Below are 52,822 nucleotides of genomic sequence, written 5' to 3'. Positions count from 1 at the left end.
AAAATAATTCTAACGTTGCGAAGTGTTTCAAGACGCTATTTTTTAATTATCAACTTTTTTTAATAATGCTAATTTAAGTTAATTAAACCGAACATCATCAAAGTTATTTTTTTTTTTTTTTTTAACATTGTTTTTATCGTTCGGACTTTTCAAAACAGTTTAATGTAAGGGTAATCCTTAGTTTTTATGAATCAGTAACAGACAATTTTAATATTTTTGGTTGTTAACCTTGAATATTAGGTATAAAATTCTCCCACTTTTTGCAATAAAGTTGTAACGAATAATTCATGTTGTTAAATCATATAATAATAATAATTCATAGTTCATAGTTGGCAAGAAAAATGTTTAAATATTTAATATTTCATAAAAACTTTTTAACTACTAATCTATTATAAAGGTTGTAAAAATAAAATGTAATTATAAATGTAAAATGTAATTATATATGGTTATTTTTAGACTAATAGTTTCAATAAAATAAAATATTTTATTGTATATATGGTGACTGTTTGCTTAAATTCTTTGAGTTGTCCTTTGATCAGAACAATAATTTTTATTGTAGTTAAGTAAAAATATACATTCACAAAAATATTTCATCCTTTAATTCTGAAATACAATACCGACTCTGTATAAATTAGCAAATATTAGTCTGGTCTATAAAAGAGGTGATTTACTTTCTGAAAACTATAGACCTATTTTACTAACCACTCTTCCTGTAAAATTTTCAAAAAACTTGTAAAGAACAAAAATTTTAGCACACTAACGATAATAATATGTTCTCTGCAAATCAACATGGCTTCCTTCATAAAAAATCATGCCCAACTAATCTAATAGAGACTTGATATTATTTCGTCTTCCATAGCTTCTCACCAGTTTATTGATGTAATCTATCTTGATTTCGCCAAAGCGTTTAATTCTGTACCGCACAACAGACTTATGTTTAAATTAGGATCTTTTGGAATAAACGGCTAACTTCTTCAATGGATTTAATCTTTATAGTGGGCAAAAAACAACGCATTGCAATTAACAATACCAGCTCTGTATGGGTTGATGTTCTCAGTGGTATTCCTCAAAGCTCTGTTCTTGGCTCGCTCCTTTTCGTTTTCTACACAGATGACTATGCGAAACTCACTGAAACTTCTGAGACATTTGCCGATGATACTAAACTTATTTCTAAAACCTTATCGCAATCTGCAGGATCGTCTACGCTTGGTATACGAGTAGTTAAACACTTAATTACTTAAATTAAACATTTTAAAATGCTGCGTTATTTATTACAGTCAAAACAACCCTCATTACAACCGCTCTCTGCAAAATAACCAAAAAATAAACCAATTCCTAAGAAACGTCACTTAAGAGCATAATTTTGGAGTCATTTTTACATCTAACCTCAATTAGAGCACACATATTTAAATACTTGTCTCTAAATCCTTAAAAATTCTTAGTATGCTAAAAAAGACATTCACTTTCATTGATGTAATATGGCTCTCAAATTATATAAAGTGTTTATAAGACCATACTTAGATATAGAATTTCATCAAAGAAGTAATTGGAAAAAAAACACTAAAGCTAAATGGTCTTCCAAAAAAACTAAACTATCATCATCAAGATATTACTAAAGAATCTATAATTGCTAAAACATCTAATGAGGTGTGTGTCAATGCAGGTTTAAATTTAGCATCAAAATTAAAACACAGTGAGTTTAACAAGGAGAAATACTTGACTCCTAGCAATTCAAGTATGGAAAATGCTGAGTTAACTGAAAAAGAATTCATTAAAATTAAACAAAGCACAAGGATTTGATAATGTTAGTAGTAATGTTGTAGTTAAATGTATTTTCTATATTAAAAAAGTTCTTTTGTATATATTTAATCTTTCGTTTGAACAAGGAGGCTTTCCAAAAATACTTAAAATTGCAAGGGTAATACCAGTTTTTAAGTCTGGAGATGATACTAATATTTCTAACTATAGACCTATTTCCATTCTTCCATGCTTCTTGAAAATACTAGAACGCATTATATATAACAAATTATACTCATTTTTAGAAAAAAATAATATTCTCTGTAACAAACAATTTGGCTTCAAAACAGGGCACTCTACTGATCATGCAATTCTTCATCTCATTCAGATTATTTTTCAAGGTTTTGACAAAAACAAGTTCACTTTAGGTGTTTTCATAGATCTTAGTAAGGCGTTCGACACTGTTGATCATAGCATTTTAATTAAAAAATTAGAAAACTACGGAATCAAAAATATAAACATAGCTTGGTTTAAAAGCTACTTATCTAATAAAAAACAATATATTTCATTCGGGAATGAAAAAACTAACAATATGTCAATTAATTGCGGCGTTCCTCAAGGATCTATATTAGGACCACTTTTATTTTCAATCTATATTAATGATTTAAGCAAAGCTTCTTATATTCTAAATTCTATTTTATTTGCTGATGACATAAATTTATTTTATTCTCACAGTGATATAACAACATTATTTAAAACGGTCAACATTGAACTTCTAAAACTAACCGAATGGTTAAATATGAACAAACTTACAATTAATTTAACTAAAACTAATTATACTATTTTTCATCGCCTCCATAAAAAAGATAAAATCCCTCTTGCACTTCCAAAACTTATTATTGGAGAATACATCGTAAAAAGGGAATGTTCAATGAAATTTCTAGGTGTAATTCTAGATGAAAACATAAATTGGAAAGACCACATAAACATGATTGAAAATAAAATTTCTAAAAATATCGGATTACTCTATAAAGCAAAACCATACTTAGATCAATCATGCTTGAAATACATATATTACTCATTTATTCATTCCTATCTGAATTATGCAAACATTGCTTGGTGCAGCACCAATAAGTCAAAGACAAAAAAGCTATTTAGCAAACAAAAACATGCAATTAGATTATTATCAAATGCACACTGCTTCTCACATTCTGAACCATTGTTCAAAAAACTAGAAATATCAAACTTGTACCAAATAAATATATATCATCTGCTAATTTTTATGTATAAAACTAATAATAATACAATACCAAATATCTTCAAACCATTATTTAATAAAATTCAACACAAATACATGACTAAATATTCAAGTAACAACTTTGTACAACCCAAAACTATATATGAGTCAACCAAGTTCTCAATAACTATTAGAGGACCTAATGTATGAAATAAGATAATTAGTAATGATATTAAAACACTTACAACTCTTGAACAGTTTAAACAAAAGCTAAAGCTATTACTTTTAAATAATGAAAAAACAGATAATTTTTTTTAAATGTATCTATAAAAATTTTATATTTGAAAATTATCTATTAGTGCATGCTTTGTTTGTCTGAAAAGGTCTAAAGTCTTTAATTATATACATTATATTCGATTATATTATGAAAAAGTATGTATGTGTATGTGTGTGTATATGTATATATATATATATATATATATATATATATATATATATATATATATATATATATGTGTGTATGTGTGTGTATATGTATATATGTAGAGTATGGGACAAAACATGATGGACAAACTCAAATTTAGAACAAAAATTGATCAAAAACTAAAAAAAACTAGTAAAACAATTGAACATATTATTTTTTATGTAGTTTATTATGTTGTTAACAAAATTTAAATTTCTTGAATCATACTAAAAATCACTAAAAAAGTTTTATAACACATTTTCGCTAACAAACTACATTTTTCTTTGGACAAAACAAGGTGGACACTCAAAAAATCGACAGAAAATTCAAAAAATTTCAAAAATTATCTTATTATTTGATAGGACCTCCTTTACTTTTAATTACTGCTTTCATTCTTCGAGGCATAGATTCAATTAATGAGTCAACAATTCTCATATCAATCTCTTGCCAGGCCTTCTCCATTTGTTCAAATAATTCCTCACTGGTCTTCACATTTGCACGCTCCTTATTGTCCAATGTTTCCTAGAAATTTTCTATGGGACTTAAGTCAGGGCTTTGTGCAGGCCACTCCATTATGGTGATACTCTTGTCCTTGAACCATTGTTTTACAATTTTTGACGTATGTTTGGATCATTGTCCTATTAAAAAAAATCCATTTTAGGGGCATTTCCTATTCAGCATGTGGTAACATTACATTTTCCATTATATCTTTGTAAGCAAAACGGTCCATAATTCCATTAATTTTATGAATAGAACCAGTTCCTAGTGCTGAGAAACATCCCCAAACCATAGCAGACGTTCCATGCTTAACACTCTTATTGGTATATTTAGTATTGAATCTGGTGTTCTTTTGTCTCAAGACTCGCTTCTTGACGTCGCTTCCAAAAAGGTTATACTTTGATTCATCACTAAAAAGTATGTTTTTCCACTGGTCTACAATCCAATTTTGGTGTACGTTGGCAAACGCAGGTCTTAGCTTTCTATTTTTAAAAGAAGTTAGTGGTTTCTTGTCAGGCATTCGAGAAAACAACTTTGCTTCGTTAGCTCATCATCGCACAGTGCGTTTAGAGATTTGTAGTTCAAGTTTTTCGGTTAATTTTGTGGATGACAAAAATGGATCTTTTTTAAGCTTTTTAACAATTATTCGATCTAGTTTTTGTGATGTTTTTCTCGGACGTCCGCCCCGATGGTTTGTTTTATAGCAGTCACGAAATCCAAATGATTTGACAGTTTTGCTTGCAGTCGATTTAGTTATATTATATTTTCTACAAATTTCAGCTTGACGTTTTCCACTTTTAAAATCTTTTATAATATTTTCACGTAAAACACTTCCTAATTTGTCGTAAGCCATTTTAAGTTGCAATATACGTCATATATCACGAGTTAAATCTATTTTTAATTAAATTGAAAAAATAATTGGTCAGACGTTTCAAAATCTATTTTACTATTTTAGAGTAATGTTATGATAAAAGTGAAAACAAAAGAGTACGGTAAATTGAATAAAGACAATCTTATAAAAAAAGTATTGTTTTGATTTGTCCACCTTGTTTTGTCCAAGGAAAAATTTAGTTTGTTGAGAAAAATGTGTTATAAATATTTTTGTGTGATTCTTAGTATAATTCAAACGTTTTAAATTTTGTTAAGAACATAATAAACTATTTAAAAATTAATATGTACAATTGTTTTACTAGTTTATTTTAGTTTTTGATCAACTTTTGTTATAAATTTAAGTTTGTCCACCATGTTTTGTCCGATACTGTATGTGTATATGTATATATGTGTGTATATGTGTGTATGTGTGTGTATATGTATATATGAGTGTGTATGTATGTGTATATATACATATATGTATATGTGTATATATATGTTTGTAAGTTAATCTTCATGTTATTGAAAATAAACTACTTCTTTAACTTTTTTTTAAAAAAACTTTTAAAAACTTTAACTATTTTGCATTTTGTATAAACTTCTTTGAAGCATTTTGCTTTTTTCTCTCATTTTTAATTTTTAATTTTAGTTACAATGTATTTATATAAATGTCTAGAAAAAACAAGAGACTTGGTGATAAGGCATATCTGTCTTCTTCTCGTCCTTGCCATTTTTATATATATTATAAAATACGAAACTTGTAAATATTTGTACGGCTAAATAAAAGGAGAAAAAAAAAAAAAGTCTATTTGGGCTCCTTATTTAAAAACTGATATGACCTTGGTAGAATCTGTTCAACGCAAAGCAACAAAATGAACTTCCAGCTTGAGGCATCTTCAATACTGCGAAAGGTTAAAACAATTAAATTTACTCTCACCTGAGTTTTGGCGCCTTCGATGCGATTTAATCCAAATCTTTAAATTAAATCATTTTTATATAGTTAATAATGACCGAATATCTTTCATCTAGCTGCTTTTTCAAAATTTTAAACTCATGATCATTTTAGGAGAACTCTAAAATGCAGAATCTATTGAACAAGTATGTTCATTGGCAAAAGATTCTTAACTCATAACTCTGAGTCACTGCTATAAACAACTAACTTTTTTGTTTTATCATCATTATCTATTTTCTTTTTCAGTCAACATCTGTTTCTTTTTCATTTCTTGTTTTTTTTCTCCCCAACACTGTAGTTATTCTGCACGTTATTCTGTTATTGGGAACTGCAAACCAAGAAATATATTATCTGCATCTTTAACATCTTTGGTCAGGTTTTTCTTATATCTTCTTTCCAGCTAGGAGAAATAATATCAAAAATACTATCTAATTTTAAGTGAAACTCTGTTCAAGTAAGCTCTTCTTATAAAAAAAACTTTTAGATTTCGGAAGCAACCTACATTTGTCATTTAACCTTAGAAACAACCTCCATTTGTCATGTAACCTTAGAAACAACCTCCATTTTTCATGTAGCTTTAGATTATTTTCAATACTGTACTTATCTTGCTTGTAAAGAATACCGGTCTTATCCAGTGCCGAATTGCCGGAATATGGGACAACTGGCGCATTTGCGCTAGACTTACTTTTTTTGTTCACGCTTTTCGCAGGCCTTATCTGCAATTTTTTTAAAACTCTTTCCAGATGGTGAATGAGGATTTCGCTTTCTGATGTTCTATAACTTCTTTTGAAATTTTTGTAAATAGCTTTTTCCGCGATTTTTTTTGTTGCAAAATGTTACTTATCCAAGAAAACATATGTTTTGTCTAGAAATTAGCCGCGTTGTAAATATAATTTTAACTTAAAGTAAGTTCATTTAGAACGGCTTATCTAAATATACATAAAAATCTAATATTTATTTGCATATATTTATAATATACATTTATATGCATTTATAGGTAAGATTACAATATAGTAATATGTATATGTATTTATATGTGATATTTTAATATGTTTAAATTGTGATATTTGTATCTAAATGTTATAATTTATTAATTATTTATATATATTATGTATCATCTGTATTTTAAAAGAATAATTTAATAATATATCATTTATGGTGTTTTCTGTTGTGCATTTTACCATAATATTCTGCTTTTATACTACTTTAAAACAATACACCACCACAAAATAAATACATCACTTTAAAACAATACACCACCACAAAATAGTAATTATGGTATCTTTATTGCCCATGTACTAAGCTTTTATTTTTGAGTATAAAGTATTTTCATAACAGTTCATCTTAAACATCTAGACCTTTGTATTAAAAATCAAAATCCTAAAACTTCACTACTTTTTCTATCAATTTCGATTATTGCGTTGCTGAGTATTGTTTCTTTGATTTTAATTAAAGTTAGACTTGATAAAGCAAAACCAACTGAAAATAAAATAAAGAAATTCGAGTCTGGCAGAATGCTAAAGAAAAAGTGAATTTGACAAAACAGGCAAATAGCAACGTTGTAGTAGTATCGATATATTTTCGGCAATTAAAACACGAGAACAATGAACTCTTTGCGTGCTTGTAAATTATCATTGACCCATCGAAGACAAACGAATGTTTGTCTTCGATGGGTCTATGATAATTTACAAGCTCACGAAGAGTTCATTGGTATGCTTCCGTTTCCAGATACAACTTTCAAAGAAATTGCGTATTTTTAAGAAATGTGCCTGTTCTCAAAGATATTATCTTGAGGATGAATAAGAGATTAGAAGATGCGTGTGGTTAATGCTATAATGGAGCTGCTAATATGTCTGGTCCTAAATCTGGAGTAAAAACTGAGATAAAGTTATTTAACAAAAAGTGCTTATGCGCGTATTGCTACAGCCACGCTTTAAACTTTGCCATCGATGATGTCATCAAAAATATTCCAAGTCTCGACGAAACGTTTGGAACAGCATATAATTTGTAATGTATATATATTTGCAAACTTATCAAAAAATCACCTAAAAGAAATTCCAAACTTAATGCTATTAGAGAACTAACGAAAAACAATTCAAAGTCTATCCGTTAATTTTGTCCAACAAAATGGACAGTGCGTAACACTGTTTTTGAATCGTTTCTAAAAAAGCATTGCAAGCTAATGGAACTTTGGAAATGGTCATTGCAAGAGTTGAATGATACCGAAATGAAAGCAAGAATTTGGGGAGTGAAGTTTATAATGTTGACATTTGACTTTATCTTTTATTGCTATTTAGAGGAATGCTTCCTGAAACAAACAGACAATCTAAGTAAGGCACTCCGAGGTCAAAGTATTTCTGGAGCGGAAGGACAGAGTCTTGCATCTCAAGTCTTTAATGTTCTGGACAAATACCGAAGCAGGAAAATTTACGAACTGTTTCGGGAATGTGCTATGAAATTGAAAACCCAGCCTGGTGTCGCTGAACCTTAACTCTCGAGAAAAAGGAAAATGGTGGATTATTTTAAAATAATTCTTAACCCACAAAAATCCTATTATTTCCATGATTCATCAAAAAACATTATCGCCAATTTTATTTTGAAGCTTTCAATCTTATTATCAGTTTTTTAAAACAGAGGTTTGATCAACCTGATTATAAGGTATATATTGATCTTCAGGAAGTTCTATTCAAATCAATAAAAAGGGAAAGTTAGGAAAATCATCTGCAATCAGTTTTTTACTTTTACTGTCAAGACATTACCCAATCTTTAGCTAAAACACAAATTTCTCTTCTCTCAAGCATTGCAGCATCATTTGGTTACGAAATCAAAAAAATTCAATAACAAAGATCACATCTTATTTTGCAAGAGCATGGATCACTCTAAAACAGCTTCACTTATTGAAGTTGTAAAGATTGCCAAGCTAATTCTTGTCATGCCAGCTACTAATGCACTTAGTGAAAGTTCTTTCTCCGCTTTAAAAAGAGTTTAAACCTGCCTTCAATCAACAACAACAGATTCCCGCCTAACAACTTGCTAGCTCATCATACTCACGTGGAAGCAGTGGACACAATTAATTTGGTTGAGATCGCAAATGAGTTTATTAATAAATGTCAAGCACGAATAAATATTTTTTGAAATTTCGGTTAGCATTTTTGAAGAAATAAACGATGTTTGACGCAAGTATTACATTTTTTATTTGTTTCATATATGTGGAATTTGATGATCATTAAATATACATTATAAATGAAAATAAAACTTTTCTTTACCCCCTCTCTCCTTTATAAGAACCATGAACCCCCTAATATCAAAACTGTGGTTACGGCTCTGTATATATATATAAATATATATATATATATATATATATATATATATATATATATATATATATATATATATATATATATACATATATATATATATGTATATATATATAAAAATTGATTATTGCTCTGTTCTTTAAGAACATTAGCATTTTATTTGAAGAATACACTAACATAATTTATATATAAATATATATATATATATATATATATACATATATATATGTATATATATATATATATACATATATATATATATATATATATATATATATATATATATACATATATATATATACATATATATATATATATATATATATATATATATATATATATATATATATATATATATATATATATATATATATATATATATATATATATATATATGTATATATATATATATCGAAAAAATGTTGTGTAGTTTATTTAAAGTAATTGCATCGAACACGATGCATCGAACGATTAATCGTGTGCGATGCGTCGAACATGATGCATCGAACGATTCATCGTTACACGATGCATCGAAAAAATAGAAATAAAATACAAAACAGCTAAATTTATAAATAAAATTTTGTTTAGTTATTGTTATTTGCTATTAATCATCTACAATAATGGCAAAGCAAATTTTTGTACAATTTTTGTACAATTTTTGTACAATTTTTGTAAAATTTTTGTAAAATTTTTGTAAAATTTTTGTAAAATTTTTGTAAAATTTTTGTAAAATTTTTGTAAAATTTTAGGAAATTAGTCAAACTATAAAATTGTTCACAACATTCATTTTCTTTGTCTGTCTTAAGTTTTCTTTTATGTAAACAATTTTTTAACTTTAGACGCAGGCAGATTTGTTCTCTTGTCACCACAGATATTTCCTCTGTGGAAGATATTTCCAGCTGTCGAAAACACTCGTTTCCACAGCTGGAATTATCTGTGGAATTGCTGATGTTCTCCTAGCAAAGCGGGTAAGTTTTGGATACTTAAAAGATTGTTTCTTCCAGTAACGAAGTATATCCCTATTATCGGCAATCGGTATTGTTGTCAAATAGATATCTATCTCTGCCTTAATCTACGCTATCAAAGAGGTGCTTCCTTCCGGGTTATTAACCCCTTTTCCAAAAGTTTTAATTTTCAAACTTTTGCAAGACCTTCTTACGTATCCAACTGTTATTTTTTCTTGAGTCTCTCTGTGTGTCTGTGTCATTGTATCTTCCGTTTCATCAATGAGGGGATTATGATGTGTTGGGTGATGTGGTGTTCCTAAGTTCGGTCTTGCACATGTTGAACACAGCTTTATTCAAAGATATCTTGGTCATGTTGTACCTTTGCCCAATACCATGCAATGTTGATTTTTTGTAACGAAGATCCAACATGTTTGCATATGCGTATTCTAAAACTTTAGCTCCACATTTGGGAAACCTGTCGTGCATTTGCAGCAAGTAATGATCAGCGACTTCTTTCATCATAGGATTGGGTGAATCATATGATATTGAATGCAATTTATCTTCCAGATCAAAGAGTTTTGGAACAATATGGACTAATGAAACCTCGTTTTTTAAATTTGCAAGGTTGGACAGTTCTTCAAACTTTTTCAATAGTTCAGTCATTGTCCTCTATTGTTTAATCTCCACTTTATCTGGTATTTTGTAGACTAGTTTTTGTGAAACATCTTTTTCTGCTACAATTTTGATAGGAGGCAGTAGCTTATTGATTGATTGTAACTGATGTAGCTCACTGTTCCATCTGGTTGAGCAACTTTGAACTAGTTTTTTAATTGTAATATCTGGAATTTTTGATGCTTCAACAGTTAGTGAATCCTTTGACTTCTGAGAATAATTGAAGAAGCCAACCGGTCTTGTCAGCTTATCACTCAAATCTCTCTACTGCACACATTTTGAGGCAGCACTTTGTATTATCAAATTTATCTTATGATCGACACACCAGAACAAATCATTTATAACACTATCTTTTCCGGCTATCTTTATATTTTCTCCACCGTCGCATGTTATTGTTGTGCGCACATTTGGTCCTAAGCTGAGGTCTTTTATGAATCCATATAATCTTTTTGCGATTTCTTCCGATGAGTGCTTGCCAGCAAAGTGTTGTAAGGTGAAAAAAGGCTTCATTCAAAAATCCAAATCAATGTAGTGTGCAGTCATAGCAATGTATGCTGCGTTGCTGGTCTTACTGGTCCACAGATCAGACATAAATGGTCATCCAGATGAGGTTTGTCTTCATTAAATGTTTCATTAACTGCTGCCTTCATTGCATTGTATAAATCCCGTATTTTGCTACATGAAACTGTCCTTGAAGAAATTGGCTAATACTATCCTTTTGTACATATTTTCACAAAGTATTTAAAGTCATAGTTGTCAACTACATCAAAAGGCAGCATGGCACTTGATATCCACTGCATCATTGCAGCAACAACTTTCGTCTGTTCATTGTCATTCCTAGACCATTCACTTTTAGGGAATACTCACTTTGTTGGTGTTTCATCGCCAGAAATTTGCTCTTTTCTTGACTTTTTCCTGGCTGGTGTTCTTACAGTGGCTGCTCTTGATGGCCCAGCACCAGAAGAGGACTTAATTTGCTTCCTTGCTACTAGTGTTTCAAAGCTGGGTTTGTGCTTTGTCCTAAGATGGGCTCTCATCCCTGTTGTGCTCCCACTAGGCACCTTGTACTCCTCACCACATTCAATGCAGATAGCTCTGTTTTCATTGATATAATCCCAAATTAAAGAAACTTTAGGCATCTAGAAGTGAAAAAAAAAATAGTTTAGCTATATCGCACATGGTTTATTGTACATCCAACAATCTATCTATATATTTATTTATCAAACATTAAATCAATAAATCTATCATCGTAAATCATACATTTAAAATCATGCTACATCTAAAAGAAATATTAAAAAAAAACCTACCTTGTTGATTTTAGCTTGTAAGTACAAGATTGTTGTAGAAAATAGTTACTGATATGTGTTTTTTGAGTGACGTAAAAATTTAAAATGAGCAATATTTATGTTTCTTATTAATAAGTGTCTTAATAGTGTGTCGTATTTATAAGGCGTTTAAGTTAACGATTTACAATTAGCAATACATTAAACGATCTATTTAATTTAACGATTTACGATTAATAATACATTAGACAATCTATTAATTTTAAGATTTTCAATACATTAGACAATCTATTTACTTTTTCGGAAAAAGTAAACAGATTGTCTAATGTATTGATAATCTTAAAATTAATAGATTGTCTAATGTATTATTAATCGGAAAAAGTTTTTCCCATGTGAAAGGTAAAGGCATCGTAAGGATTTAACTAATTTAAGTAACTAAACACCATTTTATAACCTTTTTTTTTATATAACACATCGTTAATAGCTCCGGTACATTTTTGTTCGATGTTCTATGCATTGAACAACTAATCGGTTTCGATATATCGAACACGATGAGTTGTTCAATGCATCGTTAAACGATTCATTGCCGCTCCCTAATTGCAACTACACAAATACAATTCTTATGCTTTGTTAAAAAAAAATCTAAGATGAAGGTTCTGTTTCTTTTTTACAGATTTTCAAATGATCTTGAAGAATTTTGATTGCTCGTTCTGCATACTGATGTGTTAGCAAGTTCTGCATACTGATTCCAAAACTTTTTCACTGAGTTTAACGCTTTTTCATGACCGTGAAAGCTGCTACATAGCTTCCAATAATAATCTTCATTGTACATTTGGTCAGTAAACCAATGGTCCGCCCATCTAGAAGATGAATCTGCAAATATCAAGCAATGAGTTTCTTTTCTCGGGTAGAAGAATAAAGTAAAATAAGCTCGAGAATTTCATCTTTTAACTGTTTTTATTTTCATCTCTAAAACTTCACTTTATGAAATACTCCAGATTTTTTAAAAAAGCGGAATACTGGAAAATTTGAAAAGTTGTTTTTTTGTTGCAAGAGTGACGAATACCAAGACTAACAAAATAAATTTCGAAATATAGCGAAAAACGCCAAAACATTTATTTCTAAACCTTTTTTTTTAATTACGCACCATTGTTTCTTATTTTTCTTATTAAGAAATTTAACAATTTCTTTTTATCGCTTATTAATATATATTTTTTCTTTTTTTAGGTTTTATTGTTAATTTAAGTTAATATATTTTTATTAATATGTTATTGTTAATGTCTGCTTCAAAGTCAAAATGGCATTCATTAAGTGATCGTTGGAGATAAGTGAAATGTAGAAACATTGACTAAATACAATTTTTATTCAAACAACTAAACTCTCTAGTCTTCGTCAAGCAATCGTATTTCAATAACTTTAAATTACTTCAAAATATAGTTAAAATACAACATCATACTTCTAATTTTTAAAAAAGGAAAGGGTTTTCGCTTCTACCCCCTCCGCCTCCTTCTCTTTTTTTTTCATACTAATAGAGTATAAAAGACTGTATAATCACTTAACTGAAAAAACAAATGTTTTACAAGTTTTAAAAAAACTCATTCAACCGACCATGCAGTAATCGAGTTGCAGTAACATATTACTAATGATTTCATTGATGACTGTTTTATTACGGTTTTTTGACTTTGACATTGATGACTGTTACTGACTTTTACTGACTGTTACTGACATTGATGACTGTTACTGACTGTTACTGTCTGTTTTTGACTTTGACATTGATGACTGTTACATTACGGGTTTTTATTGATTTGATTAAAACTCGAATACTACGTAATAAAAAATATAAATTTTATTTTAGTTTATAAATTTTTTTTCTTTTTAGGTGCCCCAAGAAGTCCTAACGGTCTTGTCACAGAGCACCGCGGAAGTGCATTTAACCAGTAAGTTCACGCCTCCTTCCTTACCGTGACGCGAAAATTGCTTGTCAAACAAAAAATAATGCGTTCATCATAAATCAGTTGAAACATCTAGAAAAACTATGGAACCTATGGGGTTCTCCGAAACTCAACTTTGGGACCATTGGTATTTAAATGTACATCAATGATTTACATTTTGCATCTATTCTATTCAGTTTTATTCTATTCGCACTCCGATCTTTTTTATTCTCATTAAAATTTCAAAACACTTGAAAAAGTAAAAAAATATTTAAAAAAGTAAATGAACGGTCTACATGCGACAAGTTATCAAATAAAGCAATAAATATCCCTCTAATGCTTCCCACACTAAAATCCCATCAATAAAACTTGCTGTTTTACATAGAGTTAAGCCATTCTTGGTAAATTACGTAAAAAGTCTGTTTTTTTCAATTATGCACAGCTACTTTGGCAACATATTTGGGATAGCTTGAATGACACTAAAGTAACCAAACTTTACAGCAAAAAAAAACAAGCTTGCACATTTATGTTTGGATTCAATAAGGCAATAAGAACCTCTATTGTAGAACTTAGGTTTCTTTTGAACCTATATTGTGGAACCTAGGTGCACTCAATACGAGTGTAATTATTTATATTTCGGGAATAGGAACAAAAACAAATAGTTAAGCTGCGAATATATTTTTATTGTTTTTCAAAGTACTCGCCACGATGATCGATACACTTCTGCATTCTTCAGAGATGGGAACTAAAAGAAATCATTGGGTGCAAAATCAGGGCTGTACGGCGGATGACCCATCAATTCAATGTTTTGAGTGCTCAAATAGTCTCTTATTTGAGCCGATGTGTGAGAGCTTGCATTGTCATGATGAAGAACAATCCGACGTCTCTTGTTTGTTTTCCTCATTTCACCGAAGATTTCTGGCAAACAGATGGTTGTGTACCACTCAGAATTTACTGTTCTACGATCCTCTAGAGGCACTGTTACAATATGACTAGTTTTTCCGATGATACAGGCAAAAATTGTTCGGGCACGAAGCACTTCATTTTCTTTGAAGTGCTTCGTGCGCGAACAATTTTTGTTGGATTCAGCTCATCTTGGAACACCCATACAGTCGACTGCTGCTTACTTTCGGGCTCATACGAATATATCCATAATTCGTCACCTGTCACGATTTTATAAACGTCTTTTGAAGCACCACGTCTTTTTAAGCCTTTCTTTGCACCAATCGACACGAGCCTTTTTTTGAGCGATTGTCAAATTATTTGGGATCCAACGCGAACATAACTTTCGCACAGCTAAGTGTTCATGTAAAACCACATATATGCTGGTGGAACTAATTCTTAGGGATGCCTCAATCTCACAATAGGTTACATGACGATCTTGCTTAATCATTTCGTGCAGAGCATCGATGTTTTCTGGCACTACAGTCGATTTTGGACGATCTTCACGAAACTCGTTGAACAGCGAACTACGACCACGATTAAATTCACTATACCAGCGATACACAGTGGTTTTTTATGGAGCTTCATCGCCAAAAGTCAAATTAAGTTGATTGACGCACTCTTGTTGTGATAATCCACGTCGAAAGTTGTAAAAAATCATTGCACGAAAATGATCACGATTCAGTTCCATTTTTTGCCGAGACGAAACTTTCAACTAAATATAAAATAAACAAACAGCGTCCGTATGACCAAATGTTCTGAGTATGTATATTGTCAAAAATGTCAAACTTTACGATGGAACCGTCAGATAGACTCACATGACATCAGTGTTGCCAATTCCCGAAATATAAATAGTGACCCTCGTATTTTAAAATTAAACATACATCTTGTTTTACAGTTCGTGTATAAAACAAAATATGGATTGTCTCATAAAATATTTAAATCTTATTTTACAGAAATTAACTATAAATACCGTGGTCAACTTTCAGAAAACAACATGTTTGTTCCGAAATAATATTCAAAACTTTTACTCATTACTTAAATAGTAGTCTCATACTACTCAAAACCAAGGACTGTTTTTTTTAAAACAAATTTCCAAAGATTGTTGTTAGAAAAAATCATTTTTAGCAATATAAAACTGAATGGTAACTGATACTTCTTACCGAATAATTTAGATGTATCAAATTTAAATGTTTTTTTTGAACAATGTAACCGATAAACAGAAATGCAAATTAAACAAATCAAAATGAAATAAATCCCTGGTAAACACACTTTAGTTGGTCCAAATGGCGGGCCAGTATTAGGTATAGTTAGCTAACTGTTGGCATTCTGTGCCAACCATTAACCGACTGTATGCCGCGTGTTTTTGAATCGTAAAAGTTTCCAGTAAGTTTTATAAATGTATTTATAATTATATTTTATGTAAAAGTCGCGTGGTCTAAGTGAATAGAGTTAGTTTAATTTGAAGCAATTCATTATTTTTTTTCTTTTAAACGCTTTTTTACCTTTTAATTAAACTTTTAAATTAAAACTCTCCTTTACCTATTAATATAACTGTTACACTCTCATCTCTCCGTTAAGCTTAAGGGAGCGTCAGTCAAAAATTTCTTTTAAATTACATTAATAAAAAATTTATTTAAAACTATAATTTTTTAAACATAAATATTTTATTTTGGTATAAGTTTTATTTTAACGAATTTATATAAATTTTCGTCATTTCTTTACTTAGAAACATCGTAATGAAATTTCAGACAAAAGCTGCGTTAAGCTTAACGGAGAGATGAGAATACCCCCTGGTAAGTACAACTATTTTACTTTTATCCATTAGTTACACATTCAGATATAAATTTTGACATTGGTTAGAGTTTTTAATTCAGTTTATTTTAATTATTAATAAGAGTTAAAGTACAGCTAAAATGTATATGTGCGTATATAGTAGTATGCTTACGTATGTATTTCTGTATGTATATGTATATGTATATATATATATATATATATATATATATATATATATATATATATATATATATATATATATATATATATATATATATTTATATATATATATATATATATATATATATATATTTATATATATATATATTTACATATATATATATATATATATATTTACATATATATATATATATATATATATATATATATATATATATATATATATATATATATATATATATATATATATATGTAAAACATGCATACATGCATACATAAAAGTTATTATATTCTAATATATATATATATATGTTATAATATAATAAATTATATGTATGCATTTTGTGTTTGAGAGTGACTGAATCTATAAATGTAGATATAGTTTATATAGTATTATTTTTAGCACTTCCCTAAACGACTACTTCTATGCCTTTATTGTTATTTCCAGGCTTTTCTTGACTTTCTTTTTCTGGTACCTGTGTTCTGACAGATTTTGAAAGAACTTAACTGATGTTAATGCGGACTTTATGTCGTTAACTATAAGCAATGCATTGCTGATAGGGAGTCAAAGTTAAAATATTATTTATAGATAAATTTGTATTTAATTTTTTAGATAATATATCAAGTTATTAATGAAGTTAAGTTAATGTGTTTTTGTTAATAATGATTTAATTACTCATAACCCGTATTAGAGGTCGCTTACTGCTAATTTTTTATTATTGTTACTGTTGTAAACTTCTACTGTTATTATTATAATTGTAGTTGTTATTGTTATTACTACTGTTATTATTACAATGATTATTACTGTATTATTACACAGGTCAACAAAAAAATTTTTTTTTCTGCTGCCGAGCAAACAGTTTGTTTTTTGTATAGCATTTCTCATTTTGATTTCAAATATGCAACTCATTTTTTACCATCACGTCAAGTTGGAAAGATAGTTATAAACATTTATAACATTTGCTCTTTCAATTAAAGTGCAAAAGCGAATTTAAAACAGTTTGTAAAACAGTTGGCTAAGTGTTAGTAAAAGCGTTACGTTTTTTTTCACGGTACCAACTAAATAACCGACTGTTGGCCCAACTGTAGCTAATAGTTATTAGGATCGGGCCAACTACTTACCAACTGTTCAATGTTTACTGGGTCTTTATCTCAAAACACATTTTCATAGGCTTATAAAACTAACAGTTTGTTAAATTTATTGTAAAATTTAAAAAATCTTAAAAATTGCTGTCATATATTATATCGACGATTGTAATATGGCAAAAAAAAAAGGTAAAGTATAAAAAAAAATTCTTTATCTTAAATACGGTGATAATTTATAACTAGATTTTAAGTTTCCTTAAAATCAGTTTTAGCGCTCATATGATAAAGCTATATAGAACCCCCTCATTTTTTGAACATTTTATATTTTTAGAAAAATGGTCAAGAAAAAAAAACGAGATCGTTTTTAACAATTACTTTCTCATACTACTGAAAAAAGTAGCTTAAAAAAACGCTGAAGTGAAAATAGCTTTAACCAAAAATCTCTAAAAAAGAACCAAGTATAATATATTTTAATAAAATAATAATCTAATTATTTGTTTCAACATAGTCATAGTATTTAACTAGTATAGAAACACGGACTGTTCTCTATAGATTTCTTAAAATAACTTGAACTTTATAGGGCAACTGGACTAAGAGTGCATCAAATGTTTTTTAAATGACATTTTATGGCTATACTTTGAAAATTTAAATGAATTCCATGCTATTTTAGCTGCTATTAAATTACAATTTATTGGAGACAGACCTCAATTTATTGGAGACAGACCTCAATTTAAGTTCAAATATTAGGCTACGTAATTTAATTTATCCTAAACAAAGTGAAGAACATATTTTCATGTATTTGTTTTGCAAGAAACAATATAATCACAAGGAACGATTTATATCACTCGTCACCTCAATACCAAACGCAAGGATAAGATTTCTGATAAACAATTGAATACCCAGTAAACATTGAACAGTTGGTAAATAGTTGGTCCGATCCTAATAACCAACTATTAGCTACAGTTGGGCCAACAGTTGGCTATTTAGTTGGTACCGTGAAAAAAACTTACCAACACTTAGCCAACTGTTTTATAAACTGTTGGTACCATTAACGGCCCAACAGTAATAAAACAGTTGGCAAACAGTTGGTACCATTACTGGCCCAACTATATGATTTTTTTCGCGATTTTTTAAATTCGCTTTTGCACTTTAATTGAAAGTGCAAATGTTATAAATGTTTACAACTATTTTTACAACTTGACGTGATGGTGAAAAATGAGTTGCATATTTAAAATCAAAATGAGAAATGCTATATAAAAAACAAATTGTTTGCTCGGCACCAGAAAAATATTTTTTTGTTGACCTGTGTAATAATACAGTAATAATTATTGTAATAATAACAGTAGTAATAACAATAACAACTACAACTACAATAATAACAGAAGAAATTTACAACAGTAGCAATAATAAAAAACTAGCAGTAAGCAACACTTAATAGGGGTTATGAGTATTTAAATCATTAATAACAAAAACACATTAATAACTTAATATTAAAAAAAAAAAAAAATACAAATTTATCTATAAATAATATTTTAACTTTGACTCCCTATCAGCAATATCATTGCTTATAGTTAACGACATAAAGACCGCATTAACATCAGGTTAAGTTCTTTTTAAAATCTGTCACAACACAGGTACCATGAAATGGAAGTCAAGTAAAGCCTGCAAAAACCTAAAAAAAGAAATTTAAAAAAAGTTACAATTTTTTATTAAAAGAGTATTATTTGCATTTTATTGTTAGTAGAATTAGGATAATAATATAACAGAAAATATAAAGAATAAAAAGTAGCTATAACAGCCTAAGTCTATCAACACAAAACACGATAGCGCATAGCATAAAATATTTGTAAGCACACAATACTATCTCCCAAGTAATTAAAAAAGTTTTATTAATTTTCCCTCTCATCTAAGAGAGAGAGAGAGAGAGAGAGAGAGAGAGAGAGAGAGAGAGAGAGAGAGAGAGAGAGAGAGAGAGAGAGAGAGAGAGAGAGAGAGAGAGAGAGAGAGAGAGAGAGAGAGAGAGAGAGAGGAAGAGAAAGTGTTTCCAAAGCAGCATGTTAAAAAAAGTAAAAAAAAACACGCAATAAATAGTAGTAACTGGTTTTATTATGTTACCAGTAAATAAAATTATTTTTACCTTTGTTTTAATTTCCAGCACTTCTTAATTAAGGTCCAGCTTCTCTCTAACTGTTGACTTATGATTAATAGAGTAAATTTTACATCATATTAAATTTACAAAATTAAAACATGTTTTAACAGTAAGCAAACTACTCAAATGATGACAAAGGCAACTAAAAAAAAAGAACATAATTATGTTTGAAATTGTAAAAAAATTTAAAATCATTTTAATTCAAAACTGTTATTAATTGTTACTAAAGGGTGTTTTTTTTAGAGGTATAGAACTTTAAATTGCAATAAAACAACGATGGATTATTCGATTGACAAGAATTTTTTTTTATTAGAAAGATAATCTTGTGGCATTACATTTTAAATATAATTTCTGGCATATGACCGCCACGGCTGGCTCGGATGTAGTCCAATCTGGACGTCCAATTTTCGATGACATTTTCCAACATTTGTGGCCGTATATCGGCAATAACACGGCGAATGTTGTCTTCCAAATGGTCAAGCGTTTGTGGCTTATCCGCATAGACCAATGACTTTACATAGCCCCACAGAAAGTAGTCTAGCGGTGTTAAATCACAAGATCTTGGAGGCCAATTCACTGGTCCAAAACGTGAAATTAGGCGGTCACCAAACGTGTCTTTCAATAAATCAATTGTGGCACGAGCTGTGTGACATGTTGCGCCGTCTTGTTGAAACCACAGCTCCTGGACATCATGGTTGTTCAATTCAGGAATGAAAAAGTTTGTAATCATGGCTCTATACCTATCACGATTGGCTGTAACGTTCTGGCCATCATCATTTTTAAAGAAGTACGGACCAATGATTCCACCAGCCCATAAAGCGCACCAAACAGTCATTTTTTCTGGATGTAACGGTGTTTTGACATACACTTGAGGATTATCTTCACTCTAAATGCGGCAGTTTTGTTTGTTGACGTAACCATTCAACCAGAAGTGCGCTTCATCGCTAAAGAAAATTCGCTTACGAAAATCGGGAACAACGGCAATCTCGTTTTGGGCCCATTCGACAAATCTACGCCTTGCTTGATGATCGTTTGGCTTCAATTCTTGCACGAGTTGGATTTTGTAAGCATGCATACCAAGATCCTTCCGCAAAATCTTCCATACAGTGGATGGACACAGATCCAATTCCTGTGCTCGATGGCGGATAGACTCATTCAGGTCTTCCGCAATGCTACGCTCTACAGTAGCAATAGCTTCTTCTGTACGCACTGTACGGCGTCTCTGGGGATGCGAGTTATCAATAAGAGTAAACGTGGTGCGAAAACGTTCCATGGTTAATCGAATTAACTGCTCTGATGGATGATTTTGTCGAGGATAAAATGGATGTAGAGCGCGATACGTATTCCGCACAGAACCATTATTTTCGAAATAAAATTGAACTATTTGCAAGCGTTGTTCAGGCGTAAGTCTATTCATGATGAATTGCCAAACCAAACTGAGAATAAATTTTGATTTACAGGTGACACTTGTCACCTGTTAAATCGGTCGCCATCTTGAACAGTAATGCCAACTTAAAGTTCTATACCTCTAAAAAAAACACCCTTTATAAATAGTAAAATTCATACTTTGCTTTGTTCTAAATTGTCTAAAGTAAAATTAAATTAACAGACAATTAAATTAACACTGCTTGACACTTAATTCTATCAAGTAAGTTTTCTGCTCGCTGAGTAGAGAACTTACTTGCCAGAATTTTTATTTCTTACATTTCCACAACGATTAATTTCATCTTGCCTAGACCTATCTCAGGGTGGCCAGCTAAAAGTAAATTTTAAATTCCAGGATTTTTCAAGGAAATTTTGGGTTATTCAAGGAAATATTGATTTTTTCTCGACAATAAAATGGACCAGTAAATGCAAAATATATTGTCTTAGAATGAAACAACTAAATATTTATATTTGAATACGCATATAAATTATACATACATACATATATTAATGTAAAGTATATATATATATATATATATATATATATATATATATATATATATATATATATTTATATATATATATATATATATATATATATATATATATATATATATATATATATATATATATATATATATAATATATATATATATATATATATAACAACTTTTTTATTTTATCTCTTTTTTGGATTGCTCCAGTTTTTTAAATGAAAGATCAAGGTCTTTAATTGTTTGTTCTTTTTCTAAAATTGTGTTTCTAAAAGAATTTGCTTTTGCAAGGACAGTGAAGTCTCTCTTTACTTCTGCGTCAATGCTTAACTTGTCATCATCAGATTTGAGAACTTAAATGCACTTTTTAACAATTTCTTTCTGTTTTTTAATAACTAAAATATCTCCATCAATCAATTGACGTTTCCTGCTTACTATATCTAACTTTAACTGATCCTTGTTCTATCCCAGATTGGCCTTGAGATAACACAAAAATGATAGCACAGAATTTCCACGATAAATTTCTTGCTGTCAATTTACACAAAACTCTGAATACTTCAGAGTTTTGTGTAGTTAGACAGCAAGAAATTTATCAACAGAATCAGTTAACTTGTTAAAAGACTCAAACTTTTCATTAAATTGAACACTTTCTGCACTAACAAATTCATCATATTGTTGTTTTGCATCATCTGCATCATCGGTTGAAAGCCATTTTAATGCACTTAATCTCTCAGCTAGAGCCTTGAATTTAACAGCCGATATTTCCTTGTTTTGAACCATTTCATTTGGAGACAAAGATGAAGCATTCCTCACTAAAGAATATTTCAATGGGCATCTTTCTTGTAATTTTTGCAATAACATGATAATCTGTTTACATTCCATTATAAACTTAGCATCTGTTTTAGTGCAGTTCCGAATTCAATTTTGTTTACATCTAGGTGGTTGTTTGATTTACCTACTCCAATCTTAATTAAACTATATGCAGTTGCAGCTTCATTTAAAACTTTTGGTTTGAGAATCATTTTCATCAAACTTCGCAACATGCTTTCTAAACTGTTAGATAAAAATGCAACCATAGGTCTGTCTGTTTGAAATAGAACTAGAAATCCTTTCAATTTTTTAGCAAGATCTTTGAAAAACTGCATTCGCAAAGGTACAAAATTGTGAAGATGATGATCTACCAGAACTTCATAGCTCTTACTTTTAGGACGTCTGCTTTTGCATAGTGATTCCCAATACTTTATAATTTTAACCATGTTTGGCCATACACTAATGCCTCTTGAAGCCACACCTTCATCTTCTACCCAGCGAGTTGCACAGAAACTGAGAAACAATAAAATCCAAAACTATAAATGGTGAAATGCTCTTAACTTATATATAAATATAAAAGATAAGATAACTTATTATATTTTTTTCTGTTCAAATATGCATACTTACGGCAAAGCAAGCTGGTCAGTTTCTATTCATCTATTTTAGCTGGTGACTCTTTGAAAAGATTATACATTGCACGAAATATTTTTTATAACTCCTACTTTTGGGAATTTATTGCTGTCTGTAAGGCACTATGAACTATGTGCAAACTGCAACTGCCCATATTAACTATATCAGAATATCGTTTTTCCTGTCTATGTTCATCTAACATTTTTAGAACCTCCCAATTAACATTAGGACCATCCATTGATACTTGAATTAGTTTTCCAAGATCAAACATCTCTGTTGCTTCAATAAGTTTGTCAAATAAATTCTGTGAATTAGGATGTCTGAGGAATTTAGAATCAATATATCTAGCTTTTACAACACCAGAATTTGAATCCCAGTATCTAACTCCACAGTCCATTTGTTCATTTTTAAAGATTACATTCATACTCTCATCATATGACAAAACAAAGATGGGTGATGCTTTGACTTCAGATATGCTCTCGATAGTATGGTGCTAAACCAAAATTTATGAGGTAGCCACATTTTGTTTTGCTTAATGCAAACTTTGATGCTATTGTACTATCAGAGAACATAGATTTGAATATTTCATTTAAATTTAAGCATGATCTTAAATAAAAATGCGACATTACAACATTTAAGGTCCATATTATTTCTGCCTCGGTAACCAGAGCTGGAGATTGAAGATCCTCTATAGTAGGTTGTGGCATTTTGTCATTTAAAACCTTGTTTGAATTGGGAAAATGTTCTTGTAAGTTAACAAAAGCTGCTTTAGAGCCAGATATTTCTGTAGTAAAATCTAGGAATGAAATGTGTAAAAAAAAAAAAAATTAATATCCGGTAAAGTGCACAGCTAATCAATTTGCTCCAAGCATTCCAAAATTCAAAAACATTTTTTAAAATAAAAAGTAAAAAATCAAATCAAATAACTAAAAAACTACCTGTAAAGAATATATCAGCTGCATTATGTGCCCTTTCTTTTTCTTTATGCTTCTTACCAATTGCATGGGAATCCAAAGCAGATACTCCCACATTAGAAATAATAATATCTGTTCGACACCAATTACATCTGGCTTTCTTTGAATTTGAAGAACAAAATTTTACCCAAGAAGAATACTTTTTATTGTATAGCCCTTCTGTTTGGAAATGACAGTTCTTTGACTTGGGCACATAATGCAGCTATAATATATATATATATATATATATATATATATATATATATATATATATATATATATTATTTGTATATTTTACTTTCTATATAATTAGTAGAATTAATAATACATATAGTAAAATTAATTAAAATATTTTGATCATTCCAGAAAATACATAATCAAACTAAAAATTTTGTAAAAGATGAAAACAAGAAAACGGAATTTATAATATTCCATTTTCTAGTTTTCATAATAAACGGAAAATATAACTCTATAAAAAAAAGTTCCAGGATTTTTTGTAAAAAGGGGTGTTTTTCCAGGACTTTTCCTGGACCTATAAAATTCCAGGACTTTTGCAGGATTTCAAGGACCGCTGGCAACCCTGTATCTCTTTTACTTAAATACAACTATTTTCAAGTTGCCTATTAATATTTACATTAATAACTTCTTTGAGCCTAATATTATCCACTTCAATTTCACTATTATCATTAAACATATTGCCAGTAACCAAATACATGGCCTTGGCCTAGGAGCCCTGCAAAAAAAGGCGCCCCAAAATCGAATTGCAACAAAATTAAATTTTAATTTTTGGAAAGTGCATACATTTTTATTAGAAAGTAATTGTGTAAAAAATTTTACTTTTTTGTTTTTCTAAATATTTTTGTGATAAAAAAAAAAACAAAATATTTTAAGACGAAAATTAAACAAAAAGCATTTTGCAACATTTTGTTCATTAGTATAAATAATAACTTTAACGAACAATCAACTTTACAATTTTATTCAACATTTGACATTTTTTTAATAACACTACGTTTTTTTATTAAAAGTTCAACCAAGAACTTTCTAAAATATTATTTTCTAGAATTACTTAGTTCAACTTATCAAACCAAGAAAATAACCATAATTAGGGCTGTTTTCTAATTAATTAATAGTAGTAAACATTTATTTGCAAAACAGCCTGATTAATTTTCCAGATTGATATTAAAAACGGTAGTTAATAAATTTGTTTTTTATTATTTGTGCATAATGTTTTAAAATAATCGATTTAAAATAAAATGAATGCGTTTATTTTAAGAAAAATTTTGCATGCTTTTAAGTAAAATATCTTAGTAATTGAAGAAAGTAATTGTTTTAAATTTTAAATTGCATTAAACTTAAGCAATATTTTGACGCTTTTAAGTAAAGTAAATAAGCGTGCTGGGAAAAAAGTAATCATAAATTTTTAACATTTGTTTTCCTGTTTATTTTTAACAAACTTTTGCTTATTTATGTAGGCCATTTTACTTAATTTTAATAATAAAAAATAGTGGAGCGTTATCTATTAGTAAAATCAGTGCTCATAAACAATAGCAATTAAACTAATTGTGTTCATTTTCAGAATCTTTTAACAGATATGGGAAGAAGCTATAAAAGTGGAGCTACAAAAAGAAAGAATAAAGCAATAAAAGAAGAAAACATAAAGAAACATCGAAAACTTGATAGTTTTTTATTAAGAGCAGAATGTCATGGTAATTCACCAACTTTAGCTAAAAAACTATGGCATAAGTAAAGAGGCAAAAATATTTGATTTTGTAGAGGACTTAATTAATGAAACTCAAAATTTAAACGAGCTATCGGAACTCAATAAGGAGAGAGTATGTTTCCCTATCGATTTGCCATTGAATTGGTAAAGTGATACAGGACTTTGGGAAACTCTTTCAGCTGAGGATATACAATTTTGGATAGAGAACGGTCTGTTAAAATGTTAAAATGCAGATTATGACTTTAAATCCTCTAAAATGATGTATCAAGATTGAGATCGATATTGCTCAAAAAACTTGTTAATGGGAAAAAAGTAAATGGTGAAACATTTAACAGAGAATGGCTCATATATTCCCTAGCATTAGGTTGTGTATTCTGTTTTGTCTGCAAGCTTTTTGAACCCTCAAAATGTGTTTTAGCTTCAACAGAATATAAAGATTGGAAAAATTCAGGGGCATCAATTCAGGGGCATGAACACTCATCAGACCAAAGAAAAGCTTCATTAGCATACTTTTACAGAAAAAATAAGGTTTTTTAAATGATCAACTTCTTAACGAAATTCGCAAAGAAAAAAAACTACTGGAGAGAGGTTGTAAGAAGTGTTATAGCTGTAATTTGCACATTGATCAAAAGAAACTTAGCAGTGGTTCTGGAAAAACAAACTACCTCTCAAAGAAAACATTTAATGAATTAACCGTATTGATGGCAAGAAAAGTTTTGCAATCAATCAGCAACGATGTTTTAAAATCTAAGTATTATGGATTATCAGTAGATTCAACACCTGATGCGAGTCATAAAGATCAACTATGTGTGATCTTGAGGTACATTGATCAAATTTCTAATGAGCCTATTGAAAGATTTGTCAACTTCATTCACATTGATAATCACACCGGGGAAAATTTAGCAAATGCAACCGTGGACTTTTTAAACGCAGAATTGAACTTGGAAATCAGCAACTGCAGAAGCCAGTCTTATGATAACTCAAGCAATATGACTGGAAAATATAAAGGAATGAAAACTAGAATTTTGGAGTTCAATAGGCTGGCAAAGCTTATTGAACTCCAAAATTCTTGCCATGTTCAGGTCATTCTCTTAACTCAGTAGGAGAGGCTGCTATAGATTGCTGCATCAAGGGAATCAATATTTTTGGTACTTTTCAAGAACTGTACAATTTTTTCTCAAAGCTTCTACAAAGTTGTGTAGTGTTTTGGAACAGTTTGCAAGTAGTTCATTGAAATCACTATCGAATACTCTGTGGAGCGCTCATGCTGACTCGGTCAGAACCATTCACCAGAACTACAATAAATTAATGGAAGGATTGGTCAAAATCAATGAGTGTGAAAGTTTTGAAACATAAAACAAGAGCTGTGGCTGGAAATTTACTATCGAAAATGGAAACTTTTGAATTTGTTTCACAAACAATAATATGGGATCAAATTTTGCAACGAATGAATGCTGTTTCCAGGCCTTCCCAGGAGAGGCGTGCGGTCGGTCGCTTTGAGTGACCACGCATATATATATATATTTTTTGAGAGTTTGGCCACGGTTTTTAGCATATATTAATGACGCATTTTTAAAAAGGCGCTGAAAAAACCTAACTAAATTGTCGTATTATTTTATTATTTTTATTCATAATTTATTTCTATTATTAATATAAAAATATGAACATAAAAATGAAATATATATATATATATATTTATACTTATTTAAAAAAAAAAATTTTTTCTTATTACAATTTTTTTTTTTTATGTCTAGTAAACATAAAAAAAAATTTATTTATTTTTTATTTATTTATATTATAATTATTTATAATATATTTTTAGGTGTTGATTTTTTCAGCAACGATATTTGAGACAAGTCGAAAAAATAAACAGAAAATGTGACCGAAAACTTTTTTAATCTATTTTGAAAAATATGCTCTGCTGACGCGGATGCGAACCCGGGTCTCCGCAGCGCTATGTAATGTCTTAACCGAATGAGCTAAAGGTTCATATCCTTATCAAGAACCTTGTAGATAATAATTCTTCTAGAACTTAGAAGTTATTTTTTGTAGAAAGACATACTTATGCGAAAAAAATTAAAATTAGAAAAAAATTATGTAAAATAAAAAAAAAAAAATTTTGTTATAAGAAAAAAAAATTCAAAAAAAAATAATATATATATATATTATTTTTATGTTATTATTTCCTTATTAATGAAAAGAATAAATTATTTAAAAAATTACAAAGTAATACAACGAATTTAATTTGATTTTTTCAGCCTCTTTTTAAAAATGCGTTATTTTTAATGTATGCTAAAAAAGCGTGGCCAAGTTATCCAAAAAAAAAAAAATATCCGTGTTCACTCAAGGCGTGCGACCGCACGCCTTTCCTGGGAAGGCCTGGTTACCAGACATAGACTATTTACAAAAGAGACACCATAATAAGAAAGCGCTACTAGGTGAAAACCGATCAGAAGAACCTTAATTAAGTCCACGTAAAGAGTTTAAGACGAACATTTTTTTTAAAACTATCAATAATCTTACTACAAATTTAAAAGAAAGAGCTCAATGCTATCAGGAACTGAATGACAAATTTGTATTTTTAATAGACATGAGATTCAACAAAGATAAACTGAAGACATGCATTAATCGTCTGGTGGAAGACTACACGGAAGATATTGATGATAATTTATATGCAGAATTGAATATCTACATCTGTATTTGAAAAAACATTTTAATACTCAAGTTCCTGAATTGTCCCATTTGTTTTTGTACAAACTTATAAAGGAAAAACAAATGGAGGCTACATTTCTAAATACTGAAATCTTAGGATTCTTAGGATTTTATTAAATTTAAATTCTTAGGATTTTCAAATGTTTCATGATATCCAACTGCTCTGGAGAAAGGTAATTTTCAAAACTAAAATTAATAAAAAATGATTTGCGATCAACTATGTCACAAAAATCAATTAATATAGATTCATTGATTAAAGACTTTGTTAATGAAAAATACAGAAAAAAAATGATGTAGATTTTAAAAAATATTAAAAAAAAATTGAAATAAAACTTTTAATTACGCTAAACTAAGATTATATTTTTTTAAACTAACATATTACTTCTAAAAATGGGGCCGCAGGCTTTTTTTTGGCCTTGGGCCCCTAAAACTCTAAATCCGGCTCTGCCAGAAACATTACTATTGTTAAAGCTGAATAATAAGAAAATGTAAAAGAATCTTACAAATTGTGATCTTTTCAAATCTAAGACTACATTTAAACTTAAGATTTATTGAAATCCATATCTTTTTATGTTTATATACATAAGCTGTTAATTAAAAATATTAAACAATATTTATTTACATCAATTATTTTTAATTTAACAAAGAATCTAGACTACAATGCACAAAATTATTTAAGTGATCAACAAACTAAAGACTGTAATTTGTTGATCACTTTTTTGTCAACAAATTACAGTAACTTTCCCACGTTAAATACATAAAATATATATCTAATATAAAATAAATCCAATATAAAATAAATAAAAAAATAGTAAACTTACTCAAATCAGTACCAGTTATACTGTGTCAAGTGACTAAAAAACACTTCAATTCTTTACAATTGCACTAAAAAATAGCTTTCAGCTCTTTCCAATTACACTAAAAAATAAAACAAAACTTGCTTAGCTAAGTTGCCTAGTTCTTAAGAATCTGAAAACAAATAAGTAAAAAACCAAGAGCAAACAAACATTTATTTATTAAAACTACTATATTTAAACAAATTAAATTAAACAAAAAACAACATCAATTCTCCTTATAGGCTAAAAAAATTTTCAGCTCAAATTTGCTTGCAGACCTTGCTTGTAAAACCATGTGAATAAGAAACAGATTTAGAAAAACCTAGAAACTACTTAAAAATGACATATGCAACATTGAAGTTTAGACATCAACTGGACTAATTATTAGTAGATATTTTTAAAAAATTCATACAAATTTACAATACTTTGTTCTTCTATATTGCGAAAAATCCATCATATGATAAATATGAAATGAAAAAATGTAATGAATAAGTAAACACAAAGAAAAAGACATCATATATGAATTGAAAATCAATGCATTAATAGATTATTGTCAATAGCAATAAGGGCATAGAAGTAGTCGTTTAGGGGAGTGCTAAAAATAATACCATATAAACTATACCTACATTTATAGATCAGTCATTCTCAAACACAAAATGCATACATATAAGTTATTATACTATAACATATATATATTTATATATTAGAATACAATAACCTTTATGTATGCATGTTTTATATATATATATATATATATATATATATATATATATATATATATATATATATATATATATATATATATATATATATATATATATATATATATATATATATATATATATATATATATATATATATATATATATATATATACAGAAATACACACGTAAACATACTACCATACTACTTTATACGCACATACACATTTTAGCTGTATTTTAACTCTTAATAATAGTTAAAATGGAGCTAAAATGTCTAATACATAATAAAATCATCATGAAGTTAAATAAAAAACTCTAACAAATGTCAAAATTTATATAGGAATATGTAACTAATGGATAAAAGTAAAATATTTCTACTTATCAGCAAAACGGTTATATTAAAAGGTGAAGGAAAGCTTGAGTTTAAAAGTTTAATTAAAAGGTAAAAAAGCGTTTGAAAGTAAAAAATGTATAAATTGCTTCATATTATACTAACGCGACTAAACATTTACATAAAATATAATTATAAATACTTTGATAAAACTTACGGGAAACTTTTACGATTCAAAAACACACGGTATACAGTCAGTTAATGGTTGGCACGGAATGCCAACAGTTAGCCAACTATAGCCAATACTAGCCCGTTAGTTGGACCAACTAAAGCGTGTTTACTGGGTAAAGAATAAAAGAAAGCAAAGATTATTTTCAGCCCTATTAGAATTTTAAACTATTTTTAGTCCAGATTGCAAAAACTTGCTTCATATAAATGGTACTCTGCTATAAGCTGATTTTCAAAATTTAAAATCAAGTATAAATATTGAAATTTTTCCAGAAGAAGTCATTACAGCTTAGTTCCCAGTAAAAATGTAACTGATTCATTTGATGGAAATGCTGAAATTTTTTACCAATGATTCTTCATAATATTTTATGAAACAACAATTTCTTTTTAAAACTTAGCCAAAATTGTATAGAATAATAAGCAAAAATAATAATACAAGACTAAATAATAAAAATAAAACAATTGTCTTTTTATTTTTAAAATATTAATGACAACACTGCTATTTTACATATACTTTATAAAAAAAAATTTAGTTTTAAACAAATCTAATATATTAGATTTGTATATATATACATACATACATACATACATACATATATATATATATATATATATACACATATATATATATATATATATATATATATATATATATATATATATATATATATATATATATATATATACATATATATACACATATATATACATATATATACACACATATATATATATATATATATATATATATATATATATATATATATATATATATATATATATAAATTTCGTTGGCATGACTTAATACTATATTAATACCACTTTACATTAACCATGTAGCTACATGGTTATTAAATGCATTACATTTCCAGCTACTAAAAATATTTTTTAGTTTTTTTTGTTGTTATTATTGAAGCCAAAGTCATTAAAAGATAGGTTATCCTTGCAAGCACTAAGTGATTGTTGGTGCAGAAAATAATATTCAAATAATCTATTCCATTATGTAATCAAATTTTTAATACAGCAAAAACTTATTACTTAGGCAGCAAATTTAATGCTTCTTAATAAATATTTTGTTAACTTTATATGCTTAAAAGTAAGTTAAAGTAAAATACAAAAGTCACATTCTCTGTCTTCTTAAAATATATAAGCAATATGGTTCCAAAGTATAGACATATCATTTTTTTTCCTTCAAAGGTACAAAATTATACATTTAAAGTAGAAAATTTTACAACAAATCATTGTTTTTAACATAATTTAGGTAATAATTAAGGCATAATTTTCTGTCTAAGGTAGAGAATTATGTCGTATTAAGGGTATACCACATACATGTATCCTATCCTAAGATAGAAATTTCTAATTTTTTCTTAGAGTGTTTTCCAGGAATAAGTGCTTTTAAACAATCTAAAATGATAAAATTGTACTTGAATTTTTCTTGTTTCCAGAAAAAATACCAACATAATGTAAATAGTGATATATAAATTATCAACTAATCCAGCTAAGTAATCTTTATATAGAATATAGAGTTTATTAAGCTCTATTAGCTAACATTTTTAATAAATATACTCTGAATATATGATACTAAGCATTTATACCCATACACATTCATCTAATTATACAGATATTTGCATCTATAACATATTTTCATATAGCACATAACTTATATGCTTATATGATATAAGCTATATGGCTTGAATATGCATATTCATACCACTACAAACTCTGTCACGTAAATACATTTATCAACAGTTTTTATTTTTATTTTATTCTATATTCATCATTTTTATTCGGAATACGAAATATATATGCAATCCAAAATAATAACTTGAAACTAAATAACCAAAACAAACACAATTTTCTCCTACCATTTCAATATTTATCCCAGAAAATATGCAACTTAACTATAACGAAATACAAGGTTTACAATTTGATGCACTCTAAAGTAGGCTGAGTACTAGTATAGAAAGGAACTTAAGTGTTATAGGAAAACTGTTTCAAAACAAGTTAAACCTGACAAACCTGAAACCTGTTTCCAGACAAGTTAAACTCTATGACTATGGTTTCAACGACATTTTTTGTTGCACGTAAAATTAGGGTGAAAAACATAAATAGCAAAAAAATAATAATAAAGTTATCGAAAATATTAAATGTAAAGAAAAAAAAATTGTGCGATTTTAGGCGACTTTTCTTATAAAACCGCACACTTGAGAAAACATCGAAATTTTTAAATTTTAACTTCTTTATTATAATTTTTTTAACACAACTTATATTTAAGAAACTATATAAAAGTATTTACATTTTTTGCAACAAAAAAATTTAGTTCCAACTACATATTTCTTTGGCAAACATGTTTCTTTGCACAACTGTACCCGACACATCAAACCTTCACATTGCAATATTTCTGTGTGTAACTGTACCCTACACTTTTTACATTTTGCAACTTTTAATCGTTTGGCTTCTGGTACTTGTTCTTTATTATTGTTTTGCTGAGGTTACTCAGCATTGTTATGCTCAGGCATTTGAGTACTTGGCATAGAAGGTCTACGATTTGCTTTAAGTTTAGCAACTTTCACGGCTTCCTTTGTTGCTTTTTCTTCACCTTTTAATTTGAGGAACTCGATCACATTTTCTTCGGTAAAACATTTACCGCCAAGTTTTGACATGTTGCACTGCTTCGATTTCTTTAGATGCGATTTATTTCTGGCTTCAAAAAACTGCTTTATCTCGATACTGTTTTTGCAACGCTCAACGCATACTTGATATCTATCAAAACTTGAAGCTGGTGTAGTTGAGAAAGATGGTAATCGGTGTGCAGTTGGAGTAGGTGCTGCGACGGCTGTTGAAGATGATAAAGCTGTGTCTGAGCAAGATGGTGTAGGTGCTGCGAAGGCTGCTCAAGTTTATGCAGGTGGATTAAACGCTTGTGTGATTGCTAATGATTTATGTTGTTTTCATTAAGTGGAATAAGCCAGTGTACTGGAAACCAGCAATTGCATGCAAGCGTAAAAAACATTTACACTCTCGTACAGCAGTTTGAGCAACGGTGGAAAATTTTGTTTATTTAAATTCTTGCATTTTGAGTCTTTGCAATACTTTCTAAGAATTTCTTTCCATGCTTGTTTGACATGACAATAGACACCTCTATCCAATGGTTGTAGAATATGTGAAGAATGCTCAGGTAGACAAATCAAGATTATATTGTGTTTTTTGCACAACAATACTGCTTCCAAAGTTATGTGATTTCTATGCCCATCTAATACTAAAATAAGAATACTACCAATTTGCTCAGTTTTGGGAATAAATACTTCTTTCAGCAATTCAATAAATGTATCCTTTATTGAATGACTGAAAATCCAACCAGATTTTGAAATTGAATATTTGGTGCCAACTGGACCACCTCTTGCCAAGTCAGGACGAAAGTTTCTTTTGGCTTTGTATATTACAAATGGCGATGTAAAATACCCATCAGCGTTGCAGTAATTGTTTACAGTATAATGAATTTTTTAACTGTTGCCAGTAAGTTAAATGCACATCTTGTCCCTTTTCGACACACTACGGTTGCTTTGCCTTAATCACCCGAAAAACCTGTTTCATCACAATTCCAAATATGCGACCCAGAAGTTATTCCAGTCTGTTGATATTGCTTGGCGACGCATTCAAAATAACGATCAATTATTTCTGGCGTACAAGAAGTGGCTCTTTTAAATGCTAAGTTATCCGCTTTTCTTCAGCCACCAAGTAATTGGAACGCATGCACCATAAATCTTTCTGTTTCATTTGAGAGTACCATTGTTGTATCTAAGCCATGGAAGTCTTTGTTGTTTTTATTTTTGCGATCTTTGAGCGTTGGAACTGGAACGCCATGTTTGAATGCAGCTTTTCTCAACAATATATTACTTTCTTTCATATCAGTTAATGTGGCTAGTATATCGACTTTCTTGCATGCTTTTGTTTTTTTAGTTGACATGTTAAAGTGAATGAGTTAAATTGAATTGAGTGAGTAATGATTATATTGAGAAATAATACAATAATTGGTTTTTAATGAGTAAGAGATGATTATTTTAACAAATAACATTTTAGTTCATTTTTAAATAAACCGGAATTAACACTAAGTTAATTAGATAAAGATAGGCGCTTAGCCACATGCAAAAAACTAAACTAAGTAATTAATCGAGTGTGCGGTTTTATCAGAAAAAAGTGTTGTTTTTACTTTCTTGATTTTTTGTTTAACTTTTTGTTCTAACTGCATAAAAATTATACTATCAGAACTAAGATTAAATTTCCAACAAGATAGTGCTAAAATTATTTTTATATCAGTTTTGGTTCAAGCGCTATTTTGTTCGAAACGATAAAAAATATATAAAAAATTTTGACTCCCCGTTAGAGTTGTATGAAAAAAGTAAAAAATGGAATTGAATCGGCCTATAATTTTATCAATTCGAATAGAGAAGATTTCTGTATTTGAATCTATTTTTATTTTTTTCATAGCCATATCCGTTTAGTTTTTATTTGATGATTTCGATCAGTGTGCGGTTCGACCCGGTTTTACTCTACGTTGCAACGTACTAATTTTTTTTTTTTTTACTTTTCTGATCTGAACGGCTCAGATCGTCATTGACGTAACGGTCACCAGACATAAAATAAATCATTTTAAAAACCATAAAGAGAACGATACAAAAGTATTTACGCCATTAAAAGTTATTTTGTTATTTTATAATTTTTTTAAATAGGAGTTTCCAGTTGTTAGACGCAATTCTTAATAGTTAAAATTGAATTAACTGATAAAATTGATTATAATCAAATCGTCAGCAAAATATTAAATTTGTACTGTTAACATATGTCAAATAAAGTACTTTAATTAGGAATTTATTTAAGTTTTAATTCTAAAATAAAAGTTATTTACTACTGTGATCAAAAAGTAAGGTGAATTTTTTTTATAAAATGAAAAATCTTTATTTATTCTTCCAAATCTGTATCGTCCCGCTCAAAATAATCCCCCCCCCGGCCCCAATGCACCTTTGCCAACGTTTTTTCCAGTCTTCGAAGCATGCCGAAAAGTCCTCGGTAGGGATAGCCTTCAATGCGCGTGCCGATTCACGTTGGATCTCTTCAATGGACTCAAAACGATTTCCCCGGAGTGGTCTCTTGAGCTTTGGGAACAGCCAGAAGTCACATGGTGCTAAGTCGGGCGAATACGGTGGTTGTGGAGCAACATGAGTAGAGTTTTTGGCGAAAAACTCACGAAGAACCAGTGCTGTGTGCGAAGGCGCATTATCGTGGTGCAAAATCCAAGAGTTATTGGCCCATAATTCCGGTCTCTTTTTGCGAATAGCTTCACGCAAACGTTGCATAACGCTTAAATAATATTCCTTGTTGACAGTTTGGCCAGTTGGAAGGAATTCGTAGTGCGCGACACCACAATAATCAAAGAAAACAGTCAACATGACCTTGATTTTTGAGCAACTTTGACGTGGTTGCTTCGGTCTCGGCTCGCCTTTTTCACGGTATTCAGTCGATTGGTCGGTTGTTTCAGGGTCGTATGCGTAGACCCAAGTCTCATCGCCAGTAATAATTTGTTTGTAGATGTCTTGATATTCAGAAAGCATTGCTTCACACGTTTTAACGCGACGCTCTTTTTCAAAGAAATTGAGAAATTTCGGCACCAAACGTGATTTGAGTCTTCTGAAGCCTAAATGATCCTTCAAAATCGCTTGCACCGACCCAAATGATATTCCAACCATGTCAACAAGGTCTCGAATGGTTAACCGACGATTTGCAAGCACCAATTCTTTGATTTTGTTGATGTGGTGATCATCAATCGAAGTCGATGGTCGTCCGGAGCGTTCCAAGTCATCAACACGTTCTCGGCCTTCTTTGAAGTCTTTGTACCACTTGTAAACATGTTTTTGAGACATAGTCTCTTCACCGAAGGCCTTTTGCAACATTCGATACGTTTCAGCAGCAGAAATATCATTCCGCAAACAAAATTTAATAGCACTTCTTTGCTCAACAAAATTAGACATCGTGAAAATCGCCGAATGCACTTTTGGTACTTCAGAAACAAGCGTAAACAAAAAAAAATAATTATGAGTTTGACATGTAATTTGGCGCAAATGTTAATGACATTCCTACCAACTTAAAAATAAAAAAGATTGGACGATTCGAATAAGGCGGGAAGTTTAAATTAAAAATTCACCTTACTTTTTGATCACAGTAGTAAAAAGGTGACAATATTTGGGAAGTAGAGGCGCACCAAAAAAGTCTAAAACTTTCTTATTGTTATGGGGTTAAAAACAAAACAATGATAAATCTTTTAAAGAGATTTTTGACCAGAAAAAACTCAATATAAATGTACATTAAAAATATAAAAACATTTAAGAATATTAAAAGTCCTGCTTTTAATAAGTTCCACTTCAATAAACTCCACATTGATGCAAAAATTTTAGTTGTGAAACAATACAAATAGTATAGAATATTTTTTTTTATATTTGAGTTACTTGTAATAATTTTTAACATAGGGTGGATAGGGTGCAGTTGGAGCATCAACTAAAACATTTTGGTTTAATTCAGTCATGCGAGCAAAAACTTTTGTAAATTCTTTTACCCACAACGCATTGTTTCGTGCAAATTGAACAGAATATCGATGAGCTAATGAATGTTGACAAGGAATCGATTCTGAAGTTGGAGTGCAAGAAACTGCTCCGTTTTCATCGGTTGGCGTTATGACCCAAGAGTTTCCCATATCTGAGTTTAAAAGTAAAGTAGTTCTTTCAAACTCGGGCAATTTATCATTGGGTATTGGGCGATTTGGTACCTGCCATTGCTTTCTTGTTCCATTGATTGTGACTTGTATCCATGGTACAATATCAATAAACATTCTATAATAAGCATTGTCAAGAACGCTTGTTGGAGCTAAAGTGTCTGGGCCCGGAGAAACTGTTGAAAATTGTTCATCTACAAAGGTTCCTACAAAACCAGTGTTTTCCAGCCTACATCTTCCTAGCGTGTGTCCTCCTAAAATTGTCACAGCTTCTCTTATATTAAAGCCAAATACATTTTTGAAAAATTCAAACGTTTTATGTGTACCGTCGGTGCCAAATGGTGGATCAATACTTTGAATTTGATTAGGGGAGGTTTCACAATCTTTTCTGCCAACCTTAAAGTATTTTAATCCTAAGTATTTTACTGGAGCATCAACAGTCGATCTAGTTAGAGCAACAACAGCGGCTAAAGCGTAGAAATCTGCTCTGGAAATTTTTCCTTTATAAGACTCATCATATAAAGTATCAAGGCGATCAGATGTTATTTTTAACCCTCTGTTACCACTGTGCGTGTGATCGATACATCCATCGCAATTATCTTTACCAATACAATCGTGAAAAACTAAACGAACACAACCAGCAATCATGGGCAAGTCTCTATTTAATTTAACAGATTCGATTAAAGTTAAAAGATCGGTTTTTGCGCGTTCAAAATCTTCAAACGTTGGAATAATTTGAGTTCCCATTGTATGCGTCAATAACAACGTAACGCACCAAATTCCAGTCAACATAACCATGACTAAAGTACAAACAATATATATATATATATATATATATATATATATATATATATATATATATATATATATATATATATATATATATATATATATATATATATATATATATATATACATATATATATGTATATATATTATATAACTACTCTTTTCATACATTATTATTATAAATAATTAAAGTATATATTATTAATAATAATATAAATAAAAGTAATAATATATATGATAACAATACAAGAATATTATAAATTAAAATCTTGCCTAAAAATTTTGTTTTTTGATGAAAACTAATAGCGTGAATGTTTTTTGATTCAATTCATCAAATAAAATTTTTTTTTATAGAAAACTAAAAAAAAAAGACAATTAAACTTGGCAAATTTCACTTCCTCTATAGAGGAAGTGAAACTTGAATCGGTTTTGCCAAACTTCTTTTTATAGAGGAAGTGTCATTAGCGTTATCAGAAAATACAGTATTTTCTAGGAATTTGTTTTGAAATTTAACCTCCCACGATTCCCACATTCAAATTTGTAAGAGTAGAAGAAATGCTACGTGATTTAACAATTATTTCATTAAATTTCAAAGTTCATTAACTTTCTTATATTTTATTTTTATTAATATATTTATTTATATACATATATATATATATATATATATATATATATATATATATATATATATATATATATATATATATATATATATATATATATATATATATATATATATATATATATTAGGTTAGGCCAATTTTGGTATGTAAGTACCGCTAAACAATATAAAGTTGCATATTTACATGTAAGTAACAAAAATAGCAAACTTAAGTGTTTAAACTGAATTTTTTTTCTTTGCGGAACTTCGATGGAGTTAGTGGGTCTGCATACTTCGTAAACTACTTTTCGCTGTTTTATAAAATTTATTTTGATGAATTTTTTTTTCATTTTTTAAAGCACGCATGTATTGTTGGTAAACAATATTTAACTTCGTAGTTTCGTAGTCTTTAGTAAAGTCTCTGACTGCTTTTAACTTAACGGCGAAAAATCAGATATATAAGCGGCGAATAAATATTTTCAAAATACACTTTTCGATTCGCCCGAATCTATACAACTAGATTTAAATCTTTAACTGGTTTATATTTTATAAATGTTACTTTTGTAGAATGATAAAATGTAGTTAAAATAGATTAAAGGAACAATTAGCACGTTTTACTCGTAAATTAGTATACTAATTGTAAAAATATTATTATCAATTAAGTTATTATTTTGTGCAAAATTTAAATAGTTTAATGCTTTAATAAAGTGTTACTATTTTATTAATTTGCAAATAATTTATGTGTCTCGTAATAATAATATGAACAAAGTATTTAGTTTAAAAAAATAAAAAATGCCAAAAATAAAAAAAGGCCCTATACGCGATCGAAAAGTGAATTACGGAGGTTGCCTTTGTGATTTAATCACAACGGATCCAAGCACATACAGACAATTGATTCAATTTTATTACTTCTTAGATTGTTCTGACATTAAGCCAAACTTTTGGGCAATTGTTAAGCGTGTTTTATGTGTTTTAAAATCTATATGGTTATCTCCCAGCAAACTCGTCATGCTTGGCCTATGCATGGCCCACCATCGGCGTCATTACTAGTCCACCATCGGCCGACAAGCATGGCCCAATCCAAGTTTTTCTCACCGTTTAAGACATGGTCCATGCATGGCAGTCGCTTTTTCGAACGGCGTTTAGCCGATGTTTTGCCATTGCCTTTTTTTGTTACTTTTCGTTCATTTTGTTTGTTTTTAACTTTTATTGTTATTTTTATAAATAACCAATACTTTAATAAACGCGAGATTTTAACTCAGAGACTTTTGAGAGACAAATGCAAGATTTTAACTTAAAGATTTTAAAGTAAAACAAGTCAGGAAGAAAAAGGTGAAGCGGGGTGATGTTTGCCCTAAAATAGTCGCATGGGTGATATAAAAAGGAATGTGGGATATTTAAACTATAAGTACCATTATTTAGCAACAGTACGTTTTATATTACCAAATATTTTTATTTCAATAAAATTGCCTTCCAATGCAATACATAAAAGTTTAATGTTAGCGAACGGTTAATCTTCTACCATCATTTCAATTTGATGCTTACATGAACTAAAGTTTGGTACTTTTCGATATCCATATTTTTCTGCCTGTCAAGCTGATAGATTTGGCAATTACAACCAAGTCACTCAAAATAGCCAAAAGTGAAGAAATCGTAAAATAAGTAAAAAATTGTAACCAAAATAGCTAAAAGTAATGTAGTTGTAAAATAAACTATAAAAGTTAGTTATAAGATTAAATAAGAGAGGAATAGATTTATCTCTTCTACATTCATTAATTTTTACATATTATTAGGAATAAAAAAAAAAAAAAAGAAAACAACAACAAAAAACTCATTAAGTGCATATTTTTTTTTTTTTTTAGTTTACAATTATTAATCGTTAACAATATAACAATACATAAACTTGGTATCTGAAAGAAGATCCAAAAGATCTTGTCGTCAGAACCATATAAAATATATCAAACGTGTATATATAATATAATAAAAATACAATTGATTTAATAATTATTAACAATGTAGAATAAACAAAAACAGAAAATAGTTTTACATTTCAAAAATATTTATATATATATTGTCAGTAGAAAGAATAAAGTTTTTTAATTTAGTTTTAAAAACAGAAAACGAAATTGACAAATCAAAATTTGGAGCAACGATTTTGTTCCATAAATACGGTGCTCGATAGTTTATGCAAAATTGATTAAACTTTGTTTGACAAAAGGGTTCAATTATTAAATTATTATTTCGTAAAGTATATTTGTTTATAGCTTTATGGGTAAAAAGATCTTTAAAAATGAGCAATGGTTGTTCACTTTTACAACGAAACATAAAACATAAAATATTATAGACGTAGTGTTCGTAAACGTTAAGTGCTTTAACGTTTTTAAACAAAATATAAGAATGAGAAAAACGATTTTCAAAACATATATATACACACTTGATGAGTTTTTTGTTGTTGTTTTCTTTTATTTTATATATCAATTTCTATATATATGAAATTTCTTGGGATGCAATATAAAAAGAATACCTTACATTGTTTATCCAATAAATCAGAACTCATTGACTCCATGATAACATTAGATAATCGTGTTGTTTTCGAAAAAATACTCTCAATGAAATACTACATGTAAAATTATAAAAACATATTTAAATTGTCTTAAAACTATAAACCCATTGTTATCTTCACAAATGTAACTATAATTATTTTGTATTTCGATAAAAGATTTCAATACATTAAACACGTTTAACTTGCAAAGGAATAAAGCAAAAGCATAAAGGAAGATTATCATTGATACTACTTGACCTCCAATTTTACTGCAATCTTTTTCTTCTGACGATGTTTCAGATGATTTAAAAGTCATTTAAACAGTTTTGCATCTAATTTCTAATAATAAATAAATATAAAAGCACTAAACTTACATTAAAAAGTAGCAATATATTTATATATTATAACTTATCTATAGATTAAAAAACTAATTTACTCACAATATTGTGTTATTTTCATTTTACCTTTTTACATAATTAGTTTTTATGATTTTTGATTAGATTGATATGCTAACATCATTATTCAATCACATTGCTTTTTATATATGTAAAAATATTTAAAAAAACTAAACAAATGATAATAATAACGATGAGAACAATTATGATTCTACACTTATTAGCATAATTAAAAGAAAATGTTTAATCTACATAGGATTTTAACCCAGTCACGCAAAATGAATGTCAGATCAAACTCGTAAAATAAGTATAAAATTGTAACTAAAATAAATAAAAATAAGTGAAGTAAACGGAGGAATAAAATATAAAATAAACTATAAAAATGAGTACAAACTATAAAATCCAATACTCTGTAATGCTTGACTAATACAATTGTAACAATAAAAACATTATTTTACAAGAAAAATATATAAAATATCAAATAAAAGTTAGAACAAATAAAAAAAACCTTCAAGTATTTTTAGCTTACACTTTTAAGGCACAAGGTATTTAGATGTGATCCACTTAATTACCACAAAATAACTGTCTATTAATTTACTTACTGTTGATTATACCAAGGATTTGTTTTAACTACAAGGGAGTGCTGCTACATTGTTTATCTTATAGCCTGCTGCTACAAGGAAGTGCCTCAACATCGACTGAGGGTTTGGTTGGGGCAGACAGGTTATTAAATAACAAACAAAAAAAAATTATATTAAAATATTCCTTATGTTTATATTAAAAAGTCACCACTTTGAGTAAGTCTCACAACAAGCGAAATAATAAAACTATTTTATACCGCTTAACTGCAGATTACCCATTTATATAAGTAAATGATATAAATATATATTTATATATATTATAATAATATTATATTTTTTTTATTATTCAAGGTATTCAAGGCGCTCTTCTTGACTGGATCGCAGCTTGGCTAAGCAATCGATGTCAACGAGTGGTTATAAACGACATTACTTCTGAATGGCAAGCAGTCACTAGTGGAGTGCCTCAAGGCTCGGTGTTGGGCCCATTGCTATTCGTAATCTTTGTAAACGACCTGCCGGATAGTATTACTCATCATATAAAACTGTTTGCCGACGACAGCAAAATAATAGGGATAATTAAAAAGGAGTCGAACAACATCACTTTCCAAGATGACGTTGACAGAGCAGTGAAATGGTCACATATTTGGCTCTTGCATTTCAACGTTGAGAAATGCAAAGTAATGCATGTTGGGCGCGGATGTAACAAGTCAACGTACAAATACTCAATGTCAAACGTCGACGGCACCCGTCGTCCTCTCGAAGAAACCGCAGTCGAAAGAGATCTTGGTGTGATGGTCTCGAATGACCTTAACGTTAGACCGCAAATAGAGTCAGCCGCATCAGTAGCAAATAGAGTGCTAGGGCGACTCAAAAAAACATTTCGCAGTCGCAGTTTTTATTTATGGCGCACTCTGTATCTCACTTACATTCGCCCCCATCTTGAGTTTGCTGTACAAGCCTGGTCACCGCATTTAAAATCAGACATTGCCATTCTCGAGCAAGTCCAACATCGAGCAACAAAAACAATATCGACTATTAAACACATGACCTATGAAGATCGACTCCAACGGCTCGGTTTAACAACTCTTAAAGAACGCCGCAAAAGAGCAGATCTTATCGAGCAATTCAAAATCACTCGTAAACTCGAGCTTGTTAGTTTTGTCGTTCCGCAAAAAATTTCAAAAAGTAAAGATAAGTATATTCTAAATGGCCATAACCATAAACTAGAACGTCAGATGGTAAAAAACTGCGAGGAGCGGTAAAACTTTTTTTCAAATAGAATTGTCGCCCCATGGAATGCGCTTTCGCAAGAAGCAGTGAACGCTCAATCCATCAACGCTTTCAAAAACAACATAAGAAAGTAACTTTATTGATACAATTGCTGCTTTGTCTGTAGCTTCTGTATCTCCATGTTCGTCCGCATAGGGGGGCCTGGTGTAGCACCTCTTCATCAAATTATAAATAGATTATTGTATTTGTATTTGATCACTGAATAATAATAATAAAAAAAATAAAAAATTATATTTATGTATTTATGTGTATATATAATTACATAAATACTAAAATATAATTATATGTATATCATTTACTTATACTATAAATGATACAAATATAAAATAAATAATATAAATTATAAATGATTTGAGATTCTTATCATACTATTAGTATTGAGATCCTAAATCATACTATTAGTATAAAATTAACAAGTCATAGGTTATACATCGTTGAAATATAACATTTGCTGAATGTTATAACCTAAGACAATATTCATTATTAAAAAGTATAACCTATGATAAGTATAATCTATATAATATAGTATAACTTATGACAATATATTACATAATATCATAGTATTTGATTTTATTTTTAAAGTAAGTAAATGTTTTTTGAGGATACAAAATATGCTTTATAATATATAGTATGAATGATTGGAGATCCTCAAAAAACATTTACTTACTTAAAGTAAGTTTTTATTTTGAAAGTAATACTTTTAAAATAAAATTAAATATTATGATATTATGTAATATATTGTTATAAGTTATATATATTATATTATTTATATAATAATAATAATAATATAAATAAAGTAAAATGATTTGGTACCTCAAAAAACATTTACTTATTTTTAAAATAAAATCAAATATATATGGGTCAAATCATTATATTTCAACCAATTTAAAGAAAACTTTGTGGGGCACTATCTCTGATTTTCCTGATTTTTACATATTGTTATGTGCATTATGTGGATAGGTTAAATTTGAAGTTTCAGACTTCCAAGTACAACGGTTCACAAATTATAGCCTTAGAAACATTACACAGTGGCCCCCCTCGATTTACAAATGGTCAAAACAGACTACTTTACAGCTGTTTAACTTTTTTCTCACTTTCAACAAGTGTCTCATTTTTTCTAGAAATATTTTCTGGATAATTCTCTCTTTAAAAAATTAGTTTTTATTAACTTGTGTTAAATTAGAAAAAAATTATGACCTCCACAACTTTGGAAAAAATCTTAAAATTGCTAAAATATGCCAAAATGAAACTAACTGTAGCATTATTCTATTCATCCACAAGTCTTTACAGTTAAGTTTTTTTTTAACAATTCTTTTTACATCATCAAACTTAATAAGATTCAATTGATTAAAAGTGAAAAACAGAATCTAGGGGAATCTTGCAATTTGGAAGATTTCTTCATTTGAAACCACGATGGATCATAAACTTTAACAATATAATGGGTAAGCTTTTTCAGACTTGCGCTTGGAGAAATATCTTGAGTGTATAAACAAAGAATTCGTATAGAAATGGTTAACCATCGAGCATGATTCTTTGGACCTATTAAACAATTAGCCCATTTGTTGTCTACTTTACCTAATCCAATACCTTATATATAAAATATTCGTAAAAAAGCCTTTGATCATTACTAAAATCTTTTAATATCTCATGTGAAACATATCCTCCAGTGATAGAAGTTTGAATTGTTTCAAACTCTACTTGAGATTGTCTATGAATTTCTTCAGAGCATCTATTCCCAATCGGTCCACTAAAATTTTGTGGACCGGTTGTTTTTCCATCTAACTTTTTAAAAAGAGCTTTAGTGGGAGTTAATTCTGATGAAGGCTACAACCTATTGTGTAAAGTTTCCTTCCTATCAACTCTTCTAGATTAACCACCAAGCCACTCCTCCAACCTGTGTTTGATGCAGTATTGTCTAAAAGAATTGCATAGATGCTCTCCAGACTGTCATATTCTTCAAGTACACTAAATGTTTCAAGAGCCAGAACATCCCCATTAGCACCAACAACGAGTATTGTTCTGTGTGTCAAGTAGATCCCGTGAGATTTGCCATCCTCATGTGTAAAAGTAAGATGATGCTCTGCAGCAACACATTTTGTTATGAAATTTTTTCGCTCAGAACTATTTTCTTTTAAGTACATTTGCAAAATAGTTGTGTCTTCTCTTCTGAATCTGTGAAATTGTTTTTACTTTTGACTTAGCTCTGTCTAATTTACACTTATCCATTAGAATATTATTGATGTCAACTTCCGGTTGCAATAGATGCTTGATATCATGGAGTTAAGCGTTCCCAAGAGCTGCGCCGAGATTTGAAGAACATCCGCCTCAGACCAGCTCCATACTATAATCTGCCTGAGTTCTTTTACTTGGTTTCCATTTATCGTGTTCCTTAAGTAAAACGAATTAAGGCTACGCAAATAAAAATACCTGAGATGTTATAATTTCAGATATACATTCTGGGGGATTTGGTAATAAACTTGAAAGCTCATTATTAATATGTTTGTGATGTTATATATTTCCTTCCTTCTGTTTAATCTTGTTTTTTTGTTTTGAAGCAGAGGTATCTACCGAAGACATCTAAAATAAACCTTTTGGTCTAATTTTTAAACGCTGGTCCCGTATATAAGCTCTTTCATCTATTGGACTTTTGCTTCTTTAAGAAATATGCAAATAATGTGTTCCACCAATATCCAATGAACAGCAACAAGCAGATATGTCAAAAAGTTTATCTAGTTTAGAATCTAGGTTTCGTCTGATATTTGCTTTAGCGTGTTTGTTTCAATAGATTTATCGTTTATAAAAGGCAATCGTGGATTGACAGCCCAGCAAACTCTCCATGCTTGGTCCATACATGGGATTCATTGGCTGATGACAGGTACCACTGCGCCGGTGATGCCGTTCATATTCCAATGATTTGCCATGTTCGTTTTACAATCAGCCGACTGAGCCGATCATGCCGATCTTGTTCCAGACGTAAACCAAGTTTGTAATTCAAAAAAAAATGTGAGTTTGCGCATACGTTATTTTTATAAAGAATTTTTAAATAAAATCTTAAAGAGTTACTAAAGAATTAAAAATAAATATAAAAATCTTCAACTTTTTAACAAATGTCAGTTTCCTTATTACTTTTTATTGATTTCTATTTGTTATAATTTTATTGGAATTCATTAACTAATGAAAAGAAATCTTTTATAGCAAAACGGATTGTAATGGCATATGGGTCAAATCATTATATTTCAACCAATGTGGGTCACCATCTCTGATTTTCCTGATTTTTACATATTGTTATGTGCATTATGTAGATAGGTTAGTTTTGAAGTTTCAGACTTCCAAGTACAACGGTTCACAAATTATACCCTTAGAAACGTGACACAGTGGACCCCCTCGATTTACAAATGATCAAAACAGACTACTTTAGAGCTGTTTAACTTTTTTCTCACTGTCAACAAGTGTCTCATTTTTTGTAGAACTATTTTCTGGATAATTCTCTCTTTAAAAAAGTGGTTTTTATTAAATTGTGTTAAATTAGAAAAAAAATTATGACCTCCTCAACTTTAGAAAAAATCCTAAAATTGCTAAAATATGCCAAAATGAAACTAACTTTAGCATTATTCTATTCATCCACAAGTCTTTACTGTTAAGTTTTCTGATTAGCTTCTACTGTCTGCAATAAATGGGCAAAATATAGGCAGCTTGTTACAGTTTAGAACTTAAATATATCTAAAAGCAAAATATCCACTCGCCTAAATAGTCCAATTTTCAGTCATTTTGAAATACTTGTAAATTTTTCTAACACTTTGTTTTGATCTAAGATTAACAGCATATAAGACCATTAGATCTAACTATCTGAAAATGCAAACATTATAAACTTGTCAAATCCACACCGAAAATGCCAGCATTTTTAAATTACCCTATTTGACAATGAAAACAATATAGCAAATGAATTTAACAATTTTTTTGTGAATATAGGACCTAAACTTGCGGCAAAAATTCCAAATGTAAATAAATCATTTAAGGAATACCTTCAGTGCAATAAAAATCAATTTAAAAATGAGAATTTAACCTTTAAAGAATACGAAACAGCTTTTAAAAGCTTGAAACGTAATAAGTCATCTGGAATTGATGGTATAAACAGCAACATTGTCATTGACTGTTTTAATGAGTTAAAAGTGCCTTTATTTAAAATTTGTAAACGTTCTCTGAATGAGGGTATCTTTCCTGATATACTTAAATCAGCAAAAGTTAAACCTATATATAAATCAGGCGATAAAACGGATATTGGAAACTATAGACCAATATCTATACTTTCCATTTTTTCTAGGATTTTTGAGTGAATCATGTTCAATAGGTTATATGCATTTTTTAAAAATAATGACTTATTCTATTCAAAACAGTTTGGATTCCAGAAAAGCACTTCAACTGAACATGCAATACTTCACTTAATTAATGAAATAAAAAACTCTTTTGCAAACGGAGAATTTACTTTAGGCGTGTTTATTGACCTCTCCAAGGCCTTTGACGCAGTGGATCATAAAATAATGATAAAAAAGCTTATGATGTACGGCATAAGAGACGTACCCTGCAGGTGGATTGCAGAATACGTGAGTAAACGTACACAGTCCATATATAACGGAAATAAAAAACTAACAAATTCATCTTTAATTTCTTGTGGAGTGCCCCAAGGATCTATTCTTGGGCCTCTACTTTTCCTAAGATCTCTGGAGAGCGACAAATATATCAACAATAATGTTTGCTGACGACAGTAACTTTTTTATTTCAGGAAAAGATATACCTCAACTCTTTGTACAAATGAACAACGAGTTAGATAAAATTTCACTATGGTTCAATGCAAATAAACTTTCTATTAATTCAAGTAAATCAAAGTTCTCATTGTTCCACCCTTTAAAAAAAAAAAAAAATTCCTATTTCTTTTCCAAAACTAGTTATCGAAAACACAGAAGTTAGTCGCGAAAGAGTCACAAAATTTCTTGGTGTTCTCATAGACGAAAATATTACCTGGAATAAACATATTGCCTATATTGGAAGAAAAATATCAAAAAGTATTGGCGTTCTATATCAGTCACGGGATTTACTTAATAAGCATCATCTAAAACAAATCTATTTCAGTTTTATACAAAGTTACTTGAATTACGCGAATATTGCGTGGTGTAGTACATCTAAAAGCAAGCTTGAAGCACTCTATCGAAAACAAAAACATGCCTTAAGAATAATAAATTTTAAAAATAAAAACGAACATGCAAAACCATTGTTCGAAATTATGAACATCTTTACGTTATACGAGATAAACGTTTATAAAATTTTATGTCTCATGTACAAAAGTAAATTTCAACAATGCCCCTCAATTTTTAATGATCTTTATGAAATAAAACCTAACATTAAGTATACTTTACGCACAACAGGCTTAATTGAACCATTGTGCAAAACTAGACAAGAATAATTTAAAATTACGTATCGTGCTCCGCATATCTGGAATAAAATCTTAGCAAAATATAGTAATTTAAGTAAGTTGTAAACAATATAAACTGCTTTCAAAAACTAATAAAAAAGAGTATTTCAAAGTATAAAAATCTTATTAATGATTTCTTTTAAACTGCTTTCTTTTTTTTTTAATTGTTTTTTTTGTTTTTTTTTTGTTTGTTTGTTGTTTCTTTGACTGTTTGATTTATTTGTTCTTGTCTTTTTACATCGAATGTTTTTGGTGTTAACACTATTTACCTTAGTTAATTAAGTTTTGCTTTTAACAATATTATAGGAATTTAATATTGTAAAAACATAACTAGTACAACGGTTCTTGATGATAAGACTTAATGGTCTTCTGCAAGTTTCCCGCGTTTTTATATATTTTTGTATAACTATCTCTTATTATTTTGTCTTTGATTTTTTTTTATATTTATAACTGGATTATTTTTGAAAGAATAAGAGTATCTTGTATTATATTACGGAACTTAATAGTAACAAAAACGGAAAATTTAATAATATAAATAAAATAAATAAATAAATAATTAAATAAATAAAAAAATAAAAAAATAAATATTTTTCAATCATCAACGGTTGTATGTGTTACTAGAAACCGGTGCTCCTCTAATCTGTCAACTGACCTATGTAAAGGGTGCAACTAATTATAAGTCATTTCTTAATAAAAGGAAAGGTATGGTTGGTTGTTCTCTCCTTTATCTGGTCTTTATAGTTGACAGGGTCACAAATAAAGGGGGCAGTAATTTTTTAGAGGCCTTCATTATTGTTCAACTAAAGGTCTCTAAATTAATTTAGATATTTAGATACTTAATATCTAAATATCGAATTTCAAAATGAAACCATTATTTCTTTAAATTCTATTTTATTATAGGTAATTTCAAAATGAAACCATTATTTCTTTAAATTCTATTTTATTATAGGTAATCAGTGGTCTATATGTAATCTAGATCCCCCCCCCTCACTCAGTTAGGGGAGGGGGAGGGGCAGGAGGGGTTTGGGGTGGCACCAACCAAAGGGGGAAGGGGGTGGGGCAACCAACTTATAAGATACAAGCATTCATTTCTAGCATGAAACATTCATAATTCATTTTCTAATGAATATAAAGTTAAGGCCATTAGACCTTTAATGCATTTTTTCATGCTTTTACCATAAAATTCCAGATCAATGAATTAATAAATTTTTATTAATTCATCACAAAATTTTAGTGGATCGATTGGGAATAGATGATCTGAAGCAAATTCATAGACAATCTCACGTAGAGTTTGAAGCAATTCAAACTTCTATCACTGGAGGATATGTTTCACATGAGATATTAAAAGATTTTAGTCCTGATCAAAGACTTCTTTACGAATATTGTATATATAAGGTATTGGATTAGGTAAAGTAGACGACAAATGGGCTAATTGTTTAATAGGTCCAAAGAATCATGCTCGATGGTTAACCATTTCTATACGAATTCTTTGTTTATACACTCAAGATATTTCTCCAAGCGCAAGTCTGAAAAAGCTTACCCATTATATTGTTAAAGTTTATGCTCCATCGTGGTTTCAAATGAAGAAATCTTCCAAATTGCAAGATTCCCCCAGATTCTGTTTTTCACTTTTAATCAATTGAATCTTATTAAGTTTGATGGTGTAAAAAGAATTGTTAAAAAACATTCAAGGTAATGCTTTCTGTTTGATACCTGCAAATTTTCTCTACACCATGGTTAAAAATAATGATGAGCAGATCAGGACTCTCGGATTTGAGACAATACTCACTCTCTAGAAACAGTAAACTTTTTAAAATTAGTTTTTCTATTTATAATTTATCAGGCAACTGTATACAAAGCTTTTTTAAAAATGTATTGTTCTTTATTTTATAATATTAAGTTTTAATTAAGGTTATTAATTTTTTTTGCTTTTCCCAAGTTTTTTGAAAGCAGCGATGTTTTTATTTTTAGAAACAAAAGCAGTCATGGAATAGAAAAGAAAATCCCTCAACTAAATTAGAATGCTACGAGCTGGATATCTCTTATTGATATTACTGATCTTACTTATTTCGAAATGGAGCCACTAACTACAAAAGAGTTTTTTGATGAAGATATTTACACATTCATTAAAAATAAAAAAAGCCTAATATTCAAGACCTCCCCTCTCGTTCCCAGAGCGTTGAGAGATTTGTCAAATTAGTTTCTGAAGCTTCTAACACCGTATACGGATTTGGCATATATCTATACTAACAAAACTGCTTAGCAGAAAAATGCGTCAAAGGTTTTTGTCAAAAGGACATTATTCTCAGGTAAATGTTACAAGTCCAATTCATATTTAAGTATAAATTTTTTACTTGTTGTGTTACATCGATTTATACTTAAATATGAATTGAACTTGTAACATTTTTGCTTAATTAAACGAAACGATAAACTGAATCAATGATTTTAAATACGAATATTTGAGTTATTCCTTGGTGTTTTGTTGACAAAATTTCAATCAAAACTTTTTTGATTGAAATTTTGTCTGAACGTATTAAAAAGTATGAAACCGCAAGCAAAAAGTTAATATTTTTATAGCAAATGTTGATGAGGGTGTCCTTTAAATTTTGATCTCTTATCCGCAAGCCGCCTTTTGACTAAACACCTTCAACTATTTATTTTTTTGTTTTATATATATAAATACAAATTTCAGTACCTTAGCCGTTACGATTACAAAAAAAAAGTAAAAAATTGACCTACCCTAATATATATATATATATATATATATATATATATATATATATATATATATATATATATATATATATATATATATATATATATATATATATATATATATATATATATATATATATATATATATAAAGTTAACAAAAAGGAGTCAAAATTCCAAAAAAACAATGAAAAAAACTATTCCAACTAAGAAAAGTAAAATATATTGCGTCAATCTTTCCTTAATTTTGATTTTTAGCATTTATTTCCGTTAAAAAAAATTATTAAATAGTTTTAAAATTTCGTTAGTCAACGTGCTAGTGTGGCCGAGTGTTTATCGCGCAGAGCTTCTTAATAAAGACGCCATGGTTGGAGTCTGACCCTTCTTTTTTTTTAATTTTTTTAGATTTTTTAAAGTACAATATACTTATGAAGTTTTATAGAGATTATATACAAAAATATGGCGATAAATTTTAACAAATGAAAAGATTTTTTAAAAAGCTATAAAATCTAAAAACATCAAAAAAAAACATGGGTAATTTTGTTGCGTATGCGTCATGATTGAGATGCTTATGTTATTTTAGTTTTACATTTCAAGTTTTTTTACAACTAAGTTGAGTTCGTGCAAGAAAAATGAGTATACAACATGTTTGTATACAGAATTTAAAATCTATAGAACTATAACGTTGTTTTGTTTTGTAAATAACAGAAATTAAAAAAAAAGAAGCAAGCTGATGATTTGAACTTGTCACGCAGCGACCTTTACTTTTTCTAAAAGAGTAAGGGGGTTCAAAAAGTATGT

The 52,822-nt window shown here is 29.1% G+C and overlaps 2 protein-coding genes across 2 annotated transcripts; one reads left to right on the top strand and one right to left on the bottom strand.

The window, feature by feature from the left end:
• Nucleotides 1-25,943: 25,943 nt before the first annotated feature.
• LOC136091981 (uncharacterized) lies at nt 25,944-27,954 on the top strand. The gene is made up of 4 exons (XM_065819702.1): nt 25,944-26,058; nt 26,491-26,600; nt 26,705-27,154; nt 27,895-27,954. Exons 1-4 carry the CDS (start codon nt 25,944-25,946, stop codon nt 27,952-27,954), a joined length of 735 nt encoding a protein of 244 aa, XP_065675774.1.
• Nucleotides 27,955-37,192: 9,238 nt separating this feature from the next.
• Nucleotides 37,193-41,891, bottom strand: LOC100206471 (putative ascorbate peroxidase). Its single transcript, XM_065819995.1, has 2 exons — nt 41,563-41,891; nt 37,193-38,443 (listed from the first exon to the last, which is right to left on the bottom strand). The coding sequence occupies exons 1-2, from the start codon at nt 41,597-41,599 to the stop codon at nt 37,377-37,379; spliced, it is 1,104 nt and encodes a 367-aa protein (XP_065676067.1). The 5' UTR covers nt 41,600-41,891; the 3' UTR covers nt 37,193-37,376.
• Nucleotides 41,892-52,822: the final 10,931 nt, after the last annotated feature.

Source organism: Hydra vulgaris, chromosome 15 (genome assembly GCF_038396675.1).
Source record: "Hydra vulgaris chromosome 15, alternate assembly HydraT2T_AEP".
Classification (NCBI taxonomy): domain Eukaryota; kingdom Metazoa; phylum Cnidaria; class Hydrozoa; order Anthoathecata; family Hydridae; genus Hydra; species Hydra vulgaris.
The sequence above is the reverse complement of the archived record's forward strand: the minus strand, read 5'-3'. Positions and strand labels throughout refer to the sequence as shown.

Bases quoted from the DNA above. Each gene is read 5' to 3' on its own strand.
- LOC100206471 (XM_065819995.1), bottom strand. From the start codon at position 41,599: ATGGAGTCAATGAGTTCTGATTTATTGGATAAACAAT. The intron at 38,444-41,562 runs GTAAGGTATTCT...TTTGTACTTTAG, and splicing joins TGATTTATTGGATAAACAAT to TCATGGTTATGTTGACTGGA.
- LOC136091981 (XM_065819702.1), top strand. From the start codon at position 25,944: ATGGGAAGAAGCTATAAAAGTGGAGCTACAAAAAGAAAGAATAAAGCA. The intron at 26,601-26,704 runs GTTTTTTAAATG...ATTGATCAAAAG, and splicing joins ACTTTTACAGAAAAAATAAG to AAACTTAGCAGTGGTTCTGG. The intron at 27,155-27,894 runs GTCATTCTCTTA...ATATATTTTTAG, and splicing joins AAAATTCTTGCCATGTTCAG to GTGTTGATTTTTTCAGCAAC.